A 72,089-nucleotide genomic window follows, 5' to 3' on the forward strand; every position below is an offset into this window, starting at 1 on the left:
TAGAGCCCTTCCTTATATGAATAGGAGATTTGGACACAGACAAGCACAGAGAAGTCTACAAGTTAGTGAAAGAGGACTTGGAAGAAGCAACCCTGCCAACACCTTGATCTTGGACTTTCAACCTCTAGAATTATTAGAAAATAAATTTCTGTTGTTTAACCACCGGATCTGGGGCACTTTGTTATGGCAGTCCTAAAAAACTAATACAGGTGTTAATGTCTTAAACTTAGTATCTTATTCTCTCTCTAAGTATCTAGTATCTTATTCTCTCATCTGTCTGCTGAAGTATATGATCCTGAACTAGCAAAAACCTGAATGCAACATTTAACTCTAAGGCGCACCACCCCCACTCCCCCACCCCCCACCTCACCCCCCCCCAACCCCGGTGCAAAAAAAAAAAAAGGGAAAACTGAAATTCTTTTTTAAGAATTAAAATAAATCTGGCAAGGTATGGTGGCACACACCTGTAATCCCAGTGGCTCAGGAGGTGAGGCAGGAGAATGTGAATTCAAAACCAGTCTCAGCAAAAGCAAGGCACTAAGCAATTCAGTGAGACCCTGTCTCTAAATAAAATATAAAATAGGGCTGGAGATGTGGCTCAGTGGTTGAATGCCCTGAGTTCAATCCCTGGTACGCCCACCCACCCACCCCCAAAAAAACATTAAAATAAATCTTTAGGAAGCAGTTTATAAATTCCACTGAGGCATAGAAAGTGAACACTGGAAATAAGGCTGCCCAGAATTCTGCAAATGTAATAGCTTCAGGCTACTTTGCAGAACAACTTTGAGGAAAGGAATTTTGTGGAATTTCAACCACTGAGATAACTCAAGGGAGGATTGTTTGCCTCAGGAGAGAGGTTTAAAATCCAAAGATACATAAACAATAGCTTAATAAGAAATCAAACTTGGAATTCTTGTCCCCCAGGCACTTCTAGGGGAGAAATGCCTCCAAGGAAGGGGTAATGAGTAGGGTAAAGAAAGAAACAGCTCTATGCTTTTTTTGAAAATCCCACCATCCACCTCACTTTTAGTGGACCAGACATAAAGTACCCAGCACATATTCCCAGATGCACTGGGTTTTTTTAAGTGTTTTTAAATATTTTTTTAGTTGTTGATGAACCTTTATTTTATTTATTTATATGCGGTGCTAAGAATCAAACCCAGCACATGCTAGGCAAGCGCTCTATCACTACAACTGAGCTACAACTCCAGCCCCACCAGATGCACTGTTTGATGACAAACACCAAAATGTTTTTGTCTGTATTAAGGAATATTACTATCCTCAAACATATTTATTGGCCTCAGTACAAATAATTAGTCTTAAAACAATCAAAGAGATTTAAAATATCTTATTAAATCTTTGTTCATCTGAAAGGTTGAAAACTAGCGGTAGCACGCTCTCCTGGCTTGCATGCGGCCCGGGTTCGATCCTCAGCACCACATACAAACAAAGATGTGTCCGCTGGTAACTAAAAAATAAATATTAAAATTCTCTCTCTCTGAAAGGTAGAAAACTTTAAAATTTTACTCTATATAGCAGCATGATTTGTAATAGCCAAGATAGAAATAACCCCAATGTCCATCAATGGATGAATAGGTAAGTGGATTAATTGTGGTACATATATACACAGGGAAAGAAATAAAGACCTGATACCTATACAACTTGGAAGAACCTCAGAAACATTGTGCTAAGTGAAAAAAATCAGACACAGCAGGCATATATTATTTATAAGCAAATCCCTGGTGGAAGGAAAACAAGAAGTGATTACTTAATGAGTATCGGTGTTTATCTGGCAGTAACAAAACTAGATAGAACTGGAGGTTGCACAACATTGTGAATTCATTAGATTCCTCTGAATTGTACAATTTCAAGTGGTGATGCTATGTGAACTTCCCCTTGATTTTATTTTAAAAATTATACTTCAACAAGTATAGCTATCCACACCTTCATCAACACTAGAGATGTAATCTCCACAGCCTTTAATCTGGAACACATAAGCAAAATCTTAAAGGTATGCATCCCCTTGGACCCAGAAATTCTACTTATTTGAATTTTTTCTAAGGCAGTGGTTCTCAACTGAAGGCAACGTTTGGCAATATCTGGAGATATTGTTGGTTGTCACATATATTCTACTTTTGGTTGCTATGTATTCTACCATGCACAGGGCAGTACTCTACAAGGAGGAATTACTCAGCCCGAAATGTCAATAGTGCCAAAGTTGAGAAACCCATTATAAGGAAATAATCAGACAAGTACAGTGATGACAGGCAAAGATATTTGTTTTACCCTCCTCACTGTTATACTTTTATATAATAATAAAAAAATTGCCTAAATGCCCATTAAACACTTTAGATTCCTATGTGGTATTAATAAATATAATTGTTGACAAGTCAAGACAACACAACACACTGACCTCTTATATCATCTCTCAGTCATGGACAAAGTTGAACCATTCTGCCCCATCTTTGTTTACATGGCTTTGTTGGGGCAACTTTGGCTCCCAAAACAGTGCCTAGCAATAACAGGTGTTCAACAGGTCCTGAATGAACAATTGATCATTAAATTTCAAGGGTTTACTTTGTTTTGTTTTGGTTTTTTTGTTTTGTTTTGTTTTTCTATACTGTAGGGCACTTTATCATTGAGCCGCATCCTCAGCCCTTTTTTTCTTTTGTTTTGAGACAAAGTCTCAATGAGTTGCTAAGGACCTTGCTAAATTGCTGAGGCTGGCCTCAAACTTGCAACGCTCCTGTTTCAGCCTCCTGAGTCACTGGGATGTGCCACTGTGCCCAGCAAATTCCAAGCTTTTGAGAGAAAGTTCTGGAAAAAAAAAAAAGTTCTATACTTCATATATTTATACATTACATTTTGTCAATAAGTAGGAAAAAAAAGATTTTAAACAAATGTATTTAGAATGCTACGATTTTTATTGAGAAATATACATACATCTATAATATATGCAAAGATATAAGCCTGAGAAGAGGTACACCAAAAAGATAATAATTATTATCTTATTTTTATTTTTATTTTTTAGTTGTCGGTGGACCTTTATTTTATTCTTATGTGGTGCTAAGAATCGAACCAGTGCCTCACACATGCCAGGCAAGCGCTCTACCATTGAGCTATGATCGAAGCCCAATACTGATTATCTTTAGTTGGTGATGTTACCATGACTTTTTAATTTCCTTTTATGTTATCAATGGTTTTTCAATAATAGACAACACACATTGTGTGTGTGCAATGCAGTGGACAAAACCCAGGGTCTCTGACTTGCTAGGCAAGCCCTCTACCACTGAGCAATACCACCAATTCCTACTCTTCTATTTGGGAAAAAAATGTTAAACAATGAAGTTATTTCAATTCAGAGAAAGAATTTCATTATTGTTGTTTATAATTCAATTCTGAAAAATGCTAATTGGACAAACTAGATGCTTTTATTAAAATGTCTTAGCTGTTCTGAGGGTCTAAATCCATTTAGCTCTCTGACTTAACCAAAGAAATACAAATCTACCTAGGAAATTCAAAGATCAGTAACACTCAACTACAAGAGTTGCTGGGCCACTGCTGGCCCAGTTATTAAGGATCTTCCTGCCCTTGGGAACAATGGACAATAGGCTCATTCAGTTATCTATCCAGTAAATCACTTGCTGTTAACATTAACTGAGTGTGCATCATCAGGAGGAAGAAACAAGCCAGTCAATAATCAAATGGGAAATGGAAGAACAATCCACTAGCTTACTATTCCCAAACCACTAGAAAGTTGTTATTCCCTTAACAACAACAGAAAAAAAAAAAAAATCATTCTCTTTGACTGTCTTCTGGGAAAAAAAGAAAACTCAGGTACAGTTTTTTCATTTGACACCGTATAGTTCACCATATATTTTTTAATTTCTCTTTTTGGTTGTCACAGCCATCTTCTCCATGATCCCAACATTAGGAGTAAACAACAAAATTTTCCCAGAGTTGAGTCCTGAAGTGGCCATGAGAAACTGATGTGACTCCATTTTTGAGAAATCAGCCTCTACCTCAGAGCAGGGCCTGTCCAAAGGGGGATGGGGAGGGGGAGACCCTTGTTCTTGGAAAACCCGATCCTAGGCACATAGCTACCCTGCTGAGTCATTTGTCCTACCAGATGTCTTTGACTCAGCAAATGCAAGTTCCTGAGAAGACCAAAAGAATTAATGAGGCCTAATTTGGACCATAGCAACAACCAAATCAGAGTGAGATAGAGAAAATATCTGAAATGCCAGGTGACCCTCCCAATAGTTTCGATGATTGATAACATGATTAGGCAACCCTGCAAGTTTAGCATATACACTCTTGTAACCCCTCGAAGCCTAAACCAATCAGTTCAAAAGTATCTACCACTTGAACTAACCAATCACTCTTACCCGACTTGTTCCCGCCAATGAATGTGCTAATCAATGTTGAGAGAGTTGTTGTTTGACTTTCCCACAGTATGAAATGATTTGCTGTGTGATGTTGTGACCCATAGAGTATCCCCCAAAAAACTATAAATCCTCACTGAACTAAGGGCCAGGACTCATTCCTCGGGATGCTGCGTCGGAAAGGGTTGTGAGTCCAGGCTCAAGCTTGCAATAAAGACTCTTGTGTGATTGCATTGGATTCAGCTCCTGAAGGTCTACTGGGGTCCCACAAATCGGCGTTACAGCCACACCTCAAATATACTTGGAAGACCCTAAAGTAGGGAGTCTCAATTTCAGTTTCTACAGGGCTAGTATGTCACACACCTGGCTATCTCACAAAGCAGAGAGTACAGGGACTGAAAGACATAGTGTCTTTCAGTTCCCAATTTGGTGGACTGGGGCCCCAGGTGTCATGTTTTGCAGATTTTAAGAAGACAGTAGAAATCCTTGTTTTTACATAAATACCTATGTTTTTCCCCCTCTCTGGGTCATTATTCAGGTTTTTAAGAGAAAAAAAAAAACTGCGAGGGCCAAACAAAACAAATCTGTGGGTCCCCAGTTAGCAACATCTGAGCATCTTACCTCAAGTTTGATATTGACTCCAAATCTTTTTAATCCTGGAATGTCACCTAAACAAATGGACAAAGCATCATCCTAGGACCCACTGGGCTTCCATTTGTCTTTCATCCTTAGATCATGAGTTTCTTAACACAACTCCAGAGGACAGGCCCATATTAAGACTAAGTTGTTTTCTTCTAATCACTTCTGTTTGGAAATCACATTAATTACACCCCAAAAATTAATTTTCCCCTCTAGTCAACTGGATAATAGAATTATGGCCCCTATTCCTAGAAAGGATGCTTAGAGAAACATTAGAAGATTACGAAGATCTGGATTCCCTTACCCTACATTACCCTGGATTCCAACAAAGACAGGGGAGTTAGCACTACTCTGAAACTAGGCTGGCTGAGCAGGCAATGAATGGTTTCCCCTTGGCAGCCCAAGGGCCTGGCACAGAAGAATGTTGTACTGGCAGGCAGCCATCATAGACACTGGCTGTCACCCACCAGGTACCCTAGTGTCCCAATCCTCAATTCCTCCACATCAGCCAGCTGCCCTTACTATCCCCTGTACTCTTCTCTACCCCAAAACTTCCCATATCAAATGCCTAAGAACCTTTCCTGACTCCCTCTCCATCCAGCCCCTCTGGCTTCCAGAGCACTAAGGAACAAAGACAAATCCCTCTTTAAGCCGGAATGATTTGACATGATGGTGACATACAGCACACTGTTTGAGAGAAATAAAGTCCTTGAACACATGCCATCTTTCTTTTAATCCTGACAAAAACCCTCTGAGTTTTATGCCCTTTTATTGAGAAGGAAGTAGAGGCTTAGAGAGATCAATTTAATAGAAAAGAGAGAGAGAAGCTTCTCCCAGCAGGGACCAGAAGTCTGGGCATTGGGGCAAGAACATGAGGCCACATTGGGAGAACAGTGACTTAACCCAAACCTACCTTTCCCAAAGCACCCCAGTTAGATCCCATAAGTCCCCCAACTCTCCAGATGCAAAGTTCTACCACAGGAGGCTTTGGAAAGCTTTGTCCCAGAGAATAACCATCTCAAACAGCATCCAAAGATTTTAAAGCAGGATATAAGGTCTGAGAAAACCTGAACATTCCTAGAGCAGAGGATTGGAGATGGCAGCCACAAGAACAGCAAGCCTGGCCTAGGCTGTCAGTCACCAGGGCTTCCACCAGGCCCTCGTCCTCTTTCTTCCAGGTTACTTCTCACACATGCCTGGTCTGTGTGGCCCCTGAGGTTTCTCAGTTTGCATTACTTAACCTGCAGTACAGGGACCCGTTAGGGAAGGGATGCAACAGCCCAGAGATAAGTGAAGCCTGAACTAAGGTAACAGCAGTGTGTCTGGAAGGGAGCCCATGGGGAACAGTTTGGGACAGAATGAAAGGAATTTAGAAAGGGAGCCAGAGGTAGGGACTGAAGGTAGAGAGGCCAAGACTGGGAAAGCAGGCTATCAGGGGAGGGTGGATTTGATTATCTCTTGCAAAGTAAAGTCACACCCTGCAGGGCTGTGCTTCCTGTGATGTGTTTAGACATCTAGTTTGCCCTCTGTGCTGCTGTCTAACCCACAGGCATTACCATCAAAAGTAGAAGCTTGGAACTAGAAGAAAGTTCAGAGCCCGAGATGTAGCTCTGTGAAATAAGCAAAATAGAGTCACTCTTGTCAACCAGATAGGAAATAAACCAAGACGGAGGGTGGGGGGGGGTGGGCAGTGAAGAAGAGAATCTCATGCTTCTGCCTGATAATAAGAGCTATTCATAGAAGACTCTTCCAGAACCACAACCACAGCCTTACACAATAAATATTTCTGCAAGGACCTCTGTCCAACCTTGAACTGAAGCCACCTGTGTAATTGATCCTTCTAGCCAACAACTATTGTTTCAAAATAACAATGCTTCTCATTGCCTTTAAGGAAAAAAATTCCACCTCCTCAACCTTCTAGAATATACACAGGGTTTACTATGATACATATACTCCCATTGAAATACTACAAATATGCCCACCACCCAGAATATCATCCAAACTAACAAATAAACAAACTTAAAAATAATAAATATAAGAGCTTGAAAGACTGCAAGAAAAAAATTCAGGATATATTTGATAGCCTGAGCTAGCATTTCCTGTCTACTGCAGGAGAATGAAAAACCTTCAGTGATGTCCTCCCAAGACCATACCCAGTAAGAGAGGAAGGGACAGTTCCTCTTAGCAAAATCAGACACCCACTGACAACTACCCTGATTCTGGGAAGAGGGGTTATATATGAGCTCACAAGTGAATACTCATTGAAAAAGGTTTTTTGCAGGGGGGGTGGGGGAGCGAGGGCGGCTAGAGATTTCACCCAGGGCACTTTACCACTGAGCCACATTCCAGTCCTTTTTATTTTTTATTTTGAGACAGGGTCTCACTGAGTTGCTTAGGGCCTTGATAAGTTGCTGAGGCTGGCCTTGAACTTGCAATCCTCCTGTGTCAGCCAAGTTGCTGGCATTACAGCTGTGCACCACCGTGCCCAGTTCAGAAAATATTCTTAGTAGATGATGACAAAGAGTCCAGACTGTCTTCTATTTTCCATCCATGCTGACAGTTCAAATGTAGAAGGAGCACACAGGGAATGAGTTTGAAGCTATGCTCATAGTTTGGTGCAATGCTCAAACAACTCCTTAGTGATTACCAAGTGAACAAGCAACCAGCCTTGAACTCAAAACCCCTCTTGAACTTAGAATAACACCCCCTGGGACTGAGGAATTTGAAAAACTCTTAGGATTCAGGAATCTTTCTCCTTCTCCCACCCACCTTACCCAACACACACACCTGCCTGGCCCACCTTGCCTTGCATCTGCATTGCCTAACAAGGCCTGGAAGAGGAACATCCCACCATTGACAAGAGAAGGGAGGCTTAATGAGTTAACATTTTCAAAAGCTTTCTGAGGGCTTTGATGGGAGCAGCTGCTCGGCTACAAAGCAGCCTTTCATCTCTGGTGTGCAAATACTCTTTCATACCCGCTCCATCCAGTTAGTACTAAGCAACCCCACCAAGAAAGCCCCTCCAAGAAGACAGGAAAGAAGGCAGCTCACACAGACGGTGACCTGTGAGCCCTTGATCCTTCTTCCTTCGCCTAATGCACCTTGGCTAATTTTGCCCAAACAGCATCATCAGTGGCACATGCGGCTCTGCAGCAATGTTCTGTGCCATCTGAGGAAGCAGAAAAACCCTTCTGCTGGAAAATGAATGCAAATAGATTCTAATCAACAGGAAGAGCTCAATTAGAGCCAAGTTCAGCATGCTTCAAAGGTGTTGCTATTTTCTCCCTGGCCTACCCCACACAGCCATTTTGAAGGGGTCTCTGACCTTGGGAGGACATTGGCAAAGAGAGCTACTCCAGGCAACCTTGTAACTGGACCAGCAAGCTTCCCACCCCCTCTTGGATGTCTGTTACTAAAGATGTTTGAGTGGCTTTAAAGCCACAATCCTCCTGCATATCCACAGCAACTCGAGCAGGACACCGAGGGCAGCTCACTGAAGTCCTGCATCCTGGTTACGGGCCTGAAATCCCCTGAGCAGTAACAGCCCGCAGGTCATTTTGACCCCCTGCAGGAAGGAGGCTGCTCTTTCAAGCTGCAATAAATAGACTCCTGCCTAAGTGACCTCAGGTAATGAGAGGTTAAGAATATGAAAGCTGAGGAAGGCGACAGGACAGGAAACATGGCCCAAACGCCAGGAACTGTTTTCTGCACTGAGATCTTGGCAGGAGCTAGTCATCAGCTGTGCTTCTTGGGAAGATTACTTAATACTGCAGATAGATATTATTGTTTTCTCTAGTTTGTAAAAGAAACCTCACAATATCTCAAAGCCTTAACAAGAAAATGGAGGAAAATTCTTAGCACAGGGCCGGTACATAGTAAAAAAGTGTTCAATAAATGATGGTCAGTGATACGGTGCATTCTGGTGCGGTTGGTAAAACTGATGGATTGAAAAATGTTGATCAAAAACTCTGTGAAAAAGAGGTAGGGGCCCAAAACTCCAGGAATAGCTGCCTTCATCCTCTTCTGGGAGTTTGACAAGGTACATTTCTCAGATCCTTTAATGTGTTGAAGTTAAGTTTAACTTGGAGAAACATTCGAATTAAATAGATTTACTTATATATGTTTGTGATAAAGAATACCTATAAACAGGGAGATACATGACAGCTACGAAGACCAAATTGAGAAATACCAACTGTTACATTCTCAGCTCTTTCTCCAGCCCTCCAAATAGAATACAACACACTGAGCCACAGGCACAGAGACCACAAGCAGAAGGTGAACAGGAAATAGACAATGGGGCAAGGTGTCTACACAGCTCACTATTTCTTTCTTTTTTTTTTAATTTTTTTTTTTTTTTGAGAGAGAGAGAGAGCAGAGAATTTTAATATTTATTTTTTAGTTTTCGGCGGACACAACATCTTTGTTTGTATGTGGTGCTGAGGATCGAACCAGGTGAGTGGGTGAGCGCGCTACCACTTGAGCCACATCCCCAGCCCCACTATTTCTTTATATATATATATATATATTTTAGTCATCAATGGACCTTTATTTTATTTATATGCAGTCTGAGAATCAAACCCAGTGCCTCACTCATGCTAGGCAAGTGCTGTACAGCTGCATTCCAACCCCAGCCCACAGCTCACTATTTCTGATATTAATCTCCATTGTGTTTCACTCCTCCCTCCTTCCAAACTGGATCTTCCCAGGCTAGAGGTCATTATTAATTTATCTTCTATTTTGCTGTTGAACTTAGTAAATTTCAGGTTTTAGTTCTGGCTTTGTTTTTATTTTTTAATATCTAGTTATACTATCCTCTCTTTATTTTAGTTTTAAAAAAATGGAAATTAAGCTGAAACAATTGGGTTGTTCATTCTGTCAATTTCACCTTTGCAACCTTTTTTAAAAAGTAAATTGGGTCAGTCCATTCACTCCTCACATCTGCAGCCCCAACTGAGAACCTTCCATTTTATTATAAAATCTAAATTGGGAAAGTGCTTCTCCCCATGAAAGAGGGTTTTTGGTTTTGTTTTGTTTTTTTAAATATATGGACAGCATGGCAATCACACCAAAACAAGGCCCTAATCAACAGATATGAGCTCCAGGACCTCTCGGAACTATTTCTTGACTGTTTCTTCTGCGAAAACAGGCCTTAGAGCCCACCAGCCAGGCTCTGCAACTTCCAATTCATCATTCCACTCAGATCCTTCTAAATCGCTCTGCAGGGCTCTGAGCCCTATTTCACCTTACCAGGGATTACAGGGGTTTCTTCTGATCTCAAAATGACCCTTAGAAACCTAGATCTATATCCTAAAGATGAAAAGTTGCAAAAGCAATATTTTCAATCCCCAAAGCCTTGACTTTCTGAGCTCCACGGCAGAAAACTCAGACTCATGCCCACATGTGACCTCCCTGAGGGTAAACTGGGCTTGGAACAGAGAGTGGTATGGTGAGGAGGGACTCCCAAATTAGCTTGTCCTTTTGTTCCCAGGTGGAGGTACAGGGTCATTGTTTCAGTTCCTTCCCAGACTCAAGTGCCTTCTTACAGTCAGATCTGACCCAAGTGCAAGGCAGGGAAGAGTTCAGGATCTAATGTCAGCCTGCTCTTGGTTTCATGCCCAGTAGCGTGACCCAAGGCAGGTGACCTAACATCTCTGAGACTCCTTGTCCGAGTTTCACAGAAGGAAGCCAGAAATTTTTCCACATAGTTCCAAGTGAGAAAGACAGCATAAATGAAGCTTTTAGCACAGCTCCTGGAATATAATTAATGCTAGCCAACATTTATTGAGGACTTAATATCATCATCATTAGTAACCAACTCGTGGACACTAATGGGCAACTAATGTTCAAAAAAAAAGAGGGGGAGAAAGGAAAGGCATAGAATCAATCAAGAGAAAAACAATGATGTAAAATTGCCCGTTACTTTCTGATTTAGAGAACACTGGCACAGACATTGCCTCATTTTATTCTGGTGAATATGAGAAAGGGCAGACACCATTATTCCTATTTCACCGGCATGAGACTGTCCTGAAAATGTGAAGGGATTTGCCCAAGGCCATATAGCCTGGGAGCAGGGAATCCAGGACTGGGATTCAGGTTTTCTGCCCCCAAAATCTGCTAGATTAAGTTGTTTCCCACGAAAATTATAAGCTCCCTGTTGTGGTTTAGATATTGGGTGCCCCCCAAATCGCCAGAAAGTTCAGAGGGGAAATGATTGGGTTATGTGAATCTGAACTTAATCAGTATATTAATTAAATGGATGGTAACTATAGGCAGGTGGGGTGTGGCTGGAGGAGGTGGGTCCCTGGGACATGCTTTTTGGGTATATATTTGTCCTTGGTGAGAGAACTCTTTCTCCCTGATTCCTGGTGTCATGTTCCCAGCTGCTTTCCTCAGCCACACACTATTGTGTGTGGCCGCCATGATGTTCTACCTCATCTCAGGCCCTGAGGAATGGGGTTTGCTATCTATGGACTGAAATCTCCAAAACTGTGAGCCCCAAATAAACTTTTCCTCCTTAAAATTGTTCTTGTCAGGTCTTTTGGTCACAGCAGAATGACAAAACACTCCCTGCTTCCTAACTTTCCAGAGAGCCGATTTTGTAACCAACAAGTGTTGAAAGCCTGTTCACTAATGAAGAGCCACCTTGGGGAAGCCCAGAGAAAACTTGCACACAGATGGCTCCATATCCTGGACACCCACACTCTAAACTCTTCAGTGCTTTGTCAGTGAGAAAGGATTTGCCCCAAATTTTCCTGACCCAGTTTCCATCCACCCTACTACATTTAAAACCTACAGCCCTTTCCAAGAAATAGGAGCTTCGGCGCAAATTGATCAAACAATTTCTTAAGAAAAAGTGATTTTCAAAAAAGAGCTAAATGCAATGAAAGAAATCAAACTAACACACACACACACACACACACACACACACACGCAAACGAAGTAACTTAAAATACAACAGGGCTTGAGAGACTTGAGATTAAAAGTTAAAACATTTCTTTAGAAAGACTTGGATTGTGTCCTCATTACTGCTATGTTCTCCAGCTTGGGTTCTTTGTGATTCACCCCTAGACCACAGTGAAGCCTCCTAATTAAAATCTTACCTCTTTTTCTTCCCCTTCAAGACACTGTGCTCATGACAATAAGTCTCTTTAGAATCCTTGCAACGCACTGCCTAGTGTTCAATGTCTTAGCCTGGCATTCAACTCTATATGCCAATGCAAATTAACTCCCAGCTTTCTCTCTTACTGCTTCACTACACAAGCTGCAGTGCAGCCTGACAGCTCTCCCATTGAGGGCCTCTGTTAAAAATGGCAGAGTGAAATGTTTCCAAAAGTCCTCTAACATTTTTCCTGTCCCATCACTCTCCAGAAAAATCGTGGTCAAATAAATTTGAGAAATGTTTCTTACCTTGGGAATTCATCATGCACATTGACATGTGAATCCTGTAGTAAAGAGGTACAGTAGTCCCTCTTATCTGCAGAGGATATGTTCCAAAACCCCCAGTGAATACTTGAAACTAAGATAATACCAAACGTTAAGTATACTATGCTTTTTCCCTAAATATATATACCTATGATAAAGTAATTTACAAATTAGACAAAGAATCAGATTAATAATGTCTAATAATAATAGACCATAATTACAAGAGAAATATTATAAATAGAAAATAATTACAACAATTATTCTGTAATAAGTTATTTAAAACATGAATTGTTTATTTCTGGAATTTTCCATTTTATATTTTTGGACCAAGATTGACTAACTGAAACAATAGCAAACAAAACCAATAAGGACTACTGTATGTTTAACACTTTTAACTCCAGTGCCCCCAAACATATTTAACCAACAGTCTCTTTTTGCAGATAATACCTGCAGAACTATTCTTTGAACACTTTTGAGAAACACTTGCATAGTAGTCAAGGCATTCTCTTACCCTTTCAGGGCCTAATCTACCTATAAAGTGCCTAATACCGGGGCTAGGGATATGGCTCAAGCGGTAACACACTCGCCTGGCATGTGCGGGGCGCTGGGTTGGATCCTCAGCACCCCATAAAAAAGATGTTGTGTCCACCAAAAACTAAAAAATAAATATTAAAAAATTCTCTCTCTCCCTCCCTCTCTCTCTTTAAAAAAAAAAAAGTGCCCAATACCTGGACCTAATAAGATTATCATGAGGATTAAAATACTTAACATAGTACAGAATGCATGGGCTTAATAGATGTCAGCTTTTAAAATTTTTAAAAATAATACATGCAATAAAGGGAAGGAATATAATGTGAATTTATATACATGTACACCACCACTCAGATCAAGGTCAAGAATATCTCTAGCACAACCTGAGGTCTCCCTCCAGCCCCTCCACATCAATAGCCCTTAATTATTCTTTCTCCTACCATATAGACTAGGTTTGCCGATTTTATTTGCTTTAAGTGAAACCATATAAATTCTGGCCTTTTGTATGTCTGCCTTCTTTCACTCACCATTAAATCCAAGAAACTCACTTATGTTGTATGTAACAGTTCAATTTATGAATACACCACGGTTATGTACCCATTCTTCTATTGGTGGACATTGTAGTTATAGCTAGGATTGCTGGGTCACAGAGTGTTGGAGAAGATAATGTTCATGTTTAATAGTGAAGCAATTATTATCTTTACCACCATATAAAATGCCCCTCTAAGGTACCCTCCAGTCACTGCCAAGCCTCACTTAACCACTGTAGGTTTTCTTGAGACATGGAACTCTTAGAACTAACACCTGGAGGTATTCACCTTCCCAGTCTACAACATTCTCTCTTCCTCTGTATAGCTTGATTAATCATTTGACACTTAGTGTGCAATAGTTTGGATTTTTATTGTAGGGTTCTGCCTACTTACAAATGTTCCTTGAAACAGAAGCTGACTCTTACACATCTTTCGCTCACCCTCGACACCCAGCAGAATGCCATTTAAAGAACTCTCCAGATATGTCACAGGGAAATAGTTATTATCGCAGGATATTTAATTAAGAGACTTAGACATTAAGACTCTTCTGAAGTTAATTCTAAGCATGTGAGCAAAGCTTACATTATTCCCATTTTTCAAAACATTCACAGATGGCTTATTCAGGTTTTCAAGATCATATGGCTAATAGGTAGTAAAGATCAAGAAAAAAGAATTTTCATGAAACTCCAGACAGAGTTCCTGGCTTTCTACAAACCTGGACACCAGACAATAAATGTGACAATTGTGAAAAAGTTACCAAAAGGCTTAGCAACTGTTTCTAGGCTTGACTATTATTAATCAGACACCATCATTTCTGGAGAACACAAAAAGCAGGATTAAGAAATAATGAAGGAGCTGAGTGCAATGCCACACACCTGTAATCCCAGCAGCTCAGGAGGCTGAGGCAGAAGGATCGAGAATTCAAAGCCATCCTCACCAAAAGCAAGACACTAAGCAACTCAGTGAGATCCTGTCTCTAAATAAAATACAAAATAGGGCTGGGGCAATATGGAAAGCAGTATGGAGATTGCTTGGAAAACTGGGAATGGAACCACCATTTGACCTAGCTATCTCTCTCCTCGGGCTATACCCAAAGGACTGAAAACAGCAACTACAGGGACACAGCCACATCAATGTTTTTAGCAGCATAATTCACAATAGCTAAACTGTGGAACTAATCTAGATGCCCTTCAGTAGAGGAATGGATTTTAAAAATGTAGCATATATACACAATGGAATATTACTCAGCAATAAAGACAATAAAATCATGGCATTTGCAGGCAAATGGATGGTGTTGGAGAAGATAATGCTAAGTAAAGTTAATCAATCCTAAAAAAACAAATGGCAAATGTTTTCTCTGATATAAGGTGACTCATAGTGAGGTAGGGAGAGGGAGCATGGGAGGAATAGATGAACTCTACATAGGGCAGAGGGGTGGGAGGGGAAAGAAGCGGGCAGGGGGTTAGCAATGATGGTGGAATGCGATGGACATCATTATCCAAAGTACATGAATAGTTGTGAACCTACTTTACATACAGAGATATGATAAATTGTGTTCTATATGTGTAATAAGAATTATGATGCATTCCATTGTCATGTATTTAAAAAAATAAAAGCAATTTAAAAAAATAGGGCTGGGATGTGGCTCAGAGTTCAAATGCCCCTGAGTTTAATCCCCAGCACCGCCCCCACCCAAAAAAAAAAAAAAGAAATAATGAAAAGCACAGCCTACAACTTTTATTCTCTGAACAATCTGTGGGTTTCTTTGTGGTTTTTTGTTTGTTTGTTTGTTTGTTTGTTTGTTTGTTTTTGTGGTGCTGGGGATGGAACCCAGGGCCTCATGAATGCTAGGCAAGTGCTCTACCACTGAGTTACATCCCCATTCCCTTTTGTTTTCTATTTGGAGACAGGGTCTAAATAGCTCAGGTGAGACTAGAACTTTCAATCCTCCTCCCTCAACCTCCCAAGTTGCTAGGAATACAGGCATACACCATAGTGCCTAGCTCTGAATAGAGTTAAGATATCAGTCCCGCTGCACACCTTCCCTTACAGCGGTGGTTAAGCTTAGCAGCACATCAGGGTATTTTTAAAAATTGCCTGTCCCTGGACTGACTCCAGATCAGTCAATTCAGAACCCTGGGAAAAGGAAGAAGAAGATAAGCATACATGTTTTTTTTAATTCACCAGGTAATTCTAATATGCAGACAAGAGCTGAAAAACATTGTCTAATACTCCATCCCCATGTTTTTTTATAAAGCTGCACAGAAAGGGGTCATAAAGCAACTAAAATAATGTCCCACAAACCTGTTTGATCGTTGGACCAAACAGTAAGAGACTCCTACTCACATATATCCACAGCCAACTACTATTTAAGTTAATGACTTTACAGAATTCTACATTTATGTTATTTGGAAATCATCCTTAGAGTATCTAGAAACAAAACTGTGAGATAAACAAGATATCCACACATTTCCATGACATCTAAAATAGTGTCTTTTTATAGCCTCCAATATTTCTGCCATTTTCCACATTCTCTACATCTTCAAATATTGGATGTGGAAAAAGACCTGAGCTCTTTTTTCAAGACATGTAACAAATGCTCCAGAAAGTACCTGTAGACCTACATTTATATTTGGGGGAGAAATTATTTAGTATTCACATTGCTAATATTTGCTTTAACACCCTTGGCTCTTTCCAGTGATGCTATGTGGTGACTTTCCCCACTGTATCAACGCTTGCCTAACATCACCAGCCCACATCAGCCCACCCTCCAGGACGGCTTTCAGGGAATAGTTGTTCTTCCCCCTTCGAAGCATAATGCCATCAACAAATTAGTCATTACGTTCCACTGAGCCTAGTGTCCCACCCTCCCCTGTCAACTGCTGAATGGTCAATTACATTCTGGACATAAAAATTTTACACTGATTAAAAAAAAATTACAACCATTGATTCTGTTTTTCAAATTAAGGGACAACATCTACGTAATACAGAACTACAGTGACTTGGTTTAACAAAATGATTACTAAAAAGAATAGAAAATTGGATTTAGAGGAAAACTCTGTGACCAATGTGACTTTTTCCCAAAACAAGAAGCCAGAAATCTTGTTAGCCTTTCTAAACCCTTAAGATGGAAAGACCTCAGGGAACTGTAAGCTCTAACCTAATATGTATACTATGTTGAAAAACCGAAATGTTAATTTCCTCCAGGACTGGAGAAGATTTGTCTCACTAGCAAATTTTAGACATAAACACCAAGTCAAAAATAATTCTCCAATAACTCTGAGCATTTTACCAATGACAACAGATTTGAAATGCATGTTAGAAGCAATGACAGGGAATTAAGTAGATTTCTAGAGCTGTAAAGCTTAATATTACTTCAGAAAGTGTTCAACTGTCTGCTCATCTTCCCTGCAGCTCATTTGGTATCTTGTAAGCACTGAATAAAAACTAAGTGCAGGAGCCCTTATTAACATACTGGAACCACATCAACAGCAGTATGCCTAATACATTCAGAAAGTTTTTAATAGATCTAAAATAAAACAGTATGTGAGTTCCTAAAAGCCTTGATGAAAAACATCACCAGCTATCACCTGAAAAGCTGCTTGTAGCTCAAAGGCTAACTATAAACTATAGATACTTGATTTTGTAACAACATCCTCGAATAAATACAGTGCATTATGCTTCCCATGAAAATAATACCAAAATTCAAATTAGTTTTTAATTGCTTGCCAAAATGTTCCAATTTTATTCAAAATAGCCTTAAAGTGCTACTATATACCAAGATTACTTCCAATATTTCAGTGAGAAAATTATCAGACCACCTGGCCTAAAAGTAGTAAAAGCTGATTCCAGAAATGTAGGGGCATGTGAATTCCACACGTTTCATAGTATGGCTTTATTTGTCCTCACCCTTGACTTTACCCACACAAATAGGCCTGAGTAGAGAAAACTCTTAATCTGAGATGCAAGCAAACTGAATTAGGGTTGCCTGAGATTCCACAATATGAATGTGTTTCACAGAAGTTCCTATCCCGTGATGCCCTTCCCTCAAACTCAGATTCCCCTTTATTAAAATGTCAAACGCCAACCATTTTTATAAAGATTCTGAGACAGAAAAGAAGGGCCTGATGCTTCCCAAGAGGGATCATGTATTTTTCTTTCTTCCATCTTTGACAGTTGTGATTGCCCCCCAAATACTTTATGTTTGGCCATGGCTACATTAAATGCCTCACAGCAGCTTGGAGACTTGCTTTGGCTGTGGCAGCTTCAGTCTTGGGTCCAACACAGATGACCATACCCTCTACAGCCTCTCTCCTATCACAGCTGAGCAGAAAGTCTGCAGTTAGCTGGCAGGACACTGCACATGAGTGAATGCACTTTTTTTCTTTTTCGCGTGCCTATATAAGCACCTTTCCCCACTCTCTTATCAGAGAGCAGCAGGGAGTTACTGAGAGCAATAGCCAGCTGCAAGGTTCAGCTGCTGAAAGAGTTTCAGAGAGCTGAGAGCTGCTGTCCTTCAAGGCTCAGGGCTGGTAACACTAATAATGAGAGCTGCCGGTATTCAAAACTCAGAGCTCCTAATAGAAAGTTGCATTTTTCCATTTGTGATCTCTGTCCAAATTGAGCAAAAGAACCTGCCACCAATTAGTAACAACCTCAACAGAAATTAGCTTGAGAAACTTGGAAATTTGGCCAGTTTATTAACTGACTACTAACGTAAAGTCCCCTCACTTCCTTTGGAAGTGGTTCCAACATAAAGGATTCAAGAAGACTCCAGTTTTTAGCCCAGATGGAGTACACTTTCAAACAAAAACTGGAAGAATTATCAGTAAACCTGTGCCAAAAGAAATGATAGATGAAGTTATTTAAGTGGGATATGATACCAATTAGAAATGTAGACCTATAGAAGAATGAAGAGCACAGAAATGCTAAATATGTTAATAAAAGAAGATAGCCAGGTGCAGTGACACATGCCTGTAATCTCAGTGATCTGGGAGGCTGAAGCAGGAGGACTGCAAATTCAAAGCCTGCCCCAGCAACTTAGCAAGGCCCTAAGCAACTCAGGGCCTGTCTCAAAATGAAATATAAAAAGAGCTGAGGATGTGATTCAGTGTTTAAAAACCCCTGGGTTCAAATCCTGATACCAAAAAAAGAAAAGAAAGAAAGAAAAAGATATACTTATTTTTAATCTTTTTAAATATAACAGTTTAAAATAAAAGTAACAAATATATTGAGAAGTTTATAAAATATATGTGTAAAGTAAGTGACAACAGAGCAAGGTTGGTAATCACTGGTCACAGGTTGCTATTTTTATACAGTTAAGAATGGTTTTACATTTTGGAAGGGGAAAAGGAGATGCAAGATTATATAACCTTAAATATTATTATCTGATTCTTTACAGAAAAGTTGCTGATGCCTGACCCAGAACAGGATTTTTCATGGTTGCCACTATTGACAATTTGTGCCCCAAAAGTCCTTGTTGTAAGGGGTTATCCTGTCCATCAAACAGTGCATCATAGCACCCCTGGCCTTTATTTAACAGAGGGTATTAGCACCCCACCCCAACCCAGTCTCCAGGGAGATGGGGGAGCCAGTTAAGCAATATTGCATTTGAGCACAAATAAAATTAAGAAAAAAACCAATAGTGCCGCAGTCTCTGGCTGGGCATAAATCACGAGCCTCCACACAGCTTGTAGATTCAAACAGCAATTCTTTATTCCCAATCTCACACCGGCCTTCTACAAACACGTTCTGGGGAAATCCACGTTCTCTGCCCAAATCCACCACTCCTGGGCTTCTGTCTCCCAAATATATTGTCTGACCCTAAGAACTCAAGAGAGAAACTCAGGCAGCAGGATACGCCCTATTCTAAAGGGGGAACACCCTAATCTCCTATTATGCTACACCGGGGACACCCTAAACATGGATCCGCCCTGGTCCTTGAGCAAGGTCACCTTTCAGGAGTCCTTCCACTAGACAGCATGGGAGTAGCTGGCAAGGAAATTGTCATACCTACTTGGCTGATGGCTCCCAGCATCTCCCCCCTTCTGATTAATTAAACAACAAGTAATGTGGCTTAAGGACCGTGCCTGGTAGGTTGTCCAGTTCAACATATGGTTCTTACCCGTCATTGGAAAACTGACCTTTAGGCGTCAGCCTCCTGTCTTAGGTTGATACCACTGCAACTGGATCATACCCATCACTGACTACCGGTCCAGCATACAGCCATACTTGTGGATAGGTCTATGCACCAGTGGGGGGGTGAGGTTTTTTGCCTCACCTCTGTTGGCCCCCAAATTTGGCCTTGGTGCCAGTGGGGGAGTGAGGTTAATGTGGCTTAAGGACCGTGCCTGGTAGGTTGTCCAATTCAACATATGGTTCTTACCCGTCATCGGAAAACTGACCTTTAGGCGTCAGCCTCCTGTCTTAGGTTGATACCACTGCAACTGGATGCTGTCTAGTGGAAGGACTCCTGAAAGGTGACCTTGCTCAAGGTACTGTGTCCAGTAGCTCATTAAAGTCGTGTCCTTGAATATTTAGTTTTAACACTGGGCGAGAATCTAAATTTAAAGACAACATAGCCCAATCTACACCTGTGGAGCCTAATCCCCTGGAACCTCTTTTTACACTATGACTAGGAAATTTATTATGTAGGCTGGGTATTATTAACAACTGTGCTATTCTATCTCCAGGTGAAATTACTGATATACCTCTTGGAGAACTAGCTATAATTTTTATTTCACCTACATAATCGGGATCAATTACCCCAGGACTTATCATAAGTCCTTTTAATGTAGATGAACTACGTCCCAATAATAAGCCTACTGTCCTTTGGGGAAGAGGTCCTTTTATTCCTGTGGGAATGATTTGAACTCCCATCTCTGGAGTTAGTACTGCTCTGGCAGAGGCGCAGATGTCCAACCCTGCGCTCCCTCGGGTTTGTCTGATGAGGGATTTAATGGACAATGTGTCCTGGGCACTACTCTGATGGTGTTGCTGGGTTCCTCCACTGCCCCATATATTTGTGGTTGTGGGCCCCGGAGCATTGGGCCCCGTTGTCCGTTGTTTGGCAATGGAGCCTGATGCCTTTCTCCACGATATCGTGGGTAAATACCTGGTCCTTGTCCGTTTTTTGATAAGGGAGTACCCTCTATGGTAGTTTGAGAACGGCATTCATTAGCCCAATGTCTCCCTCTACGGCATCGTGGGCAAATACCCGCTATTCTATTTCTTTGATACCTAGTTTTGTTAAACCCTCCTCCTATGGGGCAACTCCTTTTAAAATGTCCTGTTTGTTCACAATCATAGCATGTTTTTGGCCTGGCATCTAAAGCCTGTTGTACTGCAGCTGCCAAGACTTGCCCTTGTTCATTAATATCTCTACATAATTTAATATATGTGTTTAAATCTTCATGTCTCCATGGTCTAATAACCTCTCTGCAGCAACGATTTGCTTGGTCATAAGCCAGTTGTTTTATTAATGGCATTGCTTGTTCCGTATCCCCAAAAATTTTGGCAGCCGTTTGAATTAGCCTATCTACAAAGTCAGCGTAAGGTTCATTAGCTCTCTGTATTACCTTAGATAGCTGACCTTGTAAATCTCCATGTCCTTGTAAAGTCTTCCATGCCCTAACTGCGTCTGCAGCAATTTGTGCATATATAGCAGGATCATATTCAATTTGTTGCCGCTGACCCTCATAAGGTCCTTTCCCTAGCAACATTTCTAGATTTCTTTGAGGGTAACCGGCTGCTGCATTTCGCCTAGCTATCTCTGCGCAAAATTCCTCATTGGCAACCTTCCATAACAAATATTGTCCTCCATTTAGCACAGATTTACACATGCTAGCCCAATCTGCTGGTGTCATGTCCAAGTTAGTAATGGACTCGACCATGCTCACCGTGAAGGGAGCTTGGGGACCATAGGTTGTTACAGCCTCCTTTAACTGCTTCACTGTTTTAAAATCTAAAGCACGGTGAATTCGCTGCCCTCCTGCCTGCTCAAGTACAGGGCATGCTAATCTTTGAGGTCCTGTCTCAGGATCCCAATTATCAACTACGGGGATTGAGGGACACTTAGCTGTCTCCATCGGTGGGGCTGTTGGTTGAATTACGCCCTCTTGTGATAAAACGGAGTTAGTAACAGCCTCCTGTTGTGGCCTTTTTCCTAACAATCCCTTTTCCTTTAAATTTTCTTCCTCTGTCTGACTAGCTCGAGAGACCTTCTCTTTTGCTTGATCTAAAATGTCTTTCTCCATGGTCTGAACCTCTAACAATTTACTTAACATCTTTTCAGTTTGTTTTAATCTACTATAAAGATAACGCAACCCAATAAGATAACACAAAACAAAACCGAAACTGAATGAAACAAAAACGGAATAAAAAATCGTTGTATCAATTTTCTCTTCCTCAGGGCCGACAAACTTCAAACCTTTAGTCAACCATTTTTTCCAGTTTGCCTGAGAAATTTCTAGGGATAGGCAGCTTGAAAGAAAAACAAAATAAATCAAAAGAAGAACACATTGTTTTTTGAAATGGTCACCCATTCTCTCACCTTCCCTCAGGGGCGAGCAATTTCACTTACCCCCAAGCTTCAGGCATTCCGCGTACGAGCCACCAGATGCCGCAGTCTCTGGTTGGGCACAAATCACGAGCCTCCACACAGCTTGTAGATTCAAACAGCAATTCTTTATTCCCAATCTCACACCGGCCTTCTACAAACACGTTCTGGGGAAATCCACGTTCTCTGCCCAAATCCACCACTCCTGGGCTTCTGTCTCCCAAATATATTGTCTGACCCTAAGAACTCAAGAGAGAAACTCAGGCAGCAGGATACGCCCTATTCTAAAGGGGGAACACCCTAATCTCCTATATTCTAAAGGGAGAACACCCTAATCTCCTATTATGCTAAACCGGGGACACCCTAAACATGGATCCGCCCTGGTCCTTGAACAAGGTCACCTTTCAGGAGTCCTTCCACTAGACAGCATGGGAGTAGCTGGCAAGGAAATTGTCATACCTACTTGGCTGATGGCTCCCAGCACAATAGTGGAAATAAAATGGATTCATTAAAATAATTTTTTATTGGTTGTTCAAAACATTACAAAGCTCATAACATATTATCTTTCATACATTTGATTCAAGTGGGTTATGAACTCCCATTTTTACCCCAAATACAAATTGCAGAATCACATCGGTTACACATCCACATTTTTACATAATGCCATATTAGTGATTGTTGTATTCTGCTACCTTTCCTATCCCCTACTATCCCCCCTCCCGTCCCCTCCCAATTCCCTCTCTACCCCATCTGCTGTTGTTCAATTCTCTCCCTTGTTTTTTTTTCCCCTTTCCCCTCACAACCTCTTATATGTAATTTTGTGTAACAATGAGGGTCTCCTTCCATTTCCATACAATTTCCCTTCTCTCTCCCTTTCCCTCCCACCCACTCGTCTCTGTTTAATGTTAATCTTTTCCTCATGCTCTTCCTCCCTGCTTTGTTCTTAGTTGCTCTCATTATATCAAAGAAGACATTTGGCATTTGTTTTTTAAGGATTGGTTAGCTTCACTTAGCATAATCTGTTCTAATGCCATCCATTTCCCTGCAAATTCCATGATTTTGTCATTTTTTAGTGCTGAGTAATACTCCATTGTGTATAAATGCCACATTTTTTTAATCCATCTATTGAAGGGCATCTAGGTTGGTTCCACAGTCTAGCTATTGTGAATTGTGCTGCTATGATCATTGATGTGGCAGTATCCCTATAGTAAGCTCTTTTAAGGGAATAGTATTCTCTCAGGGAATAGTCCGAGAAGGGCGATAGCTGGGTCAAATGGTGGTTCCATTCCCAGCTTTCCCAGGAATCTCCATACTGCTTTCCAAATTAGCCACACCAATTTGCAGTCCCACCAGCAATGTACAAGTGTACCCTTTTCCCCACATCCTCGCCAGCACTTATTGTTGTTTGACTTCATAATAGCTGCCAATCTTACTGGAGTGAGATGGTATCTTAGGGTGGTTTTGATTTGCATTTCTCTGACTGCTAGAGATGGTGAGCATTTTTTCATGTACTTGTTGATTGATTGTATATCCTCCTCTGAGAAGTGTCTGTTCAGGTCCTTGGCCCATTTGTTGATTGGGTTATTTGTTATCTTATTGTTTAATTTTTTGAGTTCTTTGTATACTCTGGATATTAGGGCTCTATCTGAAGTGTGAGGAGTAAAAATTTGTTCCCAGGATGTAGGCTCCCTATTTACCTCTCTTATTGCTTCTCTTGCTGAGAAAAAACTTTTTAGTTTAAGTAGGTCCCATTTGTTGATTCTTGTTATTAACTCTTGTGCTATGGGTGTCATATTAAGGAATTTGGAGCCCGACCCCACAATATGTAGATCAGAGCCAATTTTTCTTCTATCAGACGCAGAGTTTCTGATTTGATATCAAGCTCTTTGATGCATTTTGAGTTAACTTTTGTGCATGGCGAGAGAAGGGGATTTAGTTTCATTTGGTTGCATATGGATTTCCAGTTTTCCCAGCACCATTTGTTGAAGATGCTATCCTTCCTCCATTGCATGTTTTTAGGCCCTTTATCAAATATAAGAAAGTTGTAATTTTGTGGATTGGTCTCTGTGTCCTCTATTCTATACCATTGGTCCACCAGCCTGTTTTGGTACCAGTATCATGCTGTTTTTGTTGCTATTGCTCTGTAGTACAGTTTGAAATCTGGTATCGCTATACCTCCAGATTCACACTTCCTGCTTAGAATTGCTTTTGTTATTCTGGGTCTTTTATTTTCCCATATGAATTTCATGATTGCTTTATCTATTTCTACAAGAAATGCCACTGGGATTTTGATTGGCATTGCATTAAACCTGTAGAGAACTTTGGGTAATATCGCCATTTTGATGATGTTAGTTCTGCCTATCCATGAACAGGGTATATTTTTCCATCTTCTAAGATCTTCTTCTATTTCTCTCTTTAGGGTTCTGTAGTTTTCATTGTATAAATCTTTCACCTCTTTTGTTAGGTTGATTCCCAAGTATTTTATTTTTTTTGATGATATTGTGAATGGAGTGGTTTTCCTCACTTCCATTTCAGAAGTTTTGTTGCTAATATACAGGAACGCCTTTGATTTATGTGTGTTGATTTTATATCCTGCCACTTTGCTGAATTCATTTATTAGCTCTAGTAGTTTCTTTGTAGACCCTTTTGGGTCTATTAGATATAGTATCATATCATCCGCAAATAGTGATAATTTAAGTTCTTCTTTTCCTATTTTTATGCCTTTAATTTCTTTTGTCTAATTGCTCTGGCTAGTATTTCAAGAACTAAATTGAATAGAAGTGGTGAGAGAGGGCATCCCAGTCTTGTTCCAGATTTCATTAAAATAATTTTTAAGCTCAATCCAAAAAAAATGTCAGCAAACGAGAACAGGAAAAAAAAATTAATAGAAAGAAACTATTTGCAAAGCATACATTTTTCTAGAATTAAAAGCCAAAATCAAAATAAAACTTACAACCTAAGTAAACAAACAATTTGACTTGGGAGTTGGGGGGATAAATAAAAATGTAGGTAAAAGATTTTAATATAGGCAATTTAGGACAGAAATGGTAAAAAAAAAAAAGCACATGAAAACATAATTTTTAAAAATTATAAATAGGGGAAATGTAAATTAAAACCACAGTGAATTATCATTACATATCCATAAATTAGTTAAAATTTAAATGACCAATACTAACAAATGTTGACAAGAACATAGAACTAGAACTCTCATACACTGCTAATAGAAATGCAAATGCGCCAGGCATGGTAGTGCATGCCTATAATCCCAGCTACTCAGGAGGCTGAGGCAGGAGTATTGAAAGTTCCAAGTCAGTCTGAGGAACTCAGCAAGACCCCGTCTCAAAATTAAAGGAGACATTGATTCCATTTACGAGTATTGCCCCCAAAAGAACTAAAACTTTTGTTCAGACAGACTTCTACCCAGATATTCTTAACAACTTTACCCATAAAAACCAAGAACCACGAACAGCCCAAGTGACCCATCAACTGGTGAACAAATAAACAAATTACTCAATATCTATACAATGGCAATGAAAAGAAATAAACTACTGACACAAAACAACATAGATGAATTTTAAGACCATTAGGTACAATTTGAGAAAATCAACAGACAAGACTATGGATACTGAATTGTTCCTTTTATCTATAATTTTAGAAAAAACTAGAGAGACAGGAAACAGGTCAATGGTTGCCACATCCAAGGGTGGCAGGACAAGACTGACTGCAAAGGCAAACAAAGAAATTTTTGTAGGTGATGGAAACATCCAACACCGTATTGTGATATTATATACAACTAGGTATATTTGTTAAGAATCAGAATTTTATGCTTAAAATTGGTGATTTTTAAAAAACTTGTACAAAACATTGGTTAAAACTGCTTTTTAAAAAAAAAAAAAAGAAGAAGAAGAAGAGACAGCAAGCCAGGCGTGGTGAATTTAGTAGGATTTCTGTGGGAATTTAGTAAGATTCCTAGTAAATGGGAAAAGAATGGAATATTCAATAGAAGGTATAGAGAGAACTCCCTAGACATAGAGAAAAGTAGTTCCACATCAGATAGCACACAAAAGCAAATTACAGATGAATTACAGATGTAAGTTTAAACAGATTACAAAAGAACTAGAAGACAATATAAAATATTTTAAATCTTGTGATAGATAATCTCTAAACAAGTCACAAGATTCAAAAGAACAAATCTGACTACAAATTAAACAAAATGCCATAAACAAAACTCAAAAGCCCCAAAGAATATTTATTGTGTGAATTTTTGAATACATTATAATAAAAAAAATTTTAAAGACTATTTCATCCTTAAAATATACATATTTATATAATGTATATGAGTATATATTGCTTATGTTATACGCACAGTCAGCCCTCTACATTCAGGGGTTCCACATCCTTGGAATTCAACCCACCACAGATTATATATATATGATAAAAAAATCTGTCTCTGTGACTAAACATGCATGTACAGACTTTTTTCTTGTCATTAATTCCTAAACAATGCAGTAATGACTATTTACTTAGCATTTACATGGCATTAGGTATTATAAGTTATCTAGAAATTATTTAAAGTAAATAAGATGGATAATGTACATAGGTTAAACACAAATGCCACACCATTTAATATAAAGGATGTGATTTTGGTATCTGCAGATCTGAGTATCTGAGAGGACACCTGGAAACAATTCCTTAAGATACAAAGGGAAAACTATGTGTATGTGTGTACATGTGTGAGTGTACTTTTAATATTATAGGATTAAAAGTCACACTATATAAAACTCCAATAACTCAAAAAACTCAAACAACCCATTGCAACAATAGGCAAAAGATATAAACTGGAAAATTTTTTTTAAATGTGACAATGTAATAAAGAATAAATCATTCAAATAATAGTAATTAAATAAATACAAAATAAATGTTTATTTTATTCAGAAGTAGCTCTTAAATTGACAATATTTGGTATTACATGAGTATGACAAGCTTTCACACCCATACACTGTTGGTGGTAGTATAAAACAGAGCTCCTTGTTTTATAGGACAGTCTAGTAACAGCAGAGCTGTCAAAATGTTAAATCCACAACCCTCAATCCAGAAAGTGTTCACCCAGTAACCTAACCATTGGAAATCTTAAGCGCTGTCACAAAGTGATTGATTGAACATCGCTTTTTTTTTTTTTTTCTTTTTGGTGGTGGTAGTGGGGACTAAACCCAGGGGTGTTCAATCACTGAGCTACATCCCCACAACTTTTTTGAGACAGGATCTCACTGTCTCAAAAAAGGCCTCGTAAGTTGCTAAGGCTGGTCTCAAACTGCAGTCCTCCTGCATCAGCATCCCAAGTGACAAAGATTAAAGGTGTGTGCCACCACAACCGGCACATTGATCATCCTTTTTAGATAACTCTTTATAACCATGATGGGCCAGGGATCTGGCTCAGTGGTATAGCATCTGCCTCACCTATGTGAGGACCTGGGTTTCAAGAAAGAAAAGAAACAAAACAAGGAGAAAGAGAAAGGAAAGGGAGGAAGGGAGGGAAAAACTGGAATCCTGAATACCCTTCAGTATGAGAGAATGTTTTCCACCCATTCATATGTCCCAGACTTCTATGTTTTTGCCAGCAAAGCAGCCCTTTCACTTCTAGTAACCTTTTCCTCTAGAAACTGCCCTCTGATACTTTAGAGAATAAGACATCCTCAAAATTCTACCGACTCTCCACAAGGGTAGAAATGTTATTCAATGAGAACAGATAATTCTGTTCCTCTGGTCTATAGTGACTGGTTAAAAAATAAGCACAATATACAGGCAGAGTCACTCAGATGCTAGAAGAAAAATATCTCTCCCTCCTTCTCAGTCTATAAAAGTTGGAGCTGCTGGAGGCCATCTTTGTCACTGTGCAGAAAAAGCCAACTGAGAATGAAGTCAACACCAAGAAGGCAGAACTAAAAGAATGGATCCACATAGCCACATATAAAATTTGCTCTTATTCTAGAATTTCTAATTCCAGAGAGCCACATAAGCCTGTCTGAGTTGAGTTTCTATCCCTTAGAAATGAAAGAAAACTTGCAATGGAGAATACACAACTATCAAAAAACACAATGAGATGGCTCTGTATGTATAAACATAGATTCCACAATATAGTAAGAGAAAAAAGCAGTGGCAATATTCAGAGCATTATAATACTACACCTTTTTTGTTGTTTTGAAAAGAAATATTTTTCTAATAGTGAGAACTTGGGAAAAGAGAACATTCATTGACATATGAATGTGTCAAATTCAGGGAAGGAAATACTTATAAATAAAGAAATACTCAAATCAAGGTACAAAATTTTGCTACTTGCCATAAATTTGAGGTCACACTAAGGAAAGACCTTGAGAATAGGACACTTGGTAACTCAATCAACATAAAGAATTGTCCTTTCTCTACATTATCAGTGCTTTCATCTCAAATGTCAAATCCACACGCTTATAGGGCTTCTCTCTACTTTCTATACTAAGCCATCTGTGATGTTTAACTTTTCATTAACTGAGACAACATATATTCTACTTAAATAAAAGCACATCAGGCTATTTACTAACTGATCAAATAAAGTTTTAGACTTAAAGTAAAAGAGAAATGAAATGAAATCTGAAAAACTATCATGCTAAAAAAACAACAAGACAGATATTAGCTTTAATTTACCTAGCTACATAGTCTCTTGATACTGCAGCAAGTTATGAAAGAATATACAAAACAATCTAAATCCTATTAGTGGAAATTCAACTAGAAAACCAATTTAATTTTAAAAAGTTGAATAAATAGTCTTCCAGTCAGTATTTGGCTAAAGCTAATGCAGAATTATTCAACATTACTTTTTAACCCTCTTTTTTAAAAGATGTAAAAGAAAAATGTCTTTCAAGGATCAAATAATAAATCTAATATAAATCCTCCCATATTTAGTAGCATTTGAAAAATAAGAGTTATTATCTACTCAAATGTAAGAAACAAACATAACAACACTTGGGAAGATGTAATATTCTTTCTTTTTTTTTTTGGCGGGGGGTGGGATGAGGTGGGGGGGGTAAGGGGGTTTACTGGGGATTGAACTCAGGGGCGCTTGACCACTGAGCCACATCCCTAGCCCTATTTACTTTGTATTTTATTTAGAGACAGGGTCTCACTGAGTTGCTTATCTCCTCGATTTTGCTGAGGCTGGCTTTGAACACACAATCCTCCTGCCTCAGCCTCCCAAGCCATTGGGATTATAGGTCTGCACCACCGTCCCTGGTATTATAATATTCTTTCTGAAACACTAAAAATATATCAAAATATTGGGTGCTACAAATGCTACATTGGTAGTATAGTCAATAATGTGTTTGGAAAAATAGAACAAGATTCCATTTGATTGTTTCATCAGTATAATTTTAATCAGTAGGCATATTAATGTCACATATAGCTTTTTAAATTTTAAATATGTTTAAAAGCTATGTTTACAATATGAGATACCAAGAATACATAGTTGATATAGGTTGTATAGGTAATCATTTTGACTATGTAAGAAATACGATCAGAATACTGTTATGGTGAAAGAAAAAAACTTTCTTTTTAATCATTCACATTCAGTATTGGAAATGCTCTACGAACACATGACTCCAAACAACACATTTTGTTTCTGCTTCAAACCTGCTAAGTTATCTATTGCTGGCTTGATGATTGCATAGTTCAACATAAAAATGCATTCTACTCAAATTCTCAATAAAAAGTCTGATTAGTTAGATAACTTCCCAATCATAAAAGCTTTTATTTTAAGACAAGTATTATGCAAATATAATGTGGAAATCAGACTCACTGTAATTGGGATAAAAAAAAACAACTCTAGAAGAACCCTGCACATGTGATACCTACTGCATTTTGGTGCATACTGTCTTGCATTCCCTACCTTTCTTCCTCCTCTTTGAAGTGCTGGATTAAAGTGTATTCACACTAGAAAGCTACACAGCAGGCTTAATATGAGAACTATGTGTTTAAGAAAACAAGACATTCTAAATAAGAAATCTCCAATTATTTTATGTTTTTATGACCTTTCTTATGAAGAGTGTTTTATGTGCAATAGCTGCAGATAGAAATAAATCTACATTTCACTCAAGCCCAATCAAATATATCAAATATAAAATACAACATAAAGCAAACTACAGAGCAGCAGTGATTCTTAGAGCAGCATGTGCAAAATTCAATATTTTGTTATCTAGTTACATCACTGTGGTCAGAAAAGAAAAGTGCCAAAACTCCCTTTTCCATTCCACTTAAACTGGTTCCCCACAATTGCAACAAACATCTCCTGTGACATTAAGTTGTCATCAGCTTGTGTGATCCCCAGTTCACTCAACCTTTTCTTCTTCATGTGGCCTTTTTGTGTAGAGACAGCAACTAGTTCATTTACAATTTCACAATTACCCTCAACTTGCTCAGAAAGGTCAGTTCTTTCATAAAGCTCCATTCTGCCTGTTGCACATTGAATCAGTTCTTCTAGATCCACTCTTTCAGCTGCATCTGCCTCTTCACTTGTCTGAATTTTAAGTGCTTTATTTTCTGGAGAAACAAACAAATTATAACAAAGTTCAATAAACAGTCTAACCAAACTAATACATATATCTACACAGTCTGTTAGAGCTTTCAAGTTTTTTTCTGCCAAGGACTCCTGATATATCTGTATTTTACAAATTCTTTGCCATAAGATTCTCAACTGGCAGTTGTCTTACTCTTCACCAATTTTAAATTCTTTATTTACCTTCTTCATCCTAGAATCTCATTCACTCAACAGACATATCCTGGGTATTTACTGTCTGCTAGGCTCTGCATTAGGAGCTAGGATGCAAAGATTAATAGACAGTGCTACTTTTCTTAAATTTCTAATCTAGCAGCTAATTCTAGATGGGTCCCATGATCCCCAACCCCTGGTGTTACGTTCATTATTCTTTTTTTTTCTCCTTTACTTTTTTTGGTTGTAGATGGACACCTTTATTTTATTTATTTATTTTTTAAATTTTTTGTAGTTGTAGATGGACACAATGCCTTTATTTTATGTTTATGTTTTTTTATGTGGTGCTGAGGATTGAACTCAGTGCCTCACACATGCTAGGCAAGTGCTGTGCTACTGAGCTACAGTCCCAGACCCTTATTTATTTTTATGCGGTGCTGAGGATCAAACCCAGGGCCTCGTACATGCTAGGCAAGTGCTCTACCACTGAGCTTCACCCCCAACCACACACTCATTATTCTTAAATGGCAACAGAACTTTGCATTGTAATTTTGCAATGTACTAATTAATTTTCTCCAGCTAGTTGCAGAAGAGGAAGTCAGAGAGATTTGCCTTCAGGGAGGTTCTCTGTAGCTAAGAAGGATTGAGACAATGAGACAAGGAGCTGAATATGATCCCCAACCAACAGCCAGCAAAAAAAAAAAACAGAGACCTCAGTCCTTCAACCTAAAGGAATGGATTCAGCTAGTGAAATGACATGAATAAGCTTATAAGTAGATTCTTTCACCAGAGCTTTCAGATAAAAATTCTGCTCACTTGACACCTTAATTTCACACTGTGAGACCTATGTGGAGATAAAAACTTCTAGAGATATAAATAGAGCAGATTCTGAAGAATAACAAGGACTATTATTTAAACTGCTTTAAATTTCCCTCATCCACATAAATGTCTAATCCCTATCTATAACTGAGATTTAATAGTGACCTGCATCATGGCTTAAAATTCATGAATCTCCACTGAGCTAGCTCATTTTGCTGCCAAGAAAGGCAGGTGACAATGAGACACTTAACTTCTACCAATGAAAAACAGAAGCAAGCTCCAGTATATCCCTAAGTAAATGCAGCCTTCAACCTGACACACTTACTTCACTGCCTCCTCTCTTAACAAATCCTAGTAGGAGCCACCACTGCTAGCATATACCTATCCTTATTCTATACACTTACAGAAAACCAAGCATGAAAACAAGGGGAGTGTGGGGTCACAGAAACCACCACATCAAGTTTTGAATGAACAGATGAACCTGTTGACATTCAAAGTCTCTCTCACCCTGAGATTCTATAATGCTAACACTTTACCAAGCTTCTCTATGTCCATGCCTAAGCATGTTCTAGGAATATTTTTAAAGAGGGGAGGAAGACTCAGTCCTAATCAGTTTAAAGCAAACTACATATGGTCTTATATAAAAAATTACTAAATATAGCCTACCTTCAATTCCATCATGGGCATTGTCTTGCAGTTCAGAGAAAATTGTAGGCTTCACCAAAACAACACCATAACCTTCATTATTATGTATAACATTATTTACCATGGATATTTTGGGAATGTCATAATGCTCATCTAAGAAGTCCTGTGACATTGAAAACAAATTTCTTAAGAAACTGTCATATTCAACATTGTCTGTTTTAAAAATCTTTTTTCACACCATTCTAAAAATAAAGTAGAAAATATATGCTTATTAATACACTGTACCAGAGTGACATAGCGTTCCTGTCACTTCTGCATATCTAAAGACAGCAAAGCTCTTTCACAAGAAATCACCAACTACTTGTGTTATTTAAATTTCTATGCTGTTTATGCTTTCAAAACTAGAAAGCAATAGAATCCAACATAGAAATTTAATAAAACATAATTTCTTAGGTGAAACCATTCTAATCTTTAGAAAGAATGTATTTCAGCTAATGCTCACCTTAATGAGGATCCCCTCCTTGCAGTGATGGATCCCATTGTCACTCAGGATACACTTACTCCCAGGATATATTTCAATACCAGCACCCTGTAAGTTACAATTTGGGGTAATGACAATCAGTTTTTAAAAGATTTATTACAATGACTTTTTAGCCTTTAACACAGAAAAAAATGTAACATACAAAGATAAAGTGTTTTATAGATGACTTTCTTTAAAGTATTTCTTTTCTTTTTTCTTTTTCTTTTTTTTTTTTTTTTTTTAACCAGGGATTGAACTCAAGAGCACTTGATCCCTGAGCCACATCCCCAGCCCTATTTTGTATTTTATTTAGAGACAGGGTCTCACTGAGTTACTTAGCACCTCACTTTTGCTGAGGCTGGATTTTAACTTGTGATCCTCCTGTCTCAGCCTCTGGAGGCGCTTGTGCACCACTGTGCCTGGCTTTAGGTATTTTTAATCAACATTTCTATTTACTCCATTTCCAACAAATTGTTGATCACTTAACATACACACACACACACACACACACAGTGGTTAAGAATGTCAAAACTTGATTTTTATTCCACTCTAATTCTAGACAAATGTTTTCTGATTCTGCCAAAAAAAAAAAAATAGTCATTTAACAATTTTGTTGAAAGATGCACTTAAAATGACCATTCTCAAACATACTCAATTAGTTGGAGAACAGTATGAGTCTAGTAAAATACTGAAATTTGAAGACAGAAATAAGAGTCTATTTTTAAAAACAAGACAGTTTAAAAATAACCCTACCATAATGATTTTAAAATCACTTCTATGCAAGCAATGGCCTCTACTACTACACTCATGTTAAAATTAGCAGTTAATACAAATGTTACTTATTCATAGTGACCAGAAAGACCCACCATGATCCAATTCTCTCACATTGTCCCATGATACCACATGGTATCAACAAAAAAGTAACAGTAACTATTTATTGCTAATATTATATTATATACTTTAGAAAACAAAAGTCTCTATAATTAAGAAAGCATTTCATGGGTGGGGGGCCGGGGTAGAGTGCTTGACTAATATGCATGAGGCACTGGGTTTGATCCCCAGCTGCCGCAGTCTCTGGCTGGGCACAAATCACGAGTCTCCACACAGCTTGTAGATTCAAACAGCAATTCTTTATTCCCGAACTCACACCGGCCGTCTACAAACACGTTCTGGGGGAATCCACGTTCTCTGCCCAAATCCACTCCACATGGGCTTCTGTCTCCCAAAATATACTGTCTGACCCTAAGCACTCAAGAGGAACTCAGCAACAGGATACGCCCTATTCTAAAGGGGGAACACCCTAATCTCCTATTATGCTAAACTGCCCTATTCTAAAGGGGGAACACCCTAAACACGGATCCTGCCCTGGTCCTTGAGCAAGGTCACCTTTCAGAAGTCCTTCCACTAGACAGCATGGGAGTAAGCTGGCAAGGAATTTGTCATACCTACTTGGCTGATGGCTCCCAGCACCCAGCAACACATTATAAATAAATGAATGAATAAATGAATGAATGAATGAATAAATAAATAAAAAATGTATTGTGTCCATCTATAACTAAAAACATATTTCAAAAAAGAAAGAAAAAGAAACCATTTCAGAATATGTTAATTCATGATATCATTGATTAAAAAGTTATAATCATTTATGACACATCTACTGCATGGGTGTTGAGTTGTTTTTTCTGGAGTAGTAGTATTCCATGAGAGTACATTTGTTATTACTTCTCCCTTTACATATGGCTGAACCCTATGTACACACTAACCCTAACTCTTCTATAAAATGTTTTTTTTAATTGCTAATTAGGCTAAAAGATTTTCAGATTGGGGTTATGTGCAAAAAGATTTAGGAGTATACTGAAAAAATATATATACATCCATAGGTCACTTAATAATAGGCATATGTTCTGAGAAATTTGTTGTTGGGTGATTTTGTCATTGTGTAATCTTAGCCTGTACCTACACAACCCTAGATGGTGTAGCCTACTACACACCAAAGCTATATGGTATTCATAGTTGTATATGTCATACTGATATGCCATTATAAAACACGTGAATATACAACAAAATAGTTAAAATTAAATATCAACCTATAATGTAAAGGAATAATGTAAAATTTTAAAAGGACAATTTAAACCAGCAATCGCCGGGAAAATGAAGTGAACAGCTATTTGGCAGTGAAAAAGTAGTTGCCCCATTCCCACTAAATGTGATGAAGTACATGTTCGTATTCCTTCTGTTAGGTATAATCAAAAACGTAGGCAATATATACAAAACAAGTAGAAAAAGACTTAAAAGTGGGCTGGGGTTGTGGCTCAGTGGTTGAGCACTTGCCTCACATGTATGAGGCACTGGATTCAATCCTCAGCACCACATTAAAAAAATAAATAAATAAAATAAAGATGTTGTGTCCATCTACAACTGAAATACAATATTTTCTTTAAAAGTGGAGAGAAGAAGGCAGAACTGCTTGGGACTTCAAAACACAAAGAATGACACCAACACAATGGTGAGTTCCCTGGATTTTCCTTCTGCCTCATAATCCCCACACTGAAGAAGCTAGTGATCCAGAAACATGAACACACACAGAAAAAAAAAAAAAAAAAGATTGCTCTGTCTAGTCAAAAGACCAGACAACCTAAAGATAGAAAACTTTAGACAATAACAGCTCTATTCCAGCCAAATACCACAGAGGATAAAACAACAACAGCCCCCATTCCCACTAAATGCTGGCAGAGGTCAAGAGGAGAGCCTAGACTTCTTCTGCTTCAACCAGACTGTAACCAGGTAACTTTTTCATCCAAGACCCTTGGCCTAGCAGTATCAGTAGAGACTACATGGGAAGTCCAGACTTTTACCTCCACCTGACATTGCAACCATCCCCACTGGGGTGGTATCAGAGCAGGCCTAATGGAGAATCTGGACTTTCATCATTGCTCAGTGGTAATAAGACAAGCCCCAAGTACAACAGTGTCATTGGAAACCAGGAGGGAAGCTGGATCTCTCACTTCCACCCAGCAGTACAAGTACCCCACCCAACCTGAGAATCAATCCTGCCCCATCCTCTTTATAGCACTCAGAGAAGCCCAGTTAAAACAGAAGATCCAAACATAATACAAAAATGTCCAGGTTTCAACTGAAAATCATTTAAAATACCAAGAACCAGGAAGATGCCAAACTAAGTAAGACAATCAACTGATGTCAAAACTATAAAATGTCTAAGATGTCAGAATTAGTTGACAATAATATCAAAAGAACCATGATTTTAAAAAAATACTGCAATTAGCAATTGTGAACATACTTAAAGAAAATGAAAGTCTCAGCAAAGAAATAGAAGATAACTTCAGAACCAGTAGTATTTTCGGAGATTTTTGATACAGATAATCACATCGCTTGTAAACGGGGATTTATATGCCCTTTGCCTCCTTTTTCTTGCCTTACTGAACTGGCTAGAACTTCTAACACTATGTTGAATAATTGTGGTGAGAGCAGATATCCTTACCTTGTTCTTGATTTAGGAGGAATATATTCAGTATTTCATCATTAAATATAAACAGCTTTTTATAGGTATGCTCTATCAAGAAGAAGCTCACAACAGATAAAAATGAAGAAGCTCACAACAGATAAAAATGAGAGAAAATTTAGATCATCTACTTCTTCAACAGGTGAATAAACAAACTGAAACGACCACATGTTGAGCTATTTATCAACAATAAAACGGAAGAAACTATTGGAACATACAAATTCTTGATAAAACACCAAAGAACTGCGCTAAGTGAAAAATTCCAAAAGGTTATATACTCTGTAATTCCATTTATATAACATTCTTGAAATGAGGAAATAATAGAAATGGAGAAGAGATGAGTTTGCCAATAGTTAAGAAGGTTGGTGGGAGAGGCAAATGAGTTTGGCTATAAAGTGGCAACATAGGGATCTTTGCGGTGGTGAAAACATTCTTTGCTCAACCGTACCAGTGTCAATACCCTAGTTGTGACATTGTACTATAGGTTTGCAAGGGAAACTGGTAAAGCGTATACATATGGGATCTCTCTGTATTATTTCTTATAATAGCATATAAATCTACAATTATCTCAAATTCAAAAGTTTTTTTAAAAAGCAACTGAGCTTCAGCTGTTTCAAAATTGCCTAAAAGTTATAATTTTAAGGATCTTAATTTATTTTTAAATTACCCAAGAGAAATTATGAGATTTATTCTTTTTCTTCCTAATCTCCGTTTTAAAAATACTACAGTATTATGCTTATGCTTAGTGGCTAAATAAGAAGGCTTGGGCTTATTTAGTAGATAATAAGTATCTAAACTTCTCTGAAGAAAGAGAATTGAAGTATGCATCTACATCTTGGTCCCATAGTTTAATTATTGAAAACTTAAACCAAATAATTACTTCCGCCATACCTTGGCACCATATAAATCTGAGTTCTTCATTAAAAATTCAGCTGATGTTCGTACTGTGACTCCTGTAGTTTCACATTGCAACACACAGTTTTCCAATGTAGTCTTGCCACGGTGAATGACTATGATGAAAATATACAGTCAACTGCTTTCAGAAGTAATGTGACTATTCCAATATTAGAAATATCCTAGCGTTGACATTAAATATAGTCTAAGTATTCCTCAAGAGGTACCATTTAAATTGTTAGCTGACTTACAAATTTATAAAATTTAAATAATCACTATAGTGAATAATTTTCTAAAACCTAAAGGCAACTTCCTTAGAAAATGACTTGACCTCAGAAATGCAAAAGCATCTATTCATTACAAAAAAAAAAAAAAAAAACACCCTACACAAACATACACACATACATATACATATACATATACGAGCAACTCTGCTAAGTGACCTGGAAGGAAGATACAGATTCTAGGAAACAATGTTTTGTGTTGCTATAACAAAATACCTGACATTGGTAATGTTTTTTTTTTTTTTTAGAGAGAGAGAATTTTAATATTTAGTTTTTAGTTTTTGGCGGACACAATATCCTTGTTTGTATGTGGTGCTGAGGATCGAACCTGGGCCGCACGCATGCCAGGTGAGCGCGCTACTGCTTGAGCCACATCCCCAGCCCCTGACATTGGTAATGTTAAAAAAAAAAAGTTTATTTGGCTCATTATTCTGGTGGGTAAAAAGTCCAAACAGCATGGTGTCTGGCAAGATCTTCTCAGCTGTATGACAACATGGAAGAGAAGAAATGACATCAGCTGCATACAGAAGGAAAACATGTACTACCAAGGAAACCAGAGTGTGGGCATGGGCCAACCCACTCTCAGGAGAACTGATCAACTCCCGTGAGACCTGCATTAATCCATTCATGAGTGTGGAACCCCTGGGACCTAATTACCTCCACTACATCCCATCTCTTAAAGATTCTACCACATCAACACCACCACCAAGCTTCAAGCATAAGAATATTTGGGAGACAAACTATATCCAAACCTTAGCACAATGTCAAAGTAGCAAGTTTTAGTCTAATGCTAAAATGAATGCAAAGAACACAAAATACGATGTTGGAATGCTTTAAAAGAATTAATCACACAGAAAAGAAAAGGATAATAAAACCAACAAGTTTTCAAGAATAAGCTGAACTAGGAAAAAAAAAAAAAAACAATAAGCTTAACTATTTTTCACCTTAGGGTAAACTGTTTAACTCATCATGCTATGTACACAGTAACTAATCAGCCTTCCATATACTCCAGTGGTATTGAGTTACATTCTATCTTCCATAGAAAATAGTCTTTCAAAGCCTAGAAAAAAAAATGCACCAAATATTCAGATACTTACTTAAGATTCCTTCTACAGCATCATGCTGAACAAATTTTATGTTTGAGATTTTAATATCCGCACCTGTGCAATCCACAAAAGTATCTCCTTTGCCTCTCTTTTCTATCACAATATCATCTGGTAGACCATATCCTAAGGAAGAAAGCAAGAACACTCAAGAAGGGTGAGGGAAAACGTCTGAACACAAAAACGTTAGAACAAATTTCACGAGTCTAAACATTTCCAAATGATAATTCAAGACAATCAATGTTAGTTATATTTAAATAAAATCTTTCTCTACATACCTTGTGTAATTTAAGTCAAGGTATCCAATTTTTAATAACAACCCTCCAATCTATCCCATATTAGGAAGACTGCTCTGCCAACCATCTTGGGTCAGTTCACCACTAAATTCACTTACAAAACTGCTATAAAAAAAATAAGTAATTCTAAGGCATTCAGCCCTTCTAAGTTTTCCCCTAAGATTTTATGGCTCTAATATAAATTATATGGAATATATCTAGCATTTCTCAAAATTAGAACCTGACAAATTAACTTCAAACAGTTTAAGCTAATACAAAAAAAAAAGGTCTACTTAATTAACCAATTTTTAAAAATCAGGTTTCATAAATCTTTTTCTTTTCTTTCTTTTCTTTTTGAGATAGGGTGTTACTAATGCTGCCTAAGCTAGGCTCAAACTCCTGGGCTCAAGCAATCCTCCTGCCTACACCTGCCCAGTAGCTGGGAATACAGGTGCACATCATTTTACCCAACAAAGTCTTAATCCAACTAATAATGCAGGCCAAGCCTCTGGATGCTCTTACAGAAAACTAGAGAATTTCCTTTCATCATAAAACAGAAGCACACAAACAAAGCTATAAGAAAAAACTCTCTCTAAGAGATAGTTAAATATCTGGATGTTTGGTGCATTGTTTTTTCTAGGCTTTTCATAAAGAAGAGTCTTTGCTTGAGTAGATGAAAGTAGTAACAGCATTGAACAGCAAAGCTACTTGAAGAGTTTAGACAAGCCTTGAGGGGCACTAAGACTCCAAACACAAGAATGCTACCAGGGTGGACATTGGATAATTGGATTGAGTTGTTTCTGATTCTTTGTGTCTGTCTGTACTTTGCATATTTCCTATAACAATCATTGTTTATCTTCAGAAAAATAAAAAAATATAAAAAGAATTCCATGTTGAGGAAAAAAACCTGAGATCATTATACAAATTATGTATTCTTAGCAGTTAAAAACAAAACCATCACCTAATTGAATAGATTTTTTAAACAAAAAAGGCCTACTCTAAGAGCTATTCATCCTGCACATATTTATGAAACCTGCACACAGTAGGTACTCAATACACTTGTAACACTTGTTACAAGTGTTATCGATGAATCACTAGTACTCCACACATTCACACTGCAGATCACATCTGATTCCCCAATTCTTAGAAATGCCCTCGGTTAGTAAATTTATAGTCATTTTTATACTCACCCATCAGAACTCTATGGTTATATATAACACTCTGGCAATTACATTATTATTTCTTCACCAATATAGAAAGAATTTTTATCCACCAAACAATATAATATCAATGTTATTTTCACTATGCCAAAAAATAAAGTGTTTTTATTGCAGTGATTTACCCTGCAGATGTGTTTTTTATACACATACATCTATGATAAATCAAACATTGGAGAGGAGAAAAAACAAAAATTATATACATAAAACAAAAAAGGGGACGATGATATAGTAGTGAACAGCAGGAAATTAAACTCCCAGTCTTGCTTCCATTAAGAAGTTTTGACAAGATAAAGAACATAGCTTTAGCCATTTGTGAACAGCTGCTTAAGTCACAAAATGATATATCCTTTTTTTTTTTTTTTTTACAAGCTTTATTACTAACTTGAAGCTGTTCTGGTAAATAGTTGAACAGGTGCATCTAAATTTTACTTTATAGAAATATGCAGAACCAAAATGAACAATTGTAAACTAAACTAAATTTAGGAATCATTCTGAATGAACTTTAAGATTATTACTGTTAAAAAGTTGCTTTTGAAGGGGTTGGTTGTGGCTCAGTGGTAGCACGCTTGCCTAGCATGCATGAGGTACTGGGTTCAATTCTAAGCACCATTTACAAATAAATAAAGATCTATCAACTAAAAAAAAAAAAAGTTGCTTTTATACAACCTTCAAATATTGATGTTCTCAAAAGTATACTTTGGCCAGGATACAAAATGTAGTATTTGTGACATTCAGTAAGCTTTTAAAGAATTAAGATAATTTTTGTACCAATTCAAGTTAAATGCACTTTTCAAAAATATCTCTTATAAAAATAAGCTAACTTTAAAACAAAACAAACAAAAAAATCAGGTACCAAGATATCCACAAAATGTATGACCTAAGAGCAAGCAACAGATAAGAAAATATTAAACATAGACATAGACATAGATATATGGTTATATTTTGCTGGGAATACTTTTCCATTCCAAAAATTAGACTTCTTTTCCACAAACTACATATAATCTAGAAAGTACACTTCTTCCTAAAGGTCTTAAAAACAATATGCCTGTAAACATCTTCCCAACATATATACTGTCTCAAAGACCTATGATTCAAGTTGCTCAAACACTGGGTCAACCCTGAAAGCTTTAAATACCCTTAATGTTTCAAGTCATCTCACTTGAAACCAAATGGGTTGAAATTACATTCTTGGAACTTCAACACGATCATTGATTTACTGCTTATTTATATGTATGCATGAGAAATTGGTTGTATTATCATCCATACTCACCTTCCAATTCAATGGAATCAGCAATGGAGAATGTGCCATCTACCACGTAATGACCAGGACAAACAATAACAGTGTCACCTTCAAAGCAAGCATTTATAGCAGACAATGGATCTCTGTGGAACTAGAAAACAACATATTGCAATACGGTTGAGTATTGCAACTTGAGTATTATTGCAAGTGTCTTCATGTCTGACCTTTAAAATGGAGCACAAACTGCATTAAGTGTCTCCTGTGATAGTGCACTGAGCCCCAAGCATGCTTTTGTTAAAGTGACTATTGTTAACAAAAGGCTGTGCTCTTACTACTTCTCATTTCACAGAAAACCAACCCTAGAAAGCTTCTATAAACACTTTGTAGAATTCATAAAAATCTGGTATGAATCAAAAGGCGAAGTCACCTGGAGCAAACAACTCCCCTTTTACCTGAACTTCTATTTCCCCCTCGCAATGCTCTTCACAAAGCTTGTCCCTGAGCAGAGCCCGAAGTAGACCAGTCATCATGGTGGATGAGACCACATGGGTGACCTTCTGGCCATTTGGACGGATGCCCTTTGCTTGAATATTAGAGTTCTTCTGATAACCAAACACATATCTTAAAGAAACCAAATACATCCATTAATTCTCAGTAAGATAGCTAATACGAACTAGTTAAGAAAAACAAAGACACACATACCTCAACAAAGGATTCTCAATGAGTTTTAGCTTTTGTTTCAACTGTTCAATCTCCGAATACAATTTTAATCCTTCCACCATGGAGATATTTTCCTGCTCAGAATCAGAATTACAATTTGACAAACTGCTTCTCAGATTTAGAAATTTCCTGTAACTCTCCTCACATTGAGACAACAGATTACGGTAGTCAACAACAAGTCCTGAAGGAACTCGGTCTTCAAGAATATCATAATACCTGAAAGTAAATTGAAATCTATTGCCTTCCAAGTAAATTTTCTTATCATTAAGACAGCTCATTTAGTTCTCAAAGATCCAGCAAGTTATAGTACATACTCAGGTATATGTTAAGTTGCTCTGAATAGCACTCCATTATAAGTGAAAGCAATTGGAAGTATGAAGAACAGCTTCATTAGGGTCACTAACTTTTCTTCTTTTGAGAATTTTCTTTTTTTTTCCTGAGATCCCAGCATTGTATTTTTAAAACATTGTCAGTTCATGCTGCATAATGTGTAATCATTATCCAATAAGAAAGTATTTTCTCCTCATATATTAAGATTCAAGCTGGGCATGGTGGTAAATACCTGTAATCCCAGCAACTTCAAAGGCTGAGACAGGAGGATTGCAAATTCCAGGAGAGCCTCAGCAACTTAACAAGACACTGTCTCAAAATAAAAAAAATAAAAAGGGCTGGGGGTGTAGTTCAGTGGTAGAGTACCCCAGGGTTAAACCCCTAGTAACACACATACACACAAAAAGAATCCTAACAATAAGATTTCAAGTTTTATTTGAGACTCAATTTGAGTCTTATTTAAGGAATTTGAGACTGGGGGTAGGAAGGGAAGTATCTAAAATTGTTTTACAACTTTTAAGATTACCAGATTTATAGGATCAAAAATGAGAAATTATTTAAATTATCTAGCTCTGCCTACATTTAATGCACAAAAATTATCTCAGGAAGTTATTAGAGATAGCCTTTGAAATTCTGTAAAGACATATCAAGAAGTATTTCTGGGTGCAGTAAAATAATTTTGGAATGTACAAGTTAATTGATAAAAAATTAATGAAATAGAAAAAAGGAAATCAATAGTTTTGAAAATAAAATATAAGATTACTGCCATTACATACAGTTTTTAAATAATTGCTTTATTTCTTAGTTAAAAACACAGTGACTAGCAATGACTTAGGCCAGCGCTTCTCAACCCTAGCTTAATATTCAACTCACCTGGGGAGCTTTCAAAAATACAGATGCCTAGACCCCCATCCAGACCAATTAAATGGGTCTCTAAAAGTTGTTTTGTTTTTAATTTTGGTTTGGGTTTGGGTGTTGTTTCAATAAACCAACATTTGTATCTCAGACCCATAATTCTTTTTTTGGAGTGCAAGTTCTAATTTTATTCTCATTGCAGCACTGCCTATTAAATTACAATTCATGAATACAAGAAATTAACTGGTCTTAGGCTACCATCTAGTGGAATGATAAATGAATACCACATTTAAGAAGGTCAGTGTAAAACAACAGTTTAGGATACAGAGTTAATTTTAAGTTAACTTAAAAACTGAGCCACATCCCCAACCCTTTTTTATCTTTTTATTTTGAGACAGGGTCTTGCTAAGTTGCTTAGGGCCTTGCTAATTGCTGAGGCTGGCTTTGAATTTACAATCCTCCTGCCTCAGCATCCCAAACCACTGGGATTACAAATGTGTGCCACAGCACCAGCTAGAAGTAATTTTAAAGTTCCCTAGATGTTAATATAGCCAAGGTTGAGAACTATTGCTTTAGATGATGATTTCATTTGTTTTGTTTTTGTTTTTGTTTTACTTAGTTATGCTCTGAATAAAACCAAGGAACAGAATCATAATCCTAAATAAATTTACACCAAATTATGGTGAACACTCAAATAGTATTTAAAACACATAAAAACTAATTCTTTCCCCATTTTTCAAGAAATAAATTAGGCAACTCTTGAAAAAAAAGCAAGGATTTCCTCTGCTTTGGTTAATCCATAATTATTTAAAGATTTAAATTCACTTTGCAAAGAAGAAATTAGGGAGCAAACAACTTACTGATCAGGTCTATTAAACTGTGAAGATTAAGGCTCAAATTTTAAAATGAGTCTCTTAGTATTTCTAACACCCATGGTAATCAGTTTATTTCTCCTCGTCATATTGATACGTCATGGTCTGGATGCAATGAACCAACATTTGTATCTCAGACTCCTAAATTCTGGAATTCTATGTTTTGAATTAGAAAGGAAAAATATTTACCACACAGTATAAAATCAAGACAGTACGATTTGATTCCTTTTAAATCTTGTCTATTGACGCTCTACTCCTATCTTAGCTAAAGAACCATTTCAGATCTGCCTACATTTGATAAAATTCCAGTTTCTCCATCAAGCACTGTAGTTTCTTCTTTATAATCCAAACCATTTCTGCCTTATGCTTTTCCATCTGCTGGTGATACAGAGTATGTATGTAAATCACTTCTTGTTAGCAATGCAAAGCTGTCAAATCAGAATACAATTTTTCTCCAAGTAAAGATCAAATTTGCCAGATATGCATGATAGTCACCTACCATTACATTTCACTTCAGTCAAAACCGATCATTACTGTTTAAGAGCAAATATCACAAACCAAGAAAATATTCAAGTGTATCGAAAATCTGTCATTAGAGTACATTGTGGGAAAACAGAATAGACACAATGAAAAAACTGGAAAGACTGAATAGAAAACATAGTCAATTTTTGAAGAGCTGAATTCAGACATACATAATTCTAAATAAGTAAGAATCATTAGCCTGAGTTTCGCATTTTTTTTTTTTATTATTTACTATTGAAACCAAGAGAAACTTACTAAATCATATTGGATTCCACAAAAATGTGAAGGCTTACTGCCTTATCTTATAGAGTCAAATCATCTTTCACACAAGAAAAAAATCATCTCCCATAATTCTTTTTTTGGAGTGCAAGTTCTAATTTTATTCTCATTGCAGCACTGCCTATTAAATTACAATTCATGAATACAAGAAAATCACTGGTCTTAGACTACCATCTAGTGGAATGATAAATGAATACCACATTTAAGGTCAGTATAGAATAACAGTTTAGGATACAGAGTTAATTTTTATATTTTTGTATGGAAAGGCTTTTCCCCACTGAAATATGATAAATTACAAAAATGTACTTTGGTACTTTGGAAATTTTCATTCTACCAATATTAATGATTTAATATTTTTAACTATTTGTCAAATAAAGCAAGAGCTTGCTTGACAAAACATTAGAGTAAAACCATATACTTTAAAAGTAGTCTTTAAAGATTTAAAGCAAAGGAGTCTTCAGTAATTCAAATAATTTCACTATTTTTCTAACAATTGTCTTTGACTTTAACAAAAGGCTTTTAAAACACTAGCTCAATTAAATTTTATTCATATTCATAAATAGTGAGTTATAATTTAAATGTTCTTGAATTCTCTGCTTTTAAACTTAGTTCATAAATTTAAAATGCAGGTGTCTACACTTCACACAAGCTTCATTTAATAACTTGTACTATTTGTACACTGATCTGTTTTTGTCTGGGGCATCTGGGGCATGTGATATGTGTATCGCACGGGTAGAATTTTTTTTTTAAAATCCATTTTGCAACACATATGAGGTCAGTAATAAATACTCACAATCTCAATCGAGGTTCAACACATCTGACAAAATAATCATACTCATCCTCCTCTTCTTCATCCCAACTCCTCCAAATGTTTTGGTAGAAAAATCTGAAAAAGAGTTTAGTATCATTTAAATTCAAACACTGGCTCATTATATTGGAGTTTTGGAGTAATGAGAACTAAAGAGAAAATCAAAATCCTACCATTTACAGCTACTTACAACTATTTTCACAACATTCTCTAATATATGTGAACACTGTAATTTGCTATAATTGACAGTCATGAGTCATATAAAATATAGACCTTCAGATCAGCTAGAAAAGTTTTTCCACAACATTGTTTCTGTTAGAACTTTCTTTTTATCAGGGCTATTTATTGATTATCAGTAACTGGGCAGATGATAATGCCAGTGTTGAGATGGAAAAGAAGGGGCGAAAAACAGATTTGGGGTTAAAAATAAAGAGTTCTGTTTTTAAAGTGTTCCATTTAAGATGCCTATTGATCTGCAAATGGATGATGTCCAGTATGCAGATGAATACAGAACCCCAGAGCTTTAGGGAAAGGTCAAGTGTAGATATAAATCTGGTAGGGGCAACATATTGATGGTATTAAAGCAATAGATGAGATCATCTAGGGACATAATATAAAGCAATAGTTCTCAACCCTGGCTATACATTAGAGTCCCCAGGGATGTTTTAAAAATGTATTCCCTGTTCTAGACTAATAAATCATAACCTCTCAGTATGGTGAGAAAAATCAGCATTTATATTTTTTTAAAGCTGCCAAAATGATTTTAACTTTTTTTAAAAAAAAAGTTCAAACACATACAGAGAACACAGTATCATGAATACCTTGTATTCATCACCCTGCTTCAACAATTATCAACTCATTAGCATCTCTACCTCACCTACTTATCTCTGCTCCTCCCCCATCACCCTAACACTGAAATATTTTGAAGCAAATCTCACCAATATCATTCATAAAGTTTTAGTATTGTCTATAAAATAAATCTTTATACCAAAAAGAAAATTTTCATTCCTTATATTATTAATTATACAGTTAGTGTTCAAATTTTCCCAGTTGTCTCTTGCTCTTGTTTTAGAGGGTTTTATCGGGATCAAACAAGGGTCAGCTGTTGCATTTAATCAATATAGCTCTTAAATTATTTTATAGATTACTCCTTCCTCTTTTTTACCATGGAGTTTACTTAATAGTTTCCCACACTCTGAATTTTGTTAATTACATCCCAATAGGGTCACTTAACACAGTCTTTTGTTTCCTTTATTTCTAGTAAAATGATAGTAACATCTAGTAGCTTGATCAGCTTTAGGTAAGATTTCTGGCAAGAATACCCCAAGGGAGGTATAATATCTCTCTATCAGGAAGCACATAATGCCTGGCCATTCTTTTTCATGAGGTTAAAACTGATAGATGAATTCAGGCATTATCAGCCTGATTTCACTCACTACAAAGTTCCTTATCAGTTTTTCACCTAGCAGCCATTGATGACCACTCCCTATAACCTTTATGTTATTAGTGGTTATAAAATACTGATATTCTATCATTCCTCCTTCATATATTACTTGGAATATTTCTATAAAGAAAATAACCCAGATGATTCTAATGTGGTTCCAAAGTTAATCAAGGATAAAAGAGTAAATGGCTGTTATGCTTTGATCTCCAAAACTCATGTTGAAATTGAAATGTCAATGTAACAGTATTAAGAAGTCATGAGAGGGCTGGGGACATAGCTCAGTTATAGAGTGCTTCCCTTGCATGCACAAGGCCCTGAGTTCAATCCCCAGCACCACAAAAAAAAAAAAAAAAAAAAAAAAAGAAGAAGAAGTCATGAGAGCTTTATCATGCTCTTTACCAATCTCCAGAACCATGTGCCAAAAGAAACCATTGTTCATAGATTTACCCAGTCAATGATATTAGTATAACAGAAACAGACTAAGACAATGACATAGGACTGATCCCTGGGAAACTCCAACATTCTGCAGTTTGAGCACAAAAGGAAAGCTGGCCAGGATGACTGAGAAGCAAGTCTGTGAGATAGCATCTGAACAGCAGTGTCCCAGAAGCTGAAGGAGAGTGTGTTAAGAAAAACGGGAATGACCAGATGCCCAGAATGCAGTCAACCAAGATGAGATCAGAGAAATATCAACTGGATATGAGAACACAGAAGTCTTTACCAACCTTGAGCAAAATTTCAGTGGTGAAGTGGGAGTGGGAGCATTACTAGAATGTCAGGAAGTACATGTGACTATATATACTCTTTCAAGTTCTGCTGTGAAAAGGAAGGAATGCAGAAAATGAAGCCAGGTCTGAATTCTTGTAGATTAGGTGGTCGGTCTCTTCACCCTCTGGAGAATGGGTTTTTTGTTTGGTTGGTTTGGGTTTTTGTTTTGTTTTGTTTTGTTTTGTTTTTTTAACTGGACTTCAAGGTGCCTCATTAAAAAAAAAAAAAAAAAAAACCTCTGCTGGTCCCCTTTTGCCCTCAGAATGAAGTCCTAAGCTTGGTGATATTACAAGGATTAATATTCTAACTCTAAAGCACATCTCCTGCCTCAGAGTCCTTGCATGTAAACTCCTAACTTCACAAGTTCTTTCAAACTTCCATGTAAGATGCTGGTCAGAAGCCTTCCAACTTCTCCACCTGGTAAACTTAGATTTACTCTTTCAATCCGGAAACTTGGGAGTTAGTCTTGACTGTTTCCATATCTAGTCCTACCTTTCTCAATCCTCACATCTTCCCCACCATGTCCCAACCACTCCACTTTTTGATCAGGCTCTATCTGTCCTCTCAGTATTCCCACTTTCTTTGTCTTGCTTCTTAATTGACCTCCCTATTCCATCTCCCTCCATTCATTTTCCACACAGAAGCTAGAATGAACCTTTTTTTTTTTTTTTTTTTTTTTTTGAGCAGGGGGGAGGCCAGGGATTGAACTCAGAAGCACTCAACCACTGAGCCACATCCCCAGCCCTTTTTTGTATTTTATTTAGAGACAGGGTCTCACTGAGTTGCTTAGGGCCTCACTATTGTTGAGTCTGACTTTGAACTTTCGATCCTCCTGCCTCAGTCTCCAGAGCCGCTGGGATTAGAGGCATGTATCACCATGCCCAGCTATATAAACCTTTCAAAGCATAAAACTGATCACATTCTCTCAAGAATGAAAACTCTTCAATGGCTTCCCAATCCTCTTAAAGACAAAAAAATGATTAATTGGCTAACAAATCCCTATACCTTTGACCCATGCCAGCCTCTCAGCCTGGTTTCCTGGTTCTCTCCCAGCACTGTGTTCTGACCTTACTGACCTTTCAGTTCCCTAAACTTACTCAGTTCCTGCACCTGTTTCCTGCACCTGCGCCTCCTTCAGCTAGCCCTTCGGACCCAACCTCAAATGTCATTTCCTCAGGAAATAACAATAGAACTTAACCTAGTCTTTGGAAACTCTGTAATTCTTCATAGCACTCAATGCCATTTCCAATCATGGATATATTTTAGGGTGGTTATGTCATCAAGGCTCATCACACATGTTTAACTAATGACTTCCTGATGATGGTGCTTGGGTCAGCTTTGTGCACCAGTCACACTGAGGACCCAGCACTCAAATATTTATTGAATCATTAACAAATGAAAATCCTCTTAATTTGACCTTCTCTGATCAGAATCTGAGCTCTCCAAATGAAGAGTAAATTTAGCCAGGCTCCTCTTCAAACAATATGACCAATCTAGGTACTTTTCTTTCTACTAACTTCTAACATCATAAAAGAGATTAGTTCCTAGACTCCTAATTTCCTAAATCCATCAGTTAACCCTTTACCTTCAATTGCATCAATTGACAGGTTTTCTTTTTAACAAGAGAAAAGCACAAAGAAGTTATTTTGGCTTTGGACAGAAACCAGTTCTTCAGATTTATATTGCTTGGCCTAATACTGAACATCTAGAGCTAAATGTTCTTCTACACAATTAGAAATTTTCCACGAGATGTCAGAAGCAAAGTCTGACATTCTGCTTCTTTGTATTCAACTTAAGTTAATCAGGTTAACTCACTAATGGTATAGAAACTGGAAAGTGTTGGGTCCCTAAACATTAGTAAGTTCATTTTGGTTCTGGGACTCTACCTTGACCCGAAATCAAAACTGCCAAGAAAAAGAAACTTAAGATACCCTGTTACCGTTAACACCACCCCTGTCAAGGGGTGTCAAGATCCCTAAACACAAAAAACCGTTGTTACAAACCACCTGCACCCAGGTTCAGTTCTAGCTTGCTCTTGTTCCTTGTCCAAAAGATATTTAAGTTTCCATTCAAGTAATACTGGCTGCTGCACCTTGCAGAAGGGCAGCCTGGCAGATATTTTCTATCAATAAACCTTTGCTAGAAAAAAATTAAAAAATAAATAAAAATAAATAAATCTTTGCTTGAACTCAGAACTATGTCTCTCTTAAGTTGAATACTCTACAAAGAAGCAGAATGTCTCAGACCTTGCTTCTGACATCTCATGGATATTTGTGCCAGCTACCCTAACAGAAAGTACTTATTCAACTACAAAACATCACACAACATTACTACTATTATGATCATTACATTATCTAGTCTTCCACTTCCTAGAGGAATATACGTCCATTTTGAATTAAAAGTAAGCTTTCTTTATATAAGAAGATTAAAAAAAAAAAAAAGCGGGCTGTATCAAGAGCTATTTGATAAAAGACTTATCTGAAGTATTTTAAAAGCATACCAGTCAATCAAGGTATCATGGGCTTGCTTGCTCACTTAAGGGACAAAGAAGAGTACACTTGTGCAAGTGGAAATAAACCATGCCAAAAAGGACACATGAACACATCCTCTAAAAAGATTCAGGAAGCAGCCTGAGAAAATACCTTCTGACCAGACACATTCTTTAAAAAAAAAAGTGTATTAGTCTTATCAACACATAGATCATACTATACCACTTTCTTTACTTCCTTTCCTTTCTTTCTATCCTCTTATATTCAAACATACCAGCCAAAAGCCTTAGCATCCACAACTTTCAAGGCAGTTTCTAAATCTATACAAACCAAATTGAGAATCTCCTATGTTTTGTTACATTTGGGGAAATTCAGTGAAGGCTAAACAGGTATTCCTTATACCAGTCTTTTCCAGTTTTCTATAAGTTTGAAATGATAATAAAATGAACATTTAAAGCATTTTAAAAAAAAATTTTTTTTAATTTAATAAAGATTTTCCTAGGGGCTAGAAGTGTGTCTCAGTGGTGGAGCACCCACCTATCAGGCACAAGGCCCTAGGTTCAACCTCTAGCACTGCAAAAAAAAAAAAAAAAAAAAAAAAAAACTCAAGATTCTCCTAATCTTTGAATATTTTAAAATATTACAGTGACAGCCAGGCATGGCGGTGCACACACGTAATTCCAGCAACTTAGAAGGTTGAGGCAGGAGGATCACAAGTTCAAGGCAAGCCTCGGCAACTTTGTGATACCCTGTCTCAAAATAAAAAATAAAAAGGCCTGAGATGTAGCTTAGTGGTAACGCATCCTTGGATTCAATCTCCAGGACCAAAAAATACACACACACATTGCGGTGACAAAGTTTACATTTTGAGTTTTTAAATCTGAATCTAACAGAGACAAGAACATCACTTCATCCAAAGTTTTGGGCCACAAGGTTATTTTTACCAACTTCTCTTCCTACCTGACATGCTCAATTGCAAGGGCTGTCTGGTCAAATACTCCAGAACCATCAAACACCACCCACAACTCCTGCAGGGGCAACCGACATTCCTTCAGCTCCAGGAGCTCTTTCACACAATCCAAGGTAAAAGTGTTCACTTCAGAGTCACAGACATAGGGTTCAGCAAGCTTCACGACTGCCTTCAAGGCTGCAAAGTCCACATCTGTAACCTAAAATTTAAAATGTCACTTAACACATGTAAATCAAAATTAAGATAATCATACAAAACACTACTGATAGCCTAATTTTTTTAAAAGCTTGAAATGGGGATGGGGAGTCTTCTTTTGTAATATAAAGGGAAAACAAGACAGGTCTGGCTTTTACCTTCATGGTGTTTATATTGTAATCAGGAAGAAAAATAAACAAGATGGTGAAAAGTATGTGACAGAGAATAATAAGCAGGAATGGTGACCTGGTTTTGCTGGGTGACCAGGCTAAGTCACCTCTAAGCTGAGAATAATAAAAAGGAAGCAGCAGTCTAAGAGCAGGGAAAGTGCAAAAGTCCTGGAGTAGAGACAAGCTTCACATCTGGAGGAGAAGATAGGCAGTGCTTCTTGTTGGAACCAAAGGGAGTAGACTGGGAGTGAGCAGAGGCAGCAAGAGATGAGAAAGGCAAAGTGACCAGGACACAAAGGACATCAGAAGGAACTTGGATTTTACCTGTTCTCCCGCACAATGAGAAGATGATAGACCCAACCTGATCTTTTCTTAAAATTGGGCATCTCACCACAAAGCCATGAAAAGATAATTTCGGCTTTACTATAAATTACTGCAAATTCTGAACCTGCTTGGAATGCCTGCCCGTGCCTTGAACTCACCCATGCCTGACTCTCTGACCAGATAGCAGCCCTCTCTGAAACTTAGTGACACCTCATAAATATTGGCCTTCCCTGGCCAGACAACGACCCTTTCTGAGGATCTAATGGTCCTCATAAATTCTGATGTTGGGGCCAGCAAAAAATGTAAACTACCATTAATGTGATGCTTGTCAGAGTTCTGTTATCTGAACCCCCCTTTGTGTAACATTCTGGGCTATAAAGCTGGGCTGCAGGAAAGCTGGGGTGCGGTCTTGTTCCCGTCGTTTTGGGAGGGAGAGGCAGCCCAGCCGGTCAAAACAATAAGCTTGCTTTAATTTGATTTTAACTGGAGTCAGTGGTCTTTTCTTGCATCCTGGTCTAACAAAGACATTAAGTAAACACTAAGCCCTTGGTAAGTGTGCATTAGGAGTTTTAAATAGAGAAATGGCACACTAGTCTTTTAAGACAATGCCTTTGACTGCTTTTAGAAAATTGATTGGAGGGGAAGAGGAGCATTACCATAACTAAATTAACAGATCTGAACTTCAAGTAAGGATATCAGCATAATCCAAAATTTTTAAATTCGCACAAAACAGCTACAACCCACTGCTTCATACATAACCACCGCAGTATGGGATGTCATTTTCTAAAGGAGCTACAGCCACACTGAATTCATACTCCCTGGTTTAACATTTTGGATTAACAGGGCTTTTTGTGGTCCAGTTAACAAACACTGAGAAAAACTCACAGCTAATATTAGAATGCAAGTTTAATGTGAAGGGCCCAGTCAGTTGAAAAATAAGATTGTTTTATTTTCTGTAGTGGGACACACTAGCAAGAGATTAACCATTAACCACATTCCTACAAATTTGTTAGACCAAAAAAAAAATAAATAAATAAAAATGGATGAGTTTTAAAATGCCTATTTGGTTTAAGCTACTCAATGGGCTAAACTAAGAAGGTAAAAAAAATTAATTAAAACTCTGTTGACTTCATAATTAGGCCTCCTTATTTTTAAAATGATCTCAAATACCTCCTCCACTTCCTAGGTTTATAATCCATTTCCCCTTGTCAAAGGACACTGAAATTTAAACCATCTTAATTTCCTGGTAGCTCCTCCTCAGTAGCTTTTAAAATTTGCGGAACACTTCATACACTGGAACGCTTAGAACACCGTGGCAATTAGATGAGAAAAACATGCTATTTTCAATCAGCTCATAAACATTAATTAAAAATAAGCACTTTGGCTATAACAGTCTGAAGTAAGTGCTTATAGCTAAAGACAAATATCTTAACAACAGAATTAAATTTACCTCAACCAGCACCTCAAACACATTAGTGTGCCAGACTGCCCGCCATCCAGATGGTTCAAGGACCTTCTCCAAGAACTCAGCTGTGAATTCCCTTACTTCAGAGGCCTTGCAGTCAGCTACAAACAAATTAAACACAGTAAGAACCGAGTATGCATAAAGCAGAGAGAAGTTAATAGATTCATTTACATCTACTTTCTCAAAACCAACAATTGGCAATCTCAGAAATTGAGACAGACATTCTACTTGTAACTAAAAAGATAAAAGAAGAAAAAAAAAACCTACTCACCTAAAATATAATCTTGATAGGCTCGGAATCGTTCATAGAACAAAAGTTGACTTGTTTGGAAAATTTCTGGGAAAAGAGTTTTTCCTTCTGGCACAAAACTTTGTAAACTAGTGACTGGCTTATCATGGTAGCTACAATCACTGCATGACTCTTCATCTTGGAATAAACCTAAAGGAACAACAAAAACAAGTAGGCTCAACTATCCCAGATACTTCTGTGCTTACAGAATGCTTCTATTTTCACATCCTCGTTCAGCAATTTCCAAACAAAATACAAAAAAGGATTTGAGTATGAATGTTCTACTCATTCTACCACTGTCAGAAGAAACTAGCTTATAAAACAAAAGTATCTCAAAATCCAAATTCTATTTCAAAACAATAAAAAGCTTAAGATTTTTTCAAAGGTTAGGATTTTGTTGTTCTGTGAGGTTTGGGGGGAAAACAAAGGAAGACTGTTTTCTAATTCAGTGGAAATCATCCAAGTTCTCCTTTAAAGGACACAAGTGGATTTTTATTTTTACTGCTATAACTAGCAAGTTATAATAAATATCTTACAGTTGTTTTTTTCCCCAAAAAATAATTCCATTAAGCTACATTAAAAGAGGGAGCTGATAGTCCCTCTCAAATGAGTTGAAGCCTTATTTTCCACAGTGAAGTCTGTCAATGGCCCCTCAATAAAGAGGGATGAAAGAGTCTTAATAAAGCATAAGATTTACTTCACTAAGGCTACTAGGTTCCTCCTCACCAATTTCACTGACTGTCTAAGGAAAAGAACAGAAAATGCAAATCACCTTAGGTTTGGCCTGATATAATTATGTTTCACAAGGAGTGATATAGCCAGTGGCATATCTAATTCAGTTTAGAAAGATTTTTTAACAGACAAACTGTTGCTAAATAAAAAATGCCAAGGTGGCATTTAGACTGGCAGAAGAGCTTGTGGAGGCAGTTTTAGGAAGTTAAGTCTGTCATGAGCAGCAGTCTATCTTTCCACACCTTCTCACACCTTTCTTTATTTTCAGCTTCCTTTTCTCCTTCCTTACATTTATTTTTTGCCCCTGTTCAGGCTACCAAAATTACTCAACCCCACAGATGACCCCACAAAATGTATTCAAAGTTCTGCTGCTTACAAACACTGATGCACATAAGCCAGAGAGGGCTTACTATCTGGGCAACAATTTCTCTATTCCTCAGTTTCCTTGCCTATAAAGGGAAGGTAAAAATAGCATGCCCACTTCAATTAGGAGTAAAAAAAATCATTTCTTAATCTTTGACCACAGTGTCCAGCACACAGAATGCATGTTTTTTGTTTGTAAACAACACCATTCTTTATGGCTATTTTGTTTTTGATCTGTTTTTCTACCTTTACAGAAGTAGAAAAGACAAATAAAAATTGTATATATTTAAAGTGTACATTGTGATGTTTTGATAAGTATATATTATGAATTACCACGATAAAGCTAACATTTCCATCACCTCACAGTTTCCTTTCCTTCCTTCGTTTCTCCCCTGCCCCTTTGGATTTATTGTTGTTGTTTTGTAAGAACACTTATCTACTCTTATTAAATTTCAAATATACAGGGGCTGGGGCTCAGTGGTAGAGCACTCGCCTAGCATGCATGAGACACTGGGTTTGATCCTCAGCACCACATAAAAATAAAAAATAAAGATACTGTGACCACCTAAAACTAAAAAATAAATATAAATTTTTTTTTCAAATACACAATATTATTAACTATAGTCATCATTAGTTCATTAAGTTTCCAGAACTTATTCATCTTATAAGTACAACTCTCTCTCCTTTGACAGCTCTTTATTTTCCCCACCTGCTGGTAACCACCAGCTATGCTGTTTCTGAAAGTTCAGCTTTTTTAAGATTCCATGTGATGTCATGTAGCATATGTCTTTCTTTACAACCACTTCAAAGACATGACTCTTTACGCATTATCTTACTTCATCTTTACTGTAGACAGAACTTTTGGTTCTGTTTTCCAAGGGGGGAAAAAAAGCTAATCAACTTTTGCCAGTTCAAAAGATACATTAATAATTAAGCCACACCTGTTTTCTCACTTGACCAGAATTCTTTCCATTTCATAACACAATTCAAAGTATTAAAGAATTTAATTCAAAGTATTAAAGAATGTAAACAGGCTTAAAATGTCAGAAAAAAAAAAGTAAATGGGGGTCTGGGGATGTAGCTCAGTGGAAGAATGTTTGCAAGACCCTGGGTTCAATTCCCAGCACTTCTCTCGGCAACTGCCCCCCATTAATGGAATCTCCAAGAAGAGATAGAATTATGGGACGCGCATTCTATTTCTGAACTCTCTCCCAAATTGGCTCCCCTACCTTTAGACAGGTCATCTGCCTTCAGTGTTCAGAAAAGGTATCTAGGCCAAGTATTCAAGGTTATCTTTTTCAAAAAGGGGAAGTGTGATTTTGACCTCCTTTGAGATGCAGATAGAAAAAAAAAAAAAATCTTTGCTCAACCGATAAGCTCAAAGCTTCCGGTAACCCTTCCAGGCTGAGAATCCCTGGCCTAAGTCCAACTTCCTCCAGTCTCAGGAAAGCTGAGACCAAAGAGGGTGGGGAGGGGTAACTGTCCCCGTGTACCTCACGACTTTGACATCCTGAGAGTGGATCCAGGTCTGGCACACCCTTCACCGCCACGGTGGCCAGCAGAGTTCGCCAGGTCTGCGACCCAGGCGCCTGCCAGTGTCCCGACGCCCCAGGCCGCCACGGAGACTATTCGCCCGGCTTGGGGGTGCTCACCTTTCTCCAGGGGCTCCGGCTCCTCCTCGGCTGCCCAGTTAGTGCGCTCTGGTGCCATCGCCCCAAGCCCCAGACCTCCACCCGACGGCAACCCGTCAGCCATTTCAAATTTCCGCGGGCGACCGCCCCGACTGGAACGCGATGACAAAGACGCTTCTGATTGGATAAATCGGCCGAGGCTTTTCCCCCGGAGCCCCGCCCCCTGCGGCGTTCACCAACCCCGCTGCAAAGCCTAGGCGCCCTCTACCGGCCAGGGGGACCGCTGTTCTCTTGCAAATTCTCAGTCTTTGGCTTACTGGGACATACTTGGACACAGTTGAATTGGGACATAATTTGGCATGATTTCTGAAAAGCTATCGAGGCACACCTGGAAATGGGTAGGGTTCAGTGGAAAATATTATATATCTAGAATTTTAAAAAATAATATTTAGACTTGTTTGACTCATTACTAGTGGTATTACCTTGGTCAAATCACTTCACCTCTCAGAAAATGATTGTAGGATGAACTGTTAATAGGATGTTGACCTAGGTGGCCCCAAAATTTTCACTACCAAAAATGAGCATCTCACACACACACACACACACACACACACACACACACAAGGTATTTTCAAAGAATATTAAATCACATTTAGTAAGTAAATTTAACTTTTACTAATTAAGGGAAACTGTAACTTCCAATAATAATAACTAACATTTCCCGAGGACTGTATGCAAGACAAACTGCTGCATGCTTTATGGGCATTTTTATTTAATCTGCAAAAACCATCCTATGAGACAGGAAATATTATTATACCCATCTTACAAATAAGGAAATGGATTCACCAAAAGTTAAGTAACTTCTCTGATCTAACTCAGCAGAACCAAAATTTGAAAACAGCCAGACTGCAGAAACCACCCTTTAAGGCGTCTGCCAGGCCATCATTGCCAGGTTGAGGTCAGCCTGAGATAGCACAGGTTCCCAGACACGGCATAAGATAAATCCACAAAGAGCAAGAACTTGGTCATGACGGTTAGCCTAGCAACCTTGTCACAGGGAATCATTTCTACTTACTCCTTTGAAGGAAACCCTTACAGCTGAAACAAAACAGAACCAGGGGAGGCAACCATGGAAAACTGCACTTAATTTCAACTAGCTGTTCCAGGTAAACAAGATTTTTTTGACTCCTCTGTGTGCAGTCTAACCTTATGTTTATTCATTCACTGAAAAAAAAAAAATTTACTGAGCACCACAAGGTAAAAACACAGAAAATAATAAAGTCAAGACTAGCAACAGGACTTGAAGACAAAGCCAGCTTTCTCATAATTCTCCTCTTTAGTAACAGCATTTCTCCTCACTCACTTCTATCAGCACTGAAGACAAGGTAGTTCTTATCATTTAATTACAAATATTTCATCAACCATGAAGTCAGTACCCAAAACATGCTTCTGAAAAACTCTTGAAAGAAACAAGAAGCCACAGGATTGGAGGCAAACCTAAAGCTGTTGCAAACTCAATAGCAACAGCATTAGGTCTTCACTGTTTATTAAGTTAGATACATTTGCTATACATAGCCCTTCTCATTTCCAAGCTTATGTCAATATTTATTCATTACTTGCTCAGATTGTATCAAAGGTTTCTAGAGTATTCCCCTCATTTGAGACCTTCTAGGAGGAATTTTTTTTTTTTTTTTTTTTTTTTTTTTTGTACAGGGGATTGAATCTAGGGGCTGTTAACCACTGAGCCATATCCCCATACTTTTTTTATTATTTTGTGTATAGACAAGTTCTCACTGAGTTGCTCAATATCTTGCTAAGTTGCTGGAATTGGTTTTGAATTCACCATCCTCCTGCCTCAGCCTCCACTGGGACAACAGGAGTACACATTTCTTGAGAGTTTGGGATCCTTGTTCTTCCCTTATCCTAAGAAATGGGTTTTCTCCTTTCACCTTCCCAAACCCTGTACATCTTCTACCTGCTCTAAGGTGGGGCATCACCCTCCACCCCATGTTTTTTGCATGTCTTCACTCTTTCTCACCACTGGATCCTTGGCCTGTGTCCAGACGCTGTGCTCAAAAAAAAAAAAAACAAAGACAGACTTCCAAAAGCCAAATTGCAACTTTCATTCATTCTTTCTCTGTAGCCCCAAATGGCTCACTAGTGCACTCCTTTTACTGCTTTCTAGAAAGCCAGTGGTTCCCTCTGAGAACTCCCCTCCCCACTCCACATCACTCTCCCCTCACCCCACAGCAGCGTGGACTACACTGATGGTCACCCACCACTGGATTCTATTCTCCCTTGGCCTCTGGGCCCTCACTCTCCAGGTCTTCTTCTTGTTCTCTGACTACTCCTTCCTCCCCTCAGATGCCCTAAGCCTGGGTAATTCCCAAGGGTATATCTTGAAGATATATACAGGCTGGGTCAATGACTGTGACCATGCAGGAAAGCAAATTTGGTTATTCATTGGACAAATAATAAATATGTGCTGTATAATCTATGAGCCAGACATTACTTTAGATTCAAGTAAGACAAATGAGGTCTTTGCCTAGTGGAGATACACAATAAAGCAAAAAAAAAAAAAAAAAAAAAAAAAACCAACTAACAAGCAAATTTCAATTATGAAAAATACTAAAAATTGAATAAAATTCAGCAATATTATGGAGAATAATGAATGCAGACAGATTCAGATTTTTAATGTGAAAACACTGGATGTTAAACTGTTAGCAACTAATTTTTTGTAATTTAAATATGTGAAGTCAGGAGGCCAGAAAAACCTTATTTCCCAGATCATTGGCAAAATGGCCCACCAGATTGCAACTATGTTATGAGCCCTCACTACTCAGTCTATTCCAGGGGCCAGAATTGTGTTAGAAATGTGACATGTCTCCCTCTGTCCCTAACCCCAGACCTACTGGATGAGAATCTGTGTTATGGCAAGATCCCCCAAGCAACTTCATTCATATTTGACGCAGAGGCCTTCAGGGCTGACTTCTCTCCTGATTCTGTTTCAGTTTGTACATTTCTGCTGAAAATCTGACCTGGGATTCTTGCCTGGGATTCCCATTTACTAGGGTGCAAAGCCAAACTTAAGTGCCGCGCATCCCCCTGTCCACAGGCCTCTCATTCCATCTCACCCTCCCTGCCACAGCATGTATGGGCCACCACTACCTTCCATTCTGCTACTGAGAAAACATTTGGGCCTCAGCCCTTCTGAGAAAGCTGCACAACCCTACCCCTATCGATAGAGTTAGTTATTTGTTCCCTTCTTGCTGCTCCCAGAGGTCTGAAATTTCCATGCCCAGAGAAACCAGGCAGGCCACAGACAGGAGCAGGGCTGGAGACACTGGTGTTAGTTCATCAAGAAGTAGAAGGTGGACCCAATGTTGCCACACTTGCCTTTCAAGAGAGGCCAGGAATCCCAATTTTGATGAGAAATCCCCCATATTAAAACATTGATAACTAGATTTTAAAGAGGTAAATATCATGCCAGCCAAATAAAACCAATGGTGGTAGACCACCAGTTTACATCTTCTGAGACCTAGTCTGCTTGTTACATTGTATCAGAGACTATGAGTTCTTTAAAGGCAAGGACCATGTCATGTTCCTCTTGGTATTGCTAGCACCACTACTAAGATCAACTTTCCAAAGGGCCAAACTAAATTAATACTGTTTCTTTTATATACAATGTAATATTATAATGTCATTAGCCAAATGGCTCCAGGTGCCATTCAAGCATCTAGAGCCCTGGACCATGTCAGCTGCTGCTGCCCAATGGCCTCCCACAATCACAGATTGGTCCTTGGCATCATTACCTGAATCAAAGCTAGTAAAGGTTACCTGTGTTTGAGGCTCTCTGTTCCCAAACCAGCCTACCAGCTTTCCCCCAAAATAGAATACCCTACAGGATAGTGAAGGAGTCCCACTAGCAGCTGTCACTGAATGTCCATGTGAATGAGTATCTGAGAACAGGTGGACCAGGACAGTGCCTATTCTAGACAGCAGAGAAGGGGAGGAAGCACCCCACACACACTACCCTAGGAGGAGCCAACCCTGGGGAATCTTGTCTATCTACAGTTGTGCAGAGTTCCACATAGGGCCAGGAGGGGCCCAAGCATCTTCCATAGAAAAGGAAGGCAGCCCACAAGCATCCACAGGCTTCAAGGAGAGAAGGGAGAGAGACCTCTGTCACTCTGATCTGAGAGTCTAGGGCTCGCCTTGACAAAAAACAGAAACAAAGAATGAGAGCCAGGCCTGAATTCTGGCTTGTACCTTCCACTAGAGGGCAGTTTAAACTTGCAAAGGAAATAAATCTTCAGCACTTACCTCTAGGTCCTTTGTGAGGCCCTGGGATGAGAAGGGAACAAACTTAGCCCTTGCTTCATGGAGCTCACACTCCCCAACAATGCAAAGGAAAATGATTAACTAATTAAAATAAAAAGAAACAACAGCTCAGAGTCTACCAGACCTATAAATATTAAAGTTCAGGGATTTTAGCTGGGCCCATTCCTCCTCTGCTTCTGTTCTTTCACTGGGCAAATTTACCCAATCTTGTTACAACTCCACAATGTGTGGACTCCTTTAATTTCCAGCAACAGCCTTACATATTCAATTGCCCTACCACCTATTTCAAGATCAGAGGGTCTAAATCCAAACATTTTATCAGTCACCCCCATACTTAACCCTCATCCAGGATTCTCCACTTGTTTAAGTGGTACCACCATCTATCCAATTTCTCAAGAGAGAAACAAAGGACTCACCTCTCTCCATGCAATTCATGTGCTAGTTATGTTAATCCACCCTCCAAATACATAACAAAACTCTTATAGTTCTCATATTTCCCCAACCATCACCCTATTCCAGATCACAAGCATCTCTTGTCTGAGCAACAGCAATTTCTTCCTGTCCTTCTATTTCTCCCTCTCCAACCCACTCCATTAATTCACAAGGCACTTAAAAGGCACTCTCACAGGGCTGGGGACTTGGCTCAAGTGGTAACGTGCTCGCCTGGCATGCATAGGGTACTGGGTTAGATCCTCAGCACCACATAAAAGTCCGCCAAGAAACTGAAAAATAGATATTTTTAAAAATTCTCCCTCTCTTTAAAAAAATGCAATCTTACAAACCATCATTAGGCCCCAGCTGACTTCCATCATCCCAGACCCCTCCTTTTCTCCTGATTACTTCATTCAAGCCACACCAGCTTTTCTCTGTTCCTCTCAGTGCTGAGCTCCCATCCCTCAGGATCTTTACACACAGGCTGTTCCCCCTTGCTTGGCATGCCCTTTCTATCAAACCTTCCTGAGCAGTCTTTCTCTCTTCAGAACAGAGTAGCCATTGCCATCTCTGCCTCCCCAGCCTGAAACAGGGAGTTGCTCTTCTTACTCCATAACCTCATGTATTTTTCCTTTGTAGCACTTAGCACCATTCAGACTTCTCCGGTATTCCTGCCTCCCTTTTTAACAGTGAGCTCCTGCGTTCTTACCACTATGTCCCAGTTCTTATCCCTGTGTCCCAGCACTTCATACAGCAACTAGCACACAGAGCTCCATAAATGCTTGTCTCATCAGTAAATAAATCGGGACATGGGGATTCATACTGTCAAAGACAAGTTCCTCACCAGGCACAGTAGTGCACACCTATAATCCCAACGCCTCAGGAGGCTGAGGAAGAAGGATCCTAAGTTCAAAGCCAGCCTCAGCAACTTAGCAAGGCCCTGAGCAACATACAAAGATCCTATCTCAAAAAAAAAAAAAAAAAAAAAAAAACCAGTTCCTGAGCTATGCCTCCACTGCAGTTTCCTTTCAATCAACAGAAGGACTCTCTCCTTGAACTTTCCACATGCTCCAAGTTAGAAGTGTTTCATTTATCAGCAGCTTTTTCTCAGGATCAAATAAATACCTCCAGGTATAGCTGAATGCCATTTCCTCTCATATAGGCCTTTCTTGATCACCCAATGTAAAGCAGACCTCACCCCATCACCCTGTCCTTCTCTATCCTAATATTCAGTTAGTTTCCCTCAACATGTTCAGAATTGGTAATTATGAATTTCTTTGTTGTCTGTCTCACAGAGGGTGAGGACTATTTTTTTTTGTTTGTTGTCTATTTGGGTACTGGGAATTTAACCCAAGGTCACTATATTACTGAGCCACACCCTCGGCTCTTTTTATTGTTTTATTCTGATACAGGGCTTTGCTAAGTTGCTGAGGTCCGCCTGGAACTTGCCATCCTCCCGTCTCAACCTCCTGAGTGCTAGGATTACAGGCATGTGCCACCATGCCACCGTGCCTGGCTAGAGCTAGGTTCTATTCACCAATGTCTCTTCAGTACGAGGTGCACCTGGTTAGAGCCTCATAAATATTTCTTGAGTGGATGAAAGGAACCGCTGGTCAGTGACCTTGCCAGGGAAGATGTCAGCATCTTGACTCCCTTGCCCAACCGCTGCCCTTTGATCCCTATTTTCATTTGCTGTCACTCTGCTGAGAGCCTGGTGGTGAGTGTTGGTGACCACAGCAGGAACGAGACTTTCTCCAAGCTGGAAGTGGGATAAGCAGTTTCCTTTCATTAATTTCTTCAGTTAGAGACTCTGAGTTCATGGATACCATTAGCACAATCCGTCTCCCTATAGTTCATTCTCTTCTGTTAACCATTAGGTTATAAACCTTCACTGGATAGATAACATGCTCACATTTAATCCAAACAGGCTGTTACCAAGGCAGTCAAAATCCCCATCTCCTGGGAAGGATCTCCTGAGGTAGCAGTAGTACAGAAAAAAGGAGGGAAGTCCTGGACATTTCTGACTTCCCATGGGTTTTGTCTGATTAAAAGAAAATAATAAAGGTTGGGGCACTTGCCTAGCAAATGTGAAGCCCTGGGTTTGATCCTTAGCACCACATTAAAAAAAAATTAGTGGGGTAAGGTGTTGTGGGAAAAAATATTTTAAAACAAATAAAGAAAAGAAAGTAATAGGAACTAGGCATGGTGATGCGTCCCTGTAATCCCAGCTAATCAGGAGACTGGGACAGGAAGATCACACAAGTTTGAGGCCAGCCTAGTCAATTTAGCAAGACCCTGTCCAGAAAAAAAAAAAAAAAAAAAAAAAAACACTCTGAGTCTCAGCCAAGATTTTCTGGACCTCAGTTTCCCTTACTGAAAAATGAAGATTTTGAACTAAATGAGTGTTTTTCAAACTTAGCTCAAGATGACCAGAGAAGTTCCAAGAGTAGGAAAGGAAATTGGGGCATACAAAGTCTCTCCTGTTTTCTCTTTCAACCAGAGAAGTTCTGCTTTTGCCTGTCTTTTAAGTTTTGTTTTTAATTGCATCAGAAACATATAAATGTACTCTTGTTATAAAATATCTAACAAAGTTCCTTTGACCAATTCTCCTAAACTCATTTCTTCTCCCCACCCCCAGAAGTAATTTATTAGGATTTTTTAATACTTATTCACATGTACTATGTATAAAGCATATAGGAAATGGGCAATACTTGTTTATGTGTATCTGTTCTTTTAATATTTTTAAGTACACAACTTTGACAAACTGCTCAATAGCTTGCTATTTCAGAATGGATGTCGGAAATTGTCCATCTAAGTATCTAAAATTGTACCTCACTCTTTTTTAACCACTATTAAGTCACTTCATTGTCAATGCTCTGAAAGAAATTAACAAAACACTTCCCACTTTCCTGTAGTTGTTTTGTTTTCTTTCATAGTTTTCAAAATCAGAAAACTACATGAATTACATTGAAGGTTTAAAAGACAGTAAAAGAGCCAGGTGTGGTCCTATAATACCAGAGGCTTGGGAGGCTGAGGCAGGAGGATCACAAGTTCGAAGCCAGCCTCAGCAACTTGGAGAGGTCCTAAGCAACTTAGTGAGACCCTATCTCAAAATATAAAAAAGGCCAGGGATATGGCTCATTAGTATAGCACCTCTGGGTTCATTCCCCAGTACAAAAAAAAAAAAAAGACAATAAATTCAAGGTGAATGCCACTATTCACATGTATTAAGAATCAAAAGTTTATCTGACTTTGACATTTGTGTCTCAAACATACCAAAAAAAAAAAAAAAAGTGGAGGGTACTGTACTCACTCACTCCCAGTGATGAGGGACTCATTTGTTTCTCATAAGCTATAAGGTTGTTCCTGTGAAGACCTGAGCTCACTGGCACCATATTGCCCAGGTGATAATGTAGCATTCCTCAACATGAGTGGCTGCTTTCCCAGTTTACCTTTAATCTAGTCTTGGCTCAGATTGTTCAGGTAAAAAGACAAGAGGAGGATCACAGAACAGGATCATTCACTGATTGGACAGCATGAGGGCCAAATCTGCAACATCTTCCTAAATCTGGAAACAAGGTCCATAAATCCAGGCTACAGGATCTGGCATAACCTAGGGAAAGGAGGAGGGAGTAAGAGGACCTAGCCTTCTTTGTATGTATAAATCAAGTCACTGATGCCCTCTACAAACAACCACCAAGTCGACCTCTGTAGCAACAAAACCCAACAACAAAATAACCCTCATGCGCCTCTGGGGTAGCTTACAGAATGGAAGAAAAGCAAAAGATCAAGCCTTTAGGAAAGACAGGTCCCAGGGAAGATCTGGGTTAAATGGAAGCAGTCTTTTTGAGGAGCCTCCTCCAGAATGATCCACTTCTCAAACTTTCCATCCTAGGTTATGTGCTCAAGATTCAGAGTCCTAGTAGATTTCAGCCAGCCAAGTTCAAATCACATGAGGCTAGTGAAAAGCTGGCATCTTGATTAAGAGTTTGTAAAATATGGGACTGGAGCTGTATCTCAGTGGCAGAGCGCTTACCTAGAATGCTCAAGGTACTGGGTTTGATCCTCAGCACCACATAAAAATACACAAATAAAATAAAGACATTTTTTTAAAAAAAAATAGTTTGTAAAATAGTCATTAGATTAATAATTTAGGTTAGTTCTTTTAGAAACCTCCATTTTCATAGTTTAGAAATTAGATAGAATCATGTTATTTACCCCAAAGCTAAAACAGAGTTGGAGACAAATTAAGGTTGCACTGTATCAGAAAGAAGGAAAATAAATGCTGCAAAATTTAAAAGAAGTAAGAGGAGGAGGAGAAGGAGGAGGAGGAGGAGAAGGAGGAGGAGGAGGAGAAGGAGGAGGAGGAGGAGAAGGAGGAGGAGGAGGAGAAGGAGGAGGAGAAGGAGGAGGAGAAGGAGGAGAAAAAGACGAAACAACTGGTGCTCACTCAATCAATTAAGATTGAGTAGAGGAAAATAAAAAGAGGGTTGGGAGATGAAGGAAAAGGAGGAAGAGCAGAAGCAGAGAGGACAGAAAGAAGGAAAAAGAAAAATGAGGAAAGGAACTTAGGAGGCCCTGCTGACCCCTGACCGAGTGATCCCCATTTCAGCTGCAACAGTCCTGATGAACAGCCTGGCCTCCTACTCACCAAGGTCAGAAGGTGTCTCTGCTCCTGGACATCTCCTTGGCTTTCAGTGGGTTTTGTCTGATCTTAGGGAAATCCCACTGTAGTAAAATACCCTGATATCACCCCACCTGCAGCCTCAGCTCTGCAGAGTTGACAAACGTGTTTTTTAAAACACAAAACTATAGAAAAGCAGACAGAAGACTTTAAAATATACAATTTTCTTCCTGTTTTTTTTTTCAAATATATAAAGATAGCGCGACATGGTTGAAATTATACAATATGCAAGTTTTCTGACCTGGTTTTCTCAATGACTATAAGCATTTTCTCCATGATACTGAAATTTTTAAGACACAATTTTAAGGTCTATAAAACATCTGTCTTATAACCACATTTTGATTTATTTAATGTCAATGGGTTACACAGAGGGACCTGGGTTCAAATCCTGTGTCTACCACTTCATTATTAAACCCACACATATTGCTTATTTTCCTTGGGATCTTGGTTTCCCCATCAGCAATATGGAGACAGTATCTGTACTTCCCTCCTAACTTGTCAGGAGGATTAAATCAGAGCATGATTGTAAAGTGCTTGGCACAGGATATTCCCTGAGTTTCTGTCCCTAAATTTCACTGGTATTATTAATTATTTCCTTCAAATTTTTTCAAACATAAATGTCTCTTAATGAAAAAATCCCAGCAGAGATTCCTGAAATTAGAATTCCAGTACAAATGTTTTTAAAGGTTCACAGTACAATTTTCCAGGGCGCCCTCCTGAAAGGGAGCCTCCCTCATCAGCAGACTTTCAGTTATTGGCAGCAAGATCTATCTCTGTCTGTCTGTATGCCTGTCTCTCACACTCTCTCTGTTTCCCCACCTCTCTGCTTGCTCTCTTTCCTTCCCCATCTCCTTCTCTCTGTTCCTGCCTGTTTCTGCCTCTGTCCCTGTATCTAGCTCTGTCTCTTTGCCTCTCTCTCTCTTTCTCTCTTCCCCACCAGATGTTATCCAGAGCCTGCTCTATTGTGCCCTGTCCTTTAGCCACAAGATGCCCACAGTTCCATAGGAAGCCAGCATTTACGATCTGGTCATAAAGGGAGAGCCCCAAAGATGCAAATATCATTTTTTTTTCTTTTGCAATTTGGAGTTTGTTTCAATCAGCCCAAATGAGGTGTCTGCATTCCATTCCATCTGTTATCTGTGTGCTTCCCTCATTTATCCATCCAGATATTGCAATTGCAAGAGCTTTCATTGCCATTCTGTGCTATCATTTTAATTCAGTCTTTTTTTTTTTTTAAGATGTATGCCTGCCTGGCCCCATTAGAGTCTTTTTCAAAAATGTGGTTTTGTTTCTATGGCAACTGAGAGATATGATGTAATCAAATATTGAGCCCCATTAAATTGTAATCTTCTCATCCTCACTATAGCTTGTTCTGACTTTTATGCTATAAACTATTTTGCTTTTCTTATGCTTCTTCTGCATCCTCAAACAGGTAGTCGCTAGTCATTTTATGGCTTCAGAAAGGGTAATAATTAAGTATATCCACCTCAAGTGCCAAAGTCAAAATGCATGTGCCAAATTGCATTTTTTTTTTTTTTTTGGTAGTTAGGATTAAACCCAGGGCACTTAACCACTGAGCTACACCACCTTTCTTTTTTAAATTTTTTTTTAGTTGTAGATGGACAAAATATCTTTATTTTATTTATTTATTTTTATGTGATGCTGAGGATCGAATCCAAAGCCTCACACAAGCAAGTATTCTACCACTGAGCTACAGCCCCAGTCCCTTTTTTATTTTTTATTTTGATAGAGGATCTCTCTAAGTTACTTACTTAGGGCCTCAATAATTTCTGAGGCTGGTCTCAAACTTGTGATCCTCCTGCCTCAGGCTCCCAAATAGTTCATTTTTTCTATGGCCAGATGATGTTATCATGAAGAAGTGCCATAATTTATTTAGACATTTCTGTACTACTGAACATTTTAGGTTGTTTCTACTCTTTGGAATAATCTTGTGCAATTTTCATGTCACATGCATGTATTCATATATATGTGTGTGTGTGTGTGTGTGTGTGTGTAGGAAAAGTCTTAGAAGTAGACTGGCTGGGCCGACAGTTAAGTACATTTCAAATTTAAATAAATATTACACATGGTGGTGAATATCTGTAATCCTAGTAGCTTGGGAGGCTGAGGCAGGAGGATTGCAAATTTGAGGCCAACCTCATCAACTTAGGGAGGTTCTAAGCAACTTAGCAGACCCTGTCTCAAAATAAAAATTAAAATGGACTGGAAATATAACTCAGTGATAAAGTGCCCCTGGGATCAAACCCCAGTATCTAAAAAAATGAAAAATAAAAACATGTGAATATTACAAAATGGTTCCCAAGGACATTTTACAAGCTCCCACTCCAGCCAAGAATATATGAGAGTGCCTATTTCCCCAGAGCTTTCTGTATGGGCCTAAGGGAGAAATTTATTTTTGCTGAGGTGAGGATTATGCAACAGAAAGAAGTAGAGGAACACTCCGTGAGACCTAAGAAGCTAATGGGCTCTGTGATACCACTGCCAACTCTTAAGTGGAATCTATTTAACTCAAACTGCCTGGTCGTGATGGATGAAAATTGGCAAGAAGATTCATTTTGCATTCAGACAAATGTCATGCGGAGCATAAACAGTCAGTGAGGACACAGGCATAGACACAGAAAGAGCGTAAGAACTCAGAAATTGGAAAAATGATTTGGGCTGCCAAAGGCAGCTATTTATGGGGTTCTAGCTATTTATTCTCCAGGGGCAGGGGGTTGCAGGGGACACCAAGGACACCTGCAAACAGAGCTGGAGATTCATATGGAACTAAAGCTACTGCTCTCTGCAAGACATATTTGGGAGTAAAGCAAAGAGATCTGTCCCTCTCTGCTAACCCTCCTGTTGCTCTCCCAAAAGGATAGTTCCACCTTCTTCCTGTAAACACAATCACTCTCTTCGGGAAGTCTTGGTGTTGAACATGATATGTTACCTCTTTATTTCTAGAACAACCTTTGCCTCAGCTGATATGCCATGCTGACTGCTCTGCAGAAGTGTTTGCACATAGTGCTCACAATCGACCTCCATTACAGTGGTTCTCAATCTTTGCTGCACATTAAAATCACTTCCAGAACTTTAAGTTAGACTGTGTATGTGCGCCCACTTGCTTATTCTTCTGGGACTCAAACCCAGGACCTTGCTTATGCCAGGCAAGTGCTCTACCATCTCGGCCCTACCTGGAGAATTTAAAAACTCCCAACATCTGGCTATACTTCATACCAAGTAAATAAGAACGTCTGACGATGAGACCTAGGCTTCAATATTTTTTAAAGACCTTTAGGTAACTCATTGTGAAACCATGTTATTATGCATGTCCCCCTTTGCAGATTAAGCAACTGAGACTCAATATGACTAAGCTGGAGCCAGGGTTGGGACTCAAATTCACTTCTGGCTGACTTCTAAACCACATGTCAGCTGCCAGGTGGCTGCCTTAAAACCATGCAAAACCCTCATTTTACATAGCAGAAATCACTCAGAGAAAGAACAGGACTTGTCCAAGACCACATAGCCAGTTGGTGACAAAGCAAGGACTGGAGGGCATTCAGAGGGTCACCAATAGGCTAATAGCCTTAGCCTGTGGCATTACAGGGACAGGGTCCACTAAAGCATGCAATCCCAAACCAAGCTACCTGCATCTCCCCCTCCTTCCTCCTCTTATAAGATTGGTACATGCCTCCTATCCCACTCTGTCCTCTCAAGTTAGGGACAAACCAAGGTGGCAGGGGCAGGGAATCATTTAGACAAAGTTAAGCTAGCCACAGAGGAAGAAGGAGGCTGAGAAAAAGTCCGCAGCAGCCAGGGGGCATGGGAGGAACTTGTGCTTTTGCTCAGGCCTCATTCCCTCCCTCAAATGCTTCTTCACCCACAAATTGCTTCCTCACCCACAAATTCGTTTTCCATGTCCCTGAAAGAACAGAACACAAAAGCCTTTTGTCTTGACCTGTTTGCCCAACTGGGAGCCAAGCAACACCTTTATGTCACTAAACAGTCTCCCATGGGATTTCAAGCCTATGCCTTAAAATAATAGACTCAGAAATACATAAAAAAGGAAGGGAAACAGAAAGAGCTGTGACTGTGCCAGAGCAGGTCAACAGTATCCCCTCTGACGAAAGCCAAATTATAGGGAAAAGGTACCTCAGAAGCTAAACTGCAGAATCAGAAGAGGTCACAGAGGTCATCTTCCCGTTTAGCCTGTGAAGCTATATAAGTCAAGACTCCCCAGAGAAACAGAACCAATTGGATGGATAGATAGATAGATAGATAGATAGATAGATAGATAGATAGATAGAAAGAAAGAAGTAGTTTAGTGTAAGAAATTGGCTTATTGATTATGGAAGCTAAGATATCCCAAGATCTGCAGTCAGCAAGTTGGAGACCCAGGAGAGTTTATGGATACAGTTCTGGCCAAGTCAAAAGGCCTGAGAAGCAGCAGAACCAATAGTGTAAATCCCAGGTGAGTCTAAATCTCAAAGCCAGAAAAGACTGATGTTGCAGCTCACAGGCAGGAAAAGAGAGCAAATTTTCCCTTACTCAGTCTTTTTGTTCTGAATAACTCAGGCTTTTTTATGGATTGGAAGAGGTTCACACACACTGGGAATGGTCATCTGCTTTACTCTGTCTACTGATTCAAATGTTCATCTCACCCAGAAACACCCATACAAATACACCAAGAAATAATGTTGAACCAAATATCTGGACATCCCATGGTCCAGCCAAGAAGACACAAAAAGTAAACCCCAGGAGAACCCACTCTGTTCTTACTGCAATACCCGACTGTGAAAAGTCATCCAGGCTCAGCTTGCAACTACCTCCAGGGGTGGGGAGTTCACTGTTTCCAAGGAAGCCCATTACACAGTTGGAAAGTTCTGACTATCAGAATTCCATCCTTATAATGAGTGGGAATTTTTCCCCCTCTAATCTCTGAATGAAAGCACCAATACAGATTTAGAAAGTGCTGACACAGTATCACTGGCTTATATATCTATAACCAGTCTGTTTCCAATTTTACAGGAAGGTCTAGCTGCAGTGTTAGCATTTTTCAAAAGTTAAAAGCCATAGAAATAACCTTAGGTTAATAGGCTTGTTTTGCTAACATTGAAATTTTTTTTCTTTGAAAATTATTGATTCATTTCAACATTCTACCATTGGTAGCATTGTCAAAATTGTTTACTATTTGAAAATAGAAACAATTCTCAAAAAAAGGAAGATAAAAGTAGGGGGTATTGTTATAGATAATTCAAATATAGAAAGAAGTACTACATCACTTAATTCTTGTTTGTGAAGATACAAATATATTAACTTACACACACACACACACACACACACACACACACAGATGTGTCAAACTGGAATTCTTTTTAGAAAGTTCCCATCTTCCTTGGGGACTTTGTAGACAATGTTTTAGCAGCCCAACACCTATTTGCACCATTTAACAGCATCCTAATTTCCTTTTGGGGAATGATCTTTCTTCCACCATGTGGAATCTTGGTAAAAGAGTGAATCTTGGCAGAAGAGTAGAAGGATTCTACTCCCCCCACCCACACACTGAGAAAGTCAAAGTGACTAGGTCTTTCCCTTTCCCATATTTTCCCAGCCAGGAGGATGAATATGACTTAGACTTGGCTTGAACTCCAGACTTTCCCAAAAAAATTTTTCTTCTCAATTTAGCAGAGTAAGTTTCTGTGGCTTAAAGCAAAGAAACTAAGGTAAGAAGGTAGTTCTGGGAGAGAAGAGCACAGCTTGGAAGTATAACATAACCCCATGAACTTTACCCATTATGCCAAGTCCCACCTTGGGCATGAAGAAATAGATAAAAACCATTAGCTTCTAGATAGAATACTTAAAAATACATATCTGATCAAAGACTACATAAAGAACACAACTCAATGAGAAGACAACTCAATTTTGTAAATGGGTGAAAGATTTGAATATATCTTTTGCCTTAGAAAACACATGATGGCTAATAAACATATGACAAGATGTCCAAATTCATTGATCATTAGGGAAATGCACATTAAAACCACAATATGAGGGCTGGGGCTAGGGCTCAGTGGCAGAGCACTTGCCTTGT

At 38.5% G+C, this 72,089-nt stretch overlaps 1 protein-coding gene across 2 annotated transcripts; it reads right to left on the bottom strand.

The window, feature by feature from the left end:
* Positions 1–30,303: 30,303 nt before the first annotated feature.
* Shcbp1 (SHC binding and spindle associated 1) lies at positions 30,304–56,668 on the bottom strand. 2 transcript variants are annotated; one of them, XM_076838983.2, is made up of 13 exons: positions 56,566–56,668; positions 53,909–53,968; positions 53,515–53,630; positions 51,366–51,574; positions 45,690–45,782; positions 42,021–42,254; positions 41,771–41,939; positions 41,349–41,469; positions 38,578–38,709; positions 37,194–37,312; positions 32,765–32,851; positions 32,284–32,425; positions 30,304–30,629 (listed from the first exon to the last, which is right to left on the bottom strand). In XM_076838983.2, the coding sequence occupies exons 1-13, from the start codon at positions 56,666–56,668 to the stop codon at positions 30,304–30,306; spliced, it is 1,911 nt and encodes a 636-aa protein (XP_076695098.2). The 2 variants fall into 2 exon arrangements, with proteins under 2 accessions (XP_076695098.2, XP_076695099.2); XM_076838984.2 differs by having other exon boundaries at positions 53,801–53,968.
* Between the last annotated feature and the right edge of the window lie 15,421 nt (positions 56,669–72,089).

This window comes from Callospermophilus lateralis, chromosome 18, assembly GCF_048772815.1.
Source record: "Callospermophilus lateralis isolate mCalLat2 chromosome 18, mCalLat2.hap1, whole genome shotgun sequence".
Lineage (NCBI taxonomy): Eukaryota > Metazoa > Chordata > Mammalia > Rodentia > Sciuridae > Callospermophilus > Callospermophilus lateralis.

Excerpts from the sequence above, each read along its gene's own strand:
- Shcbp1 (XM_076838984.2), bottom strand. The coding sequence starts at position 56,668 with ATGGCTGACGGGTTGCCGTCGGGTGGAGGTCTGGGGCTTGGGGCGATG. Across the intron at positions 51,575-53,514 it reads TGTTTGAGGTGCTGGTTGAG|GTTACAGATGTGGACTTTGC; the intron begins GTAAATTTAATT and ends TTTAAATTTTAG. Across the intron at positions 38,710-41,348 it reads TGATTCCATTGAATTGGAAG|GATATGGTCTACCAGATGAT; the intron begins GTGAGTATGGAT and ends TTTCTTCCTTAG.